The sequence below is a fragment of the Morus notabilis genome, unplaced genomic scaffold (assembly GCF_000414095.1).
Source record: "Morus notabilis unplaced genomic scaffold, ASM41409v2 Scaffold837, whole genome shotgun sequence".
In the NCBI taxonomy this organism is placed as follows: Eukaryota; Viridiplantae; Streptophyta; class Magnoliopsida; order Rosales; family Moraceae; genus Morus; species Morus notabilis.
The window spans coordinates 30,137-102,225 of record NW_010362771.1 but is presented as its reverse complement, the minus strand read 5'-3'; the positions used below and the strand labels follow the sequence as shown (position 1 = coordinate 102,225).

General features: G+C 33.8%; 3 protein-coding genes across 3 annotated transcripts; all 3 read left to right on the top strand.

The window, feature by feature from the left end:
- Positions 1–16,440: 16,440 nt before the first annotated feature.
- Positions 16,441–27,112, top strand: LOC21393372 (15-cis-phytoene desaturase, chloroplastic/chromoplastic). The gene is made up of 14 exons (XM_024168652.1): positions 16,441–16,894; positions 16,971–17,103; positions 17,942–18,030; positions 18,459–18,516; positions 18,724–18,879; positions 19,393–19,541; positions 19,756–19,875; positions 20,479–20,692; positions 20,786–20,888; positions 21,426–21,473; positions 21,819–21,864; positions 22,038–22,225; positions 22,785–22,947; positions 26,687–27,112. The coding sequence occupies exons 1-14, from the start codon at positions 16,661–16,663 to the stop codon at positions 26,744–26,746; spliced, it is 1,761 nt and encodes a 586-aa protein (XP_024024420.1). The 5' UTR covers positions 16,441–16,660; the 3' UTR covers positions 26,747–27,112.
- Positions 27,113–41,351: 14,239 nt separating this feature from the next.
- LOC21393370 (30S ribosomal protein S1 homolog) lies at positions 41,352–47,745 on the top strand. The gene is made up of 10 exons (XM_024168657.1): positions 41,352–41,804; positions 42,711–42,870; positions 43,488–43,549; positions 43,758–43,917; positions 44,006–44,126; positions 45,856–45,937; positions 46,050–46,153; positions 47,122–47,200; positions 47,296–47,346; positions 47,544–47,745. The coding sequence occupies exons 1-10, from the start codon at positions 41,505–41,507 to the stop codon at positions 47,625–47,627; spliced, it is 1,203 nt and encodes a 400-aa protein (XP_024024425.1). The 5' UTR covers positions 41,352–41,504; the 3' UTR covers positions 47,628–47,745.
- A 6,784-nt stretch (positions 47,746–54,529) lies between these two features.
- Positions 54,530–57,128, top strand: LOC21393368 (oil body-associated protein 1A). Its single transcript, XM_010102805.2, has 3 exons — positions 54,530–55,000; positions 55,834–56,237; positions 56,759–57,128. The coding sequence occupies exons 1-3, from the start codon at positions 54,876–54,878 to the stop codon at positions 56,944–56,946; spliced, it is 717 nt and encodes a 238-aa protein (XP_010101107.1). The 5' UTR covers positions 54,530–54,875; the 3' UTR covers positions 56,947–57,128.
- The last annotated feature ends 14,961 nt before the right edge of the window (positions 57,129–72,089 follow it).

Here is a 72,089-nt window from a genome sequence, read left to right as displayed (position 1 = left end):
ACGTTTTTATTGTTTTATAATTATTAACCCCTCCCAGGCGACTCTAGGAGCAGTGCGGAGTAGCTGAGTTAGTTGCTATCACCAGATTTGGTGAGGATTGCGATCATCCTCCCTGTGTACGAATGTAAGAATTGTAACTCCTATAAACTCTGAATACTTAGATTTATAGACTGTGGTTGATATCTGTAATGTTATTTACATGTTCATGTATGTACAATACTGCATATCCTATGGGTGAAGCCCTGAGCGATGTTAGAGGCTTAGTTATAAACCTCTTGTATGTAGTAATGTATTTTCAGCGAAATGTGGGGCTCGTTTAGAGATTTCCTTAATATTTTATTTTATTTTATTTTATTTTATTTTAATCGCGTTTAACTTCTAATCGAGCATGCACGCCACCAACCCCAGCTTCGGGGCGTGACAGTATCTCAATTTTCTAAAATCGAGAACATCATATTTTACTAGTATATATGAGTTATAAAACCTCCTAGGAACAAGGTTTGTTCTGTGTTGATGAGTTATAAATATACCAGTTTCATTTGCTTTGTATACTGTTGGAAGTGGCCCTTTTGAAGTTAAGAGCCTGAAAATATTGGCTTGGAGTTTGGAGTTATAGTTTTCTCACTATTTCTGGACTCTATTAAAATGCTTGTCAATTGAACATTTGTGATTTTCTTATGTTGCCGCTGGTCATTCATAGTAATTGGAGTTGGCATGTTGTCGTTTTATTTGTTTGTTAATGGATCCGTTTGTTCATTTGCTTGTGAATAGATTGGCTTTGTTTTCTTGTATCTATATGATATTATCGTGTGAATTGAAGACTTGAGTTATTAGTGTTTTTACTTTTTATGTTTTCTTGTAAACTGATAGGCTTAGTACTCGGGGAAGGACCTTCTTGATGATTTAAAACAGTGGTTGGATAATCATGATAGCAAGCGCAATCGATTGATTGGCTTACATTGATTTTCTGTTTATTTTAAAAATTATTGGGCTCTCAGATTCATTTTTTATTGTTATTGAGATTTTGTATTACATTATGAGTAGTAAATTATTGTTATTATGAAACAATAATCTGCTGACTAATAGCCAAACATTTTTTTTTGGTTAAAAATAGAAAAATTTGTTAGTTTAGAAAACATAATGTGGTAGATTATGATTGGCAGCCCGTAGCAGCGACCAATGCAAGAGCTGGAGACGGAGAAAACTTTTCATTTTTTAGTTGAAAATAAAAAAAATAATATGGCAGATTATGAAACATAATTTGACAAAATATGACGAATGAAGAATAATTTGACATATTATTAGTCGGTGTCGGCTCTTGCGACCGACACCGGAGTTGGAGACAATCTGACATTTTATAGTTGAAATTTGAAAATAATCTAACAGATTATGGATTATAATATGACAAATTATGACCGAAGCTGGCAATCGGTGACTAGAGACCAATAGTTGGATGTTGCCATAATCTGGTAGACTATGACTCATAATCTGACTGATTATGACTAGCCTAGGTAGCCAGAGACCGCTGGCTGGCGATTGACAATTGACGCTGGAGCCAGAGACAACTTCTCTTCTATTGAAAATAGTAAAATAATTTGATAATTTATGAACATAATCTGACAAATTATGCTCGTCGCCGGTGATCGGAGATAGTTTCCTGCTGGTGTAATTTTTTTTATAGATATGGGATGATTTTGATAATAGACATGTTGGACCTTTGACTTGCTCAAGGGGGAAAAAATCAAAGGTCCAATGTTGGGAGTCAAATATCCAATATAGAACTATTTTAACGGTTTGTCAAAATTGCTCTATTCCTTTCTTCACTTTAAAAATTCTAAAGGCTTATCAACAGAATACAAAAGACCTAATTCAATTCAACTGAATAGAAAAGACCTAATTCAATTTTGTTAAAATGATGGATTCAGTATTCCCTCATATGATTGGACGACTATTGCTTTCATGTCTCTTTTTCCCTATCATCTTTTGTGTCTCTTAATGACATTTTAGTTTATGTGACATTATTCTTAATTAATATGTTATAATATTATTAGAGAAACACAAATGAATATGGTACAACATAATGACCGGGGCCCTTGACGTGGGGCTGTGGATTGTATATATGTGTGCTTTTTGCAATACGTTCTTTGAAATTAAATATATGTGTATCTATAACAATACATAGAAATGTCAAACAATGACATTATCTATGAATATTATGGTTCTATTCTAGAGAAAATAAAATATATATTACAAAAATTAATCGAAATATATATCGATTATTCATTTAGTATTCTTCCCGGTTGCTCTCTATTCTTGATCATAATCAAATTCTAGTTATCATAAATTAAATTTTGTGTTCTTGAAAAAATCTCAAAAATTGCTTAGAATATGTGTTCCACGTTACTACTAGTCAACCGGTCCAAGAGGTTATATAACCTCACTGGGTGACCGGTGCTTGTGCACAAATGTTCTAGATTTTTTTGAATTTTTCAAATTTTTGACAATTTAAAAAATCATCACCAAAATTTGAAAAGTTAAAATCCAACCAGTTTTTCAATTAATTCAAACATAAAATAATTTTATAAACCAAGAGAATTAGAAATCTTTACGTCCTTCATCTTTAAAGAAAAAATTCCTATACCGTTATCGGCTCACAAAAAAATTTATGAAAGAAAATTAAATAAACCTAACGACGATGATCGGCCGTACTTCTAATTACACAATCAGAAAAAAATTCCTATATGGCAATTCTAAACTCTAAAGAACCATAACCGACAAAAATTAACTAATTATAAACTATTGATAATTAACCAAAAATAATAATCAATAATAATTATTTAATAATCATTTGCCATACGTTCATTATAACAATAAATATAGAAACCCTACAGTGCCAACTCTCAGAAATCTTAATTCAAGCATAAGAAGATATTTTAGATCACTAATCTATGTACATAGCATAATCATAAACAAAATAACTGTGGCTCTGATACTAATTGTTAGAAAAATGGCATCGAGTGCGCAGTGAAATTCTAAAATTTTAAAATCAATGCCAAAGCCAACCAAGAACATGTTCATGATTCTATATAACATAAATACCAAAGATTAAATCATACCTTCAGAGATTATGGAAACAACACGTCTGACAGTTCAATGCGTTCCAAACAGCAACGGAAGAGCCTCAACCAACTAGTCTTCTTTGCTATTCTCGTTTCCATCATCGGAGTGCGAGTGAGCACACGTTGTTCAATCTTCCCTTGGTATTCTTGAACTCCTTCCAACTATAATAGAGCCAAAGGAAAAATAGATCTTGAGAATTGATTAGTTTTTCCACTCAGAAACCTTTACCAATAGCCCCCAAAAAGTCTCTCTACTGATCTAGTGAATAATGGGACTTACCAGGCTATTTATAGAGTTTAGGAAGTCATATTCCTGGAACAATTAGGTTTCTCAAAGTTTATCTCGTTTCAAAACTCGCACAAAGTCATTTTTTGACAGGTAAACAATTATAACCGATCGACTGATCCCAATAGTTATAAAAACCACCAATCAACCGATCCACACAAAAAAACTCCGTGTTGATTTTTATGTTCTGGTCTACCAACCTCCGTCACTGGTCGACTGGTACTGCTTCGAAAACTTATTTTTCCAAGTTTATTCAATACAAAAAACTTGCATAGAGCCTCAATTTTAAATCAAATAACCCAATGTAGAAGTTACTTGATTAAAACAATCATATAATAGCTTTCCCATATTAAATAAAGCTCAAAATAATAATTCAACCAATTTATCTATAATTAATTTATCAATTAATCCATCTGATAAATTACTCTCGAACTAATCACCGATCTCACATTGACTTGGAGCCTTTTACAAAAATAACATAAGTTAACAATATGTAGGAAACACGCCGTATCATTATAGAAAAATATATGAGCTAGCAAAGGGACCAGATGGACATATATAGATCAAGCTCCTATAATCATGACAGTACATGTTAACTTACAAAGTTCATCACATGATTATAAACTCTAATACTACTCCACTAAAAGGCTAGAGTTGCACTCTCGATCTATAGAGTATATTTACAAACCTCCAAATAACTCTCCTGCATGAGTCATTATATTAGTCTGTCATCCCTATAGGATATCCATAATCGAATTAAGGTCAAATTCTGTTTTACCTTCCCAATTATATTTATGTTATGTTCCATTACCACTCCATCAGAAAATCTACTATTGATACCAATACAATTAGTACACTATTAGATAACACAAAGTAGTTTAATGACCGAGTGCTTGTACTTTCCAATCCATGGATAATGATATAAGGGGATATAAGTAGCTATGGATTTCGTATCTTTGAATAATTAATCTATACCCACAAGAGTCATGCCCCCAACGTACTAGCAAGCGTACCTTTACATAATGTCAGATGTCTCCCTCTGGTACATCAATGGATACAAGTCGAGCATACGGGTTTATTATTCATCTCAGAATCAAGATGATCACATATAATTCGTCAAAAGTGAATTGGTTTATTCAAATGGAATTATTAATTAAAGCAATTCAAATTTGGTCCGATCCAATAAAGATTCCACCGCTAAGAACTATATTAATGTCTCTACCCATAGAGTCCCACCTCTGATGACCAAGACAAATCGTCTCTGTTAGGAAGTAGACAACATAAAAATCTTAACATGAATAAAGCGTCCAATTTTATTCTTTCGATTGCGAATCATATTCTTTAGACTATCATCTTTGGCTTCATGTCTTATGCATGTTCTTCTCATTACATGAACAATCTAAAGATTTAGATTGATAGTGTTAAACTTCCAGTTTGCTTCTCATACATTCAACTAATATGAACGTACAGAGGACAATGCGTAGATATATAAAATAAATAAATCTTTATTAAGAGTCAAAATGTCTTAAAAGAATTGTTACATTTATTTCTAAGGGCATAAACACTAAGGGATGAGTCTATTGGTGTAGAAACTTCAAAACCGACTCCGGGGTAAAATCGCCAAAATTCCTATTGTCAGGGGCAAAATCATAATTTTTGGAAAATTTGAGGTCACTCTGTTTAGAAGGCTCCAGAACCTAGTAAATTAATAATGGACTTAGGAAGACGAGTTTAGAGCTCAAAGGTCACATAAAAATCTGTTAGGGTCAAAACGGTCAAATCGACTGCAAAGAAGAAAAAAGTCAAACGAACGCCGAGCTCTGAGTTTTTAGCTCAAGGTCCTTATTGTCAAAATGGTTATAATAAAAAGTGCCTTAAGCTTATAATCCTAGGATGGTCAAAAACCCACTAGGGTTAAAATGGTAATCTTCCCTGAGGATAAACCCGTGAACCGCATAATTAATTAACTGTTTAATTAAGGTAATAGGATTTACTTGGATAATTAATTAATGGCAAGTGATGACTAAAGGAGCTAATCAGACTTAATTGGTTAGTTAATTAGTAATTAATTAATTGAGTTTATTAATAAGTTAATGATGGGCAATAAGCTTAAAATTAGCAAAGAATTATTAACCTAAATTAGTTAATAAAATTTACACTACAAGAAAAGGGGGGGTTTTGTGACGACAAAAAGTCGTCCCAAAAACCTGAATGTCATCATAAATAAGATTTTTTGCGACGACATGTCGTCGTAAATTTTTCGGCGCAAATAATTCGTCGCAAAAATATTTTTTGCGATGACATAGTGTCGTCGCAAATGTATTTGCGACGACAATCGTCGCTAATACGTCGTTGCAAATTTCTCATGATATGATCTATTTTTTGTGACGACATTTTAAATTGTCATCGCAAATAATCTTATTTTTTTGCGACAACAAGTCTAAAAAAGTCGTCGCAAAAAACCGAAATTAATTTTTTTTTATAATTTTTAAAAAATGGCAATTAATTAATTTTTAATATTTTTAATTAAACATTATTATGTTACATACTGAATAGAATTTATTAAGATACATTAAAAGTGAAATATAAATTAATATTAAAAATAGTAAATCTAAATAAATTTATAAAATATATTATGAATACTACATGAAGTGCATATATAATGTTCAAAAAAATATAAAAGTCTAAATAAAGTGAAAAATAAAAAAGTACATATAACGAAACTAATCGTCTAAGTTTGCAGCATCGCCAGCATCTGAATCATCATCAGGACCGTCATCATCTGAAGGAGGCAAAGGAGCGTCTAGGTCAACTGGTTCTAGACGATCAATCATAGGTAATTGGATGTTGGGCTGCTATCGGTTCCTCAAATAAATCCAACTTTTATCAATCGGCATTTCAACTATACACAACAACATACATAACAATATATTAATGTGTTTAATTAATTTTAATTTTACTCTTTATTAACACAATTAAATTTTATTCATTAAAGTTTGTTAATGAACTTATTAAAATTCTTGTTTTCTAACTAAATTTTGGCAACATAACGGCTTATTTTTCTTATGATCCAAAATCTAAACCTGCAGAAAAAATAACTTCAAAAGATTTCGGCACACCATAGCTGCAAGATGTGCCACCTAGAACAAGAATCACAAACATATACTAAATTTCAACAATATAAGAAAATCATAGTTCAAATATCAAAATCATAATCCCGAATTCATACAACTAAAAACTACAACAATTTTAAACTAAAAGTACAATAAATATAAAAAACTTACAACGTTCAAACCCACTAAACTGGGGCTGAAAATAGCGGGATTACATCGGAGGAACCGGGCAAACAGCGACGAAGGCGAAAAATCAAACGCCTACATCAAATTGAAACATCGAACATAATTTAACATGACCGAAATTAACATTTTATTAACATCTAGAGTAACACATTTAAATACACAAAAAAATTTCATTCCTCGGCATTAAATCTAATTATGTTAACAAATAGTGTAAATTAATAAATTAACCACTAGTTCAAAAATAATTCTAAATTAACGTCATAAACTAACATTTACACAGCCTCATAGTAAATGTTTAGAAACCTCATTTAGACATTTTACAAACACTTTACAAACGACTCAACAAAACACATAAAAACAATAAAAAAGTTACCGGAGTGTGTAAAACATACCGGTAAACATCGAACGGTGAGGCAGCGACGGGCGATTCGGCGGGGCGGCGGCGGAATCCGGCCGGCGGCGAGCAAGGGAAGAGAAAGAGAGAGAAGGGAAGGGAGGGAGAGAAGGGAAGAGAGGGAGAGAAAAGAAGAGAGGGAGAGAAGGGAAGAGAGGGAGAGAAGGGAAGAGAGAGAGAGAGAAAAGGAGAGAGCAGTGGCGGGGGCGGGGCGGCAAGAGCGGCAGCGGCGGCCGGAGAGGGGAAGAAGAGAGAAGGGAAGAGAGAGAGAAGAGGGCCGGTGGCGACGGGCGGCGGCGGCGGCAAGGGGAAGAAGAGGCAGAGAGACTTAGCAAGAGAGAAAGAGAAAGCGTCAGGGGAAAATGAAGAGGAAGAAGATAGGGTATATTACATCAAACTTATTTGCGACGACATTGTCGTCGCAAATAAATTTAAAATGTCGTCGCAAATAATCATTTTCCCTGCGTTTAGTTTTTGGTGAAATCTTAAACAGATTATTTGCGATGACAAAGAGAAAATGTCGTCGCAAATAACATGAAATTATTTGCGACAACAAATGTCATCGTAAATAAATTTAAAATGTCATCGCAAATAATCATTTTTCCCGCGTTTAATTTTTGGTGAAATCTTAAAAAAATTATTTGCGACGACAAAGAGAAAATGTCGTCGCAAATAACATAAAATTATTTGCGACGACAAATGTCGTCGCAAATATATTATTATTTCGTCGCAAAAAATGGATTACCTTGACGATAAAAATCCGTGCTATTGAAATTTGCGCTCTAAAATTATTTGCGACGACATTTAAGTTATTAGCGAAGACATGACTATTTTATTTAACGGGGAGTAATTGCGACGACAAATGTCGTCGCAAAAAATATCGTCACAAATGACCTTTTTTGTTGTAGTGTTAATAGAAGTTAACTAATTAACTGATAGAGATTGAATAGTTGGACCATGAGAAAACAAAATTAGTAAAGGATAATTATATTAACTACTTTTAAGAATGTTATTAAGTCTAAGCCCATATGACTAAAATAAATTAAATTAGAGTTTAGAAATGAACTGACATTAATTTGTCGGCATAACTTGAATACAAAACATGTAGCTCTACTAATTAGAGTCGTTACTTAAACTACTTAAACATATACTTATCTTAAATATTTACAATCCTTAAAAAGATCCAATTACGATTAAAAAAAAATCATCCCATGAGTTTTAAAGTATATGCTTGTGTAGAAGTTAGTAAGTTTTCCTTAAACTATTTTAAAGTATTGATAAAAGTTTTAAAAGGAAAAATCTTTAAGAATAGTTTTTATAATAAGATTTGAACTTATTTAAATGGTTCGAATTTTATGTAGATCCTTTTGAAACAAATGAGCAAACTTTCAAAAATAGTTATTGATAGAACATATTTTGAATTAGTTTTCACCTACAAGTTACACGTGTTTAATTTTTTAAAGTTTCAAAAAATAATTATTTCGCAAAGTAGTTACACAATGAATTTCTTAGCATATTTCGATTTGATTATCGATTTAAATTATGATTACAGTTTGAATTAAATAAACTGCGTTACGCCTCTGATAAATTTTAGTTGGGATGAATATTGAGAATTTGTCAAAATTTAAATGACAATTTCTTTATACGCTCTCTCGAATTATGCCATAATTATTTTATGACAAAAGTTAAGGAACTCTTTAGTTTTACAACTATTGTAATTGCAATGTCAGAAATTGGTCAATTTAGATTCCGATCATGAACGAGAATTTAGATATTAAAATCTTCCTGGTATCATGCGTATCCAAAAGATATGCAATATTGTAATTCATAAATTTAAATTCAGATAACGAATTTTCCCGATATTGTATTTATTCTGATGACATGTATTTTTGTGGTGCATTAAGACTCTACACACAATTGTGACTTAACGCAAGTATGAAATTTGCATGCTCAATGTCGAATGAAAAGTTTATGAAACGGAAGTTCTCGAAATAAGAACATCCGCGAGATTTCGAATGCGAAGTAAGAAATCCTGAATTATACTCGGAGACTTTTTAATTTCCTCCAAGACGGAATTTAATGTAAGGATCGGAATTCATATTCCATAATGTCGAAAATTTAAGTTCTTGAATCAGTTAATGAATAATAAATACGGACGAATTTCCATTACAATAGTATTAAGAACAACAATTTCAGTCATGCCATATATCAGGCCCCATTTTTTTCGTTGATTCGAGTTTAAAATTCGAGTTTTACTACAGTAAAAAGCTCTCAGAAACAGTCACATCTAACTTTTTTGCTACAGTAAAAAACTCACACAACATCACATCTCAACTCGAATTAAAAACTTAAATTAACGAACCGAACAAGCTATAAGAGTGAAACTCATAGATAAAATTTGTTGTGATTTGAACAAATCAAATCAAAAGTTGTCTTAAATAGAGATTCCAATCCAAGGGTTAGGATTTGATGGAAATTTGAATTAGTGGCTAGGATTAGATCTACCAACAAATGAACAAACAAAAACTCAAAAATTCTCTCTTTCTCTCTCCTCCAAAACCGGCCACCCCTACTTGAAATTCTGATAAAATTTTCCCTCATCAAGCTACTCAAATCTTGATTCTTATCTCCTAGTTAGAGGATTGAGAGATCTGGAAGAAGTTGGGTAAGATATTCATGCCCAAAAACTTGGTTTTATTCATTCGCGGATTCGAGTTTTCAATTCGAGCTGAGATGTGACATTTTCTGAGAGCTTTTCACTGTAGCAGAAAAAGTTAGATGTGATATTTTCTGAGAGCTTTTTACTGTAGAAACCTAAAACTCGAATAGGTGAAATGAACGAGGTCTTAGATTCTTCTTTCAAAGTTTTAAAAGATATCGTCTTTTCCTCCTAGAGTGTTCATCAAGGAGAGATCAAGGGTTTCCATGAGCAAACCAAGCTCAAATCCAAGGTACAAACCTCAAGATCCAAACTTTAATGTTTGATGTTGTTTGTATAGGAAAAGTGTTGATATTTCTACGGTTTTGTATCTAGTTTATGGTTTATGCAACTTGGATGTTGTAGATCTTGATATGGCTGCATTTTTATGGTTTATACCTGAGATCTAAAGGTTTAAAAACATAAAAAATAAAGTTAAAGAAATTGTTGGTTGTTAGATTAACATAAATCTTGTAAACATGCAAACTTTGAACTAGTAGGGCATAAAATCTAGAGCTTAGCATGAAAAATGGTTATTATGGCATGAAAATATGAGCTTTCATATGCTAATATATGATTTATTGAGGTATGGAAACTTTGGTACATTTTTAAAAAACGTTCAAAACATTTTATGGATGAAAATGCCCTTAGAGCTAAAAAAGTTAAAATTTCAAAGGACATCCTAGATAGAGGACGAATTAGGCTTTGCTATAAGCAATGTTGTAGATCTAGATGAGTAGAGAAAAGTCACAATTTAGAGTTTTCTGAGATTCCTCATGGATAAAAAGTTATCGTATCAGGAAAATGTGTTATCCAAACTTTAACCAAGGGTAAAATGATCTTTATAGTTGAGAGTTTTGATGCTCATTTCAAAATGAAATTACTGGTCAAAAAGCGTCCAAACCCGACACTGGGGGTAGGAACATCAATTTTCTTGATGTTAGGGGTAAAATCATAATTTCAGAAAATTTTGAATGCTAAGCTACATTAAGTTAAATAGAGGCTGAGTGAAGTAATAAATGACATAGGAAATCAAGTTTAAAACCTTTTAGCCACCTAAAAAGTCGTTAAGGACAAAACGATCACTTTAACTTAAAAGGGGCAAAAAGGTCAAACGAGCACTGAGCTCCGAGTTTTAACTCAAGCCCTTTAGGATAGAATGTTTATGGTAACAAGTACCTTAGGCATTTAAGTTTAGAATCACCAAAACCTGCTATGGGTAAAATGATAAATTTTCTAAATATAAAACGGAAATAGTAGGAAATAGGCCAATATGAAAAGCTTAAGAAAGTATATAGGCCAATTTTTAGCTATAGAAATTAATAGGCCATAACTTATCAAGTTATGATTCATAATTAGATAAATTATGGACAAACTTGTCAAGTTATGGTTCATAACCAAATATGTTATGGACAATAACTTCTCAAGTTATGGTTCATAACCAGACAAGTTATGGACGAAAATAGTAATTTAGCCTATTTATTAACTTATGTAAACTATTGACCTATTAATTTTAATTCATCTCAAATTTTAGCATATTTTCCTCTTTCTCCCAATATAAAACTGCCCCTCGGGAATCCGAAAACCCAAAACTAAAACTTAAGTTTTCATGAAAGACCAAAGGTGGTCATCATTCGATCCAAATATGACAGTCCAAATGGGCCCAAAAGCCCAAGTAGGAATTAGGTACCCTTTAGGTTTACCTAAAAAAACCTACTAGATGACAAGTTTAAGGCTTAATAAGCCCAATAAGTCCAAGCCCATCCATGGAAACATTTGAGGATAGGACATGCCCAAGGATACTGAATGGGGTAACCTATAGGTGACCTTAGCTAACTTTCAAAGCCATTGGATAATTAATAAAAATTAGCCGGATAGTTATTAATTAATTAAGTGAGTTAAATTAGAAATTTAATTAACGATGGGAAATAAATATTTAATTATCGTAATTTATTTAGATATTAATTAATTAATTAAGAATAAAAGATGGATAATTATTTAACAAATGAAATTTAATTAGCAGGTATTACTTAAATAATTAATTAATTCAGGAGATTAATTAATTAATTGACGATAGAAACATGGTTATGTATAGAACAAAGGATAATTAACCTAAATTGGTTAATAAAAGCTAACAAGAAATTAACTAAGTAATTTAAACTTACTAGTTAATCTAAGGCGTAAAGATAGGACTAAGTAAAGGATGATTAATAAAAGTTTAACGAGAGATTAACTAACGAAGAAATTTAAACTTATTAGTTAATTCAAGATGCAAGGATAAGGGAAATGACGATTAAGGAGGTTAAATCTCAAAAAAGGATCAAGAGACCAAGTTTGCATGACCTAAACAAAACAAATCATAAAACCTTAATGATGAACTGACAGTCAATTGTCGGTACTAATTGTATACAAAATCACCATGTCACGCGAAAAGTTTGTTTTAAGTAATCACTAAGTGCAGATGCCTAGGTGAGTACAAACCTCACCTACAACATGAATTGTTTTAAAATGTTATGTTTGAGAAATTGCTTGCCTAATTGTGCTGTATAGATTCTCTGTGGTGTGATAAAATGTATGCCCTTATAGTATTTGTAAAAATATGCTTCTGTGGCATAAATGATGATGAACAATGAATATAATATAAAGTCTCTCTTACAATGTAAATTATAAATGGTTATACCTTGTGACATGTATGATGAATACAATAAATGTATTTTCAAAATAAATGTTTGAACATTGTTTGCCTATATGGATCAATTTTTTGTGATCTGATTTCTAAGAATGATGCTATGTATGGCCTTAATAATATTTTAATGATATACTTTTGTGGCATAAATGATGATGAATATAATGATGAATAAGGATAATCTTTAAGTATGCTTTTAATTAAATATTCTTTAGTAGATGCATCTTAAGATTTGAGTTATACTTATGTAACATAATCATAAATCACATGCTCACCTAAGTAAAAGAATAAGATAATTAAAAGAAAGTTTAAGTGTCCTGTCGCCCTCCGGCCTTGGGGGATGAGAGATTGAATTCCTCCGTGCCCCATGGTGATGGGAGGTCCAGTAGCCTAAATAGGTAGACCGTGTGTCGTCGGACGAAACGTTTGGGTAGCTCCCCCGATGCTTCAATGCTCACGCGCATCGATATGTGCACATGGCCCATAAATGACAAATGGACATTCCATAATAAAGAATAAATGGATATTCCATAATGAAGTATAAATAGACATGCATTTTAGTGGATGAATATACATGCATTTTAATGGATGATTAGATTAAGTGAAAAATATTTTTTTGGGGAATATTTGTACTCACTGAGCTCTAGCTCACTAAATTATTCACGCTGTAGGTAATTTGGGATAATTCCCGCACTACAAACGCTTGATGGATTGGCTAGTCGGCACAGAGTGATGGGGACAAGGGTTTGGATACCACTACACATTATATTTTCTGCATTAAAGTATTTTCCCAGATAATCACTATAAGTTTTAAAAGTTTATTTATTTGAGTTTAGGCTATTGATTGGGTAATCTTAATGTCTTATAATGTCTTTTCTTAATATTTTAAAGAAAGAATTTTAATCGTTATTTATTTAAAGTATAACGATGTATTATGTTCAAATTACTGATTACTTCAAAGTCTAAGAGTAAGTTTCTAGTGTATATATATATAGCTGGTTCTTTCGTATATGCAAAGCATGATATGACTACACGTAATTGAACTAAACACATCATAACAATGAAAGGCTCCTAATGAATTATTTCATTAAAAGAAAATAAACTGGATCTGAATATTCATTGTCTTGGCTACAACTATAGACTTAGCAAAGAAATTTATAACATAATTGAACCGAACACATCATAACAATGAAATTCAATATAAGAAGCACGAGAAAGAAGAAAATTGTTTGTCGAATTCAAAGTTGAACTCCGTTCTTGGATGAATCTTCTTCTCCTTAGTTGTACCGTAGTCTTTCTCTCATTTCTTTGATGTCAAAAAGTGCACAAAACAACCTTTAAAGTCCTTTTTATAGTCTTTAGGTCACAATGACAATCTTGTAAATTTTTTGAAGTTGAAAAAGACCCAAATCAGAGTGACCACCTCAAGTAGCGCGCGTCTCTCTTAATGGGTGCCATGATGTTAGGCAGCAATCTATGATTTCCATGCATGCGTTCGAAGTAGCGCTGCGGTTCTGCTAATGTGGCATTGCAGCGCTAAGCGTAACATTTTCTTTGACGCCGTGGCGCTACGTGTGTGGAGCCGAGGCACTCTAAACTTGGGTTTTTGTACCATGAGGCTTGTTTTTTATTTGTTTTGGCGTCCAAGCTCTTCTCATAAAGGCTGCTACGCTCATATTGACTTTTAAACTCTAAAAACTCTTCAAAAATCGCCAACACCCTAACCTGTAAAATAAATTAAAAACAATTAAATAACTCCTAAAACAACTAAAAACTAACAAAATAACAAGTTAGAGTTAACCAAATTATAAGCACAAATCTAACCTGGCTCATTAAAAGTTCTTCCTCTATCTTTTCCTTTGCCCTGAATAGATGCCTGATTTTGAATTTATGTGTAAATCGTGCAACTCTTAAGGTATTTTTTAGGTGCTAGTTTTGCTTATGAGCATACCTTCTTTATATACATGAAACCATTTGTTGATTTTCTCATAGCTTCATTTTCACCCTGAATTGATTCTCTTTGCCTTTCCTTGGTAGCATACTAGTGGGCTTATAGTACTTAATATATATATATATATATATATATCAACTCTAATTACATTTGCAATTAGGATTAATTACAAAAGCTCCCATGAATTATACTTTTTATAATACTTTACCTTTTAATTTTTAAAAGGTAACATCTTTTCTCTCTGAATAATGAAATCTCAACAAAAAATCCCATGTATTAGGTTTTTTTTAACGAAAATTCATATTTAATTTATTATTTTGGGGTATTTTAATAAATTTATGGTTTAAAATTTAGTTTGAATTTAAAACTAATTTAAATTTGAACTTTTAATTATGACATATCCATTATTGATTGAATGTACGTTAAAAATTTTATAAGTCTTTTTTTCGTAGAATAAAAAAAATTATAAGGTTTTTTTTTAATATTTAAATTAGTTTAAATTCAAATTAAATTCTAAAGCATAGAATTATCAAAATACCCTCAAAATAACAAATTAAAATGTAAATTTTCATTAAAAACTTAACGGATGAGGCTTTTTTGTTAACATTTTATTGTTCATGAGAAACAAATGTTACGTTTTAAAGATTATAGATAATTTTTGTAATTAATCTTTGCAATTATGTTAGAATAGTCCTATCATGTTTACAAAACATTCATTTTTTTTCTCATGATTTATTACTATTGAAAGTGAAATAATGAAATTCTATTTATGGAATTCAAGAACTCAAAATTAGCCTTTCAATAAATAATTTAACTCTCACATTAAGCCTCACACGTGCCAACGTGTGTTTAACTCTCACATTAATCTTTGCAATTATGTTAGAATTATCAAAATATCCTCAAAATAATAAATTAAAATGTAAATTTTCATTAAAAACTTAACGGATGAGGCTTTTTTGTTAACATTTCATTGTTCATGAGAAACAAATGTTACGTTTTAAAGATTATAGATAATTTTTGTAATTAATCTTTGCAATTATGTTAGAATAGTCCTATCATGTTTACAAACCATTCATTTTTTTTTTCTTATGATTTATTACTATTGAAAGTGAAATACTGAAATTCTATTTATGGAATTCAAGAACTCAAAATTAGCCTTCCAATAAATAATTTAACTCTCACATTAATCTTTGCAATTATGTTAGAATTATCAAAATATCCTCAAAATAATAAATTAAAATGTAAATTCTCATTAAAAACTTAACGGATGAGGCTTTTTTGTTAACATTTCATTGTTCATGAGAAATAAATGTTACGTTTTAAAGATTATGGATAATTTTAGTAATTAAACTTTGCAATTATGTTAGAATTATCAAAATATCCTCAAAATAATAAATTAAAATGTAAATTCTCATTAAAAACTTAACGGATGAGGCTTTTTTGTTAACATTTCATTGTTCATGAGAAATAAATGTTACGTTTTAAAGATTATGGATAATTTTAGTAATTAAACTTTGCAATTATGTTAGAATTATCAAAATATCCTCAAAATAATAAATTAAAATGTAAATTCTCATTAAAAACTTAACGGATGAGGCTTTTTTGTTAACATTTCATTGTTCATGAGAAATAAATGTTACGTTTTAAAGATTATGGATAATTTTAGTAATTAATCTTTGCAATTATGTTAGAATAGTCCTATCATGTTTACAAAACATTCATTTTTTTTTTCTCATGATTTATTACTATTGTAAGTGAAATAATGAAATTCTATTTATGGAATTCAAGAACTCAAAATTAGCCTTTCAATAAATAATTTAACTCTCACATTAAGCCTCACACGTGCCAACGCGTGCTTAACTAGTTATTTGTCTAAAGATGCCTTATCCACTAGTGATTAAAATGCTAATACCAAAAGAACAACCGGCTAATTTGTCTTCACCCATTTCACCGTCCATCACAGAATATGCTCAAACGCTGACCATTCATCAATTCAAACCCCAACACTCCCACTCTGGCTAACGGCCTAACGTCACTCACTCCCACAAAACGACAACTCACCCAATTCAGCTCATGTGTTCTCAATCCCACCACGCTTACCACTTTCTCACGCACTTTCTTCTCCACTATCTTTCCTTCCACCGGAATTCAATCCAGAGTCGACAAACAAAAGTGGGGTTGTGAATTCTGATCATATTTTTAATTTGACCGCCGTCCGTTCGACGAAATGTCTCAGTGGGGTTGTGTTTCCGCGGCCAACTTGGGCTGGCAAAAAACAAGCGCCGCCGTGGATGGTCGGAACGGAGGGAACATGCCCAGATGCTGTTTCTATCTGGGTTCGCAGAAGATGGACTCTTTGGCTTTTGGGTATGGAGAATTTTTGGCTCGCGGGTCGAGAATTTCGTCTTCTCGGGCTGTTGGTAGAAGACAGAAGAAGGGTGTTTCGTTTTCGCCATTGAAGGTTTGTTGGTGTGTTCTTGATTGTTTTCTTGTTTCTTGAAAATTTTGTGGTTATGTTGCTTTGGCTTGTGGAACAGGTAGTTTGTGTGGATTATCCAAGGCCCGAGCTGGACAACACTGTTAACTTCTTAGAAGCTGCTTCCTTGTCTGCCTCTTTTCGTAGCTCTCCTCGTCCGGCTAAACCTTTGAAAGTCGTGATTGCTGGTGCAGGTAGACAATAGTTTGAGCATTTCTCTGTTTTAAAATCTTAATTTTACGCAGTATAGTGATGAGTGTATAATGATTGGCAAAGGTGTAACATATAGAAACAGGAGTAACATGTCAGTTATTCTATGTAACGATCTGCAAATCTAGTTGAAAAACTGCAACAGTGTGGTTTTTTGTTTTTTGTTTTTTGGTCACAGACTAGTGATACATTTTTTCAACATGGTTATTGCATCAATTATGTTGCACTTTTTACTTCTACATGTTACGATGTAGGACATTCAATGCGGAGGGCCATAGAATACCCTGATTTTCTTGACTGTTCTTGTTGTCAGAATTTTCTCTAAGTTCCCTGTTTCTTCTCTCTCTCTATCTCTTCTCTCTTTTTTTTTATTTTATTTTTTTTTATTTTAGGCTAAATCCCTGTTTGGTGTTTGATACTGCATGGTTAATGCTAAATTTGTGGAATCCATTTGGCAGTGTATATAGAGGTAGGGTGTGGTTTTTTTTTATGCAATGGCATCATAGAGAAAATTTTCTAGGTAGGTTTTCTACGTGGGATTGTTCTTTGAGCGAATTCTTTGTGAGAGAACATCTCTTAGCAGGACTTTCTTTGCTTTGGCTTTTGAATAATTGACTGCTGTGTTATTTATTCGTTTAGTCTTATGTTTCAGCTTTAGTTATTGGAGTCCACAATCTTCTGTATTTATGTTAATGATTCACTGCGATTCTGTTCTGAATAATAAGTAACAGAATTTATAGTTTGTTCATACACGTCAAAGACTTTAATACGTGATTTTTTATTTCTGTGGTCTGCTGCTAAGCATTTTCCAAATTATTGTAGGTTTGGCCGGTTTATGTACTGCAAAATACTTGGCAGATGCAGGTCATAAACCTCTATTACTGGAAGCCAGAGATGTTTTAGGTGGAAAGGTTTTTAAACTAATCTGGTTTATCCAATTTTAACAGCAAACTGGTGCTTTTTATGTTACTCATTGTTCACTTGGTAATTGGTGCTGAACATTTTGAACACTGTCACTTTTAGGCTCCTTTTGTAGACCTCTATCGTATTATGTTTATTAAATTAAGTCATGGAACAAGGAATTAGTCATGAGTTCTGAAGTAAAGATACTGAATGGATTAATTCTAGCACATGACCAATAATATAATTAATAGTGAACTAGTTTAGCGCAAGGCAATAAAAATTATTTACCCCCAAAGCATAATGAGAATTGCACCTGCTCGAAAGGCTCAAAGAGGTTTTTGTTAATTTGGAATCTTCCTTTTCTCTTGTTGGGTTGTTCCAAAATAGTTAAAAGTGAAAAAGGTTTTTGCTAATTTGGGATCTTCTTCTTTTCTAGGTGGCAGCATGGAAAGACGATGATGGAGATTGGTATGAGACAGGGTTACATATATTCTGTAAGTTGAATGCATTTTTTTTTTTTTTTTTATTTTATACTTATAATTTCCTAGTGTTATAATTTCTAATTGTGGACCTTTGGGTTCTTTTAAATGGCTTCCATGCAAGATTATTTAAATTATTTGCCCATCAGGTTAGGAAATTGCTCCTTTGTTGATTAGCTTGAACTTTTAGTACTTATTTTACTTTTTATTTGTATCGTCTAGTTGGAGCTTACCCAAATTTGCAGAACTTGTTTGGAGAGCTTGGAATTGATGATCGGTTACAATGGAAAGAGCATTCTATGATATTTGCAATGCCTAACAAACCTGGAGAGTTCAGCCGATTTGATTTCCCTGAAGTGCTGCCAGCACCCTTAAATGGTAAGAACTAAGAAATACGTCATTGCCTTTACTATTTCCTTATCTTTTTTTCGCAACAGATTTGGTTTTTCTCCTTTTAGAAATTAAACTAAGATTTTGAAATAGTTGTAGTAGTTGGTCGCTTGTGCACATAATGAAGTCTTAATGTATCTAGTTGATCCAAATCTTGCTATTCCTGGAGTTTCTATTGCTTGAGCTAGATATATGTGACAGTAACAAAAAAACTCCATCTGTCTAATGGCCAAACAACTCTAAGCCAAAGACTGTAAATTCTGTGAATATCATTATACCTGTAGGTATTTTTTCATGTACATACTGTATTTCAGGTATTTTTCATGATGTATGTGCTTTCCCTAGTTGCAGCATGAAATGCATCCTTTCATGGCTGTGCAGCAGTTTGTTTCTCACTTGGGAGGACTGCTTGTCATCTAAGTTGTTGATATTAGTTTTTCTTTTCTCTAATAAGTTTTTAGTTTCCTAAACAATTTTCATATAATGGTATGTGAATGTTAGGAATATGGGCCATCTTAAGGAACAATGAGATGCTGACATGGCCAGAGAAAGTCAAGTTTGCAATCGGACTGCTGCCAGCAATACTTGGTGGCCAGCCTTATGTTGAAGCACAAGATGGTTTAACCGTTAAAGAATGGATGATAAAACAGGTATGGTGGTTTGAGGATGAGGAGAGGGGATAGTAAATAACAGTAGTTACTATGCTTGCCATGATGGTTTTTATTTATTTATGCATGTTCCCTTTCTCTATTTGTTGCTCTAATGTGTATTCTACCAATCGTGGTGGATATTTTGCAAGTATGAAGAGCAGGTGATGACATAATTGTTGTTGTTGGTGTTGTTTTTTTTTTTTTTTTGGTCCAGGGCATACCTGATCGCGTAACTGATGAGGTGTTTATTGCCATGTCAAAGGCCCTAAACTTTATCAACCCTGATGAACTTTCAATGCAGTGTATATTGATTGCGTTAAACCGTTTTCTTCAGGTATGGTTCTTCTTACCATAATGTTTGCACAAAATATTACCCATCTCATCTAGATCAACACTTGTAAAGGAAAAGTAAAATAATCATTATTCATACAGCATGCATGATGTTGATGGAATTGGAACTGTTTTCATACCAACACATAGAAACTAATAAAGGAACCTAGATCTTAAGTTTGAATAACTAAACTTACAACTGCAGAATTAATAACATTTCTGGCGATTTAGATCAAGTCGTCTAACAGACTGAGATTTGAGGAATTGGATAGGTATAATATACTGATGCGCGAATGTTGATATTGCTACAACTTTCCACCTCTGCAAGGATTGTTTTGTCTTTGCATTTTATAATTTTCAACCTTTCCATGTTCTTTTAATACATTTATAAATGTGTTTGTGCGTGCGCATGTGTGTGTGTGTGTTGAGTGAAGCATTTGAAAGCAGAATAGGTGAAGCCAAGATATTGCCAAGTGCATTCTTTCTAGAAGATCTACAACGACTTTTTCTTTTTTTTTTTCTTTTTTTATAAGTTGCATGGGGTGTATATACTATGGAATGCATCTTCCTTACCACACCATAATAATTTAGGGTAATACATCAACAGGAGAAGCATGGTTCCAAGATGGCCTTCTTGGATGGGAATCCACCAGAGAGACTCTGTATGCCGATAGTTGAGCATATCCAGTCATTGGGTGGTGAAGTCGAGCTTAATTCACGGATACAAAAGATTGACCTAAATGATGATGGAACAGTAAAGAGATTCTTACTAACTAATGGAAGTGCGATAGAAGGGGATGTATACGTTTTTGCGACTCCAGGTATAGAACTCACTTTCCTTTCAAATAATAAAGTTCAAATGAAACTCAGAGTGTTAATTTTGCTAATTCTTTGAATAACTTTGCTCCAAACAGTTGATATCCTAAAGCTTTTATTGCCCGACAACTGGAAAGAGATTCCATATTTCAAGAAATTGGAGAAATTAGTTGGAGTTCCCGTTATCAATGTTCACATATGGTTAGTGATGGATGCTGACACACTCTCTCTCTCTGTCTTGCGCGCGCACGCGCACACTCACGCATGCACGCGCACAAGCACCAGAATCTAATCACACTTAAGTATTTTAATAAATTCTCATTAGACAATGAAGTCCTTGATCACGCATGGGTGGAATTCAGAAGTTAAAAGGTTCTATTCACAACTTACCAAATATGTGTTGTAGATTTAATTTTCAACTAATTTGCCTAGAAATTACCAGAAATGAAAAAGTCGAATCATTTAAAGAGTCAATTGCGATTATTAGACTTTGGTTATATATTTCTTAAAGGATTAGGGAAAGCTATTTGAGGCTTTTCCTTCAAGCTATTATTTGGGGTCTAAAGATGAATTATTCTTTGCTACTAATCACTCTCCAAAGCTATTATACAACGATGCAAAAAGTGCCTTTTCTATTGTGGGATGTGAGATTACGCTATTTTCATTTTTATTTTTATTATTATTTCACTTCTTGTAGTTTCATGATCTGGTGGCAATAAAAGTTGTCTTCAATTGCAGGTTTGACAGAAAATTGAAGAACACATATGATCACCTGCTTTTCAGCAGGTCCTTCTTCTACTTTGTTTTATTTTTATGCTATCCTTTTGAGTTGTTTACTTTTTAATTACTCAACCTCATCAAAAGACATTGCACCATTGTTTGCTTAAAATTATATCCTAATCATTTTCCGAGCCTTCCTGATTCAAAATCTTATTGCTTTTGATCAAATTTTCTGAAACTGACTATAAAATCATGTGTTCTGCTCCCAGTGTTGCAAATGGACTGCATATGTGTTTCTGATGCTTCTGGCATCTGATTGCATGTGATTATAGACGTGTCCTTTTTTTTTTCCTTTTTTTTCATGTGCTATTCATATTCAGTTCTGTATGTTAACTTCTTTTTACCGTGCAGAAGTCCTCTCCTAAGTGTCTATGCCGATATGTCAGTAACGTGTAAGGTAACTACTGTTTATTGCTAATATCCATGCTAAATTTGGTAGAAATTTGTTACTTTACTCGTTGAAAAGAAAAGAAGCAAAAATTAAGACAAATGAGGATTTACTAGGCTAATCATCTCCTTTCATTTTCTTTCCCCAACTTTGTAATGGTACTGTTTTCTTGTTCATTGCAGGAATATTACAGTCCAAACCAGTCTATGCTGGAGTTAGTTTTTGCACCAGCTGAAGAATGGATTTCATGTAGTGACTCAGAAATTATTGATGCTACAATGAAGGAACTTGCTAAGCTCTTTCCTGATGAAATAGCGGCAGATCAGAGTAAAGCAAAAATTTTGAAATACCATGTTGTAAAAACACCAAGGTTTGACACAATAGCCAATAATTTAAACTATTTCTTTCCTGCTATTTCCGTTCACTAAAGGAAAAATCTGTCTGAAAAAGTCCCATGAGTTTATTTATTTATTTATTTTTAATATAATAAGCAGCCTTCTATTGATAATACCCAATTACAAGAAAGGAGGACAAGAAGTCCACCAAAACAAGAAAAACAAAAAGAAAAATGGAAGTCAAAATAAGACAAAAACTCCAAAACGAAACTACAAAACAAATTACAAATAACCGTACTTCCTCATTACATGTTTCCAATCGACCTACTTTGATGTTACTGTGTTGTATTCTTAGACCTACTTATTTTTTATTTTGCTATCAGGATTTCTCATCCTCTTTCCTTGTAATTGATGACTATCAGTAAAAGGTTTTTCTTATAAAAAAAAAAGAAATTTACATCTTTCCAATAGAGAACTATGAACGAAAACAGTGCCCTTTGATGGAAAGAAAATATGAATAAGATTTTGGGTATTACTATTAGTAGTCGGGTTACTCCATTTCTCTTTCTGAATTCAGTTTTATTATCATCTCAGGTCTGTTTACAAAACTGTTCCAGATTGTGAACCTTGTCGTCCGTTGCAAAGATCTCCTATAGAAGGCTTCTATTTAGCAGGCGACTACACAAAACAGAAGTATTTGGCTTCAATGGAGGGTGCTGTTCTCTCAGGGAAGTTTTGTGCACAGTCAATTGTACAGGTAATTTCTAGGGAAAAAACCAGAAATACTATGTGGACTAAAAATCAAAATTTTGGATAGCTTTCTTAAATCATAAAGATAAGGAAATTGGTAGTTTTTATTTCAGCTATTGTTAGAAGTTGGGCTCCTTTTGTCAGGGTCCTTCTGGGCATCGTAGAGGGAGAAGCTCTTCCCTATCTAGAATTCTAATAGGCTAGATTCTTGGTCTTTTTCATAGATGATTATTCCTCGATAAAATGAGGTACAAACACTTTGATCAAGATTTTAGAACGAAATACAAAAGTATTCATTTTTAAATTAGATGACTCTGGGAGAGAGATTGGGATTCCTGAGAGAAACAGAGTTCGCAGTTTTTCCAATACAAGTGGAGCTAGGATGCGCGGCATGGTTGTGCATACAAGTCATCAAAGCTCTGATCAATGGCTAGGAGGGAGGATTCAGAAGGTTTTACAGAGGGACGGGCTACAAGCTGATAATAGAATGCAACAGGAACAAAGGGGGCGACTTCATGAAAATTTCGAAGATAAAGAATGGTGGAATAAGAAATATAGTAATTCCAGGGGAGTATGCTTTTCAAGGTTGGGAAAAGTTTAGAGGCTGTCTCCAGAGCTTTTTCAACAGGAGAAATAACCAAGAAGCTGAAGAGAGCTATGGAAGGAAAGAAAATCCAGGAGACAAGAGGGGAGTAAAGAACATGAATGGAGAAAAGAAAGTAGAGGAAAACTAGCAAACTCACTATTGTCAAAGCAAGAGTTTGCACCCCCAACAACACTGAAATCTTTGGAAGATGGTGGTTGTAGTTTTCAGAAAAAGATTCGACATGCAATGGGAAGTTGTCAAAGGATTAATGGAAAGTAGATTGGGCAGGTCTATCGAGGTATTTCCCATGGCAGCTGACAGGGCAGTTTCATGGTTTTGGGATGAAAAGGAGAGGAATTCTCTGATAACAGAAAAAAATCTGTCTCATATTGGAGCCATCATAGCCAGCATCCAACTGTGGAGCATGTACTCTTGATGGGATTATGTCCAAATTGAAGCAAGAAATAGCTGGATTGGTATTGAAGGCCTACCATTGAATCTGTGGTACGAAGACCCAGTCAAAATCGCTCCAAAATCAGCCCTAACGACTCTTGAATTCACGAGACCCAGCCCCCAAATTGCCGAAATCGGAACCTATCCCGCCGGAGTTGCTAACCCCAACCCTAGTCACGTGAAGATAGGAACCAATTGGACTGGAATCATGAAACCCAGTCCCGTAGACACCCGATTCTGCTGTGACTCTGCAAGAATCTTCAAAATCGACGCTTAAAACAGGTTGCGTCTCCTTCGTCAATGATTTCTGACATTGCTCCGCCGCGATTCTCCACTCAGACGCCAGCATTGCTTCCCTGACCTCCACCGTCGACGACTTTGCTCTCGCTGATGCTGCCCAGAATAGCCTCTATTCTTCCATCATCTTTCGAATTTGAGCAAAAGTTTCCCTAACTTCTCTAACTTCCCCAGTTCCCTTAATCACTGATTCGTGAATTTCTCTAATTTCTTTCTCTAACTCATCCAACCTTCCGTCGAATTCCTCTTCAGCCATGCCCAGAAAAGTATGCTCTGATACCAAAATGATAGACTCTGGCCCTTTCTTACAAGAAGGGAAACAAAAGATTGAACTAAAAAACTTTATTGATCTGAGAACTTAAGAAAGAGTACAAGTAAAGTCCAGTAATTCGAGAGACTGGTTACTCTCCCCTGCTTGGAGACTCTCCAAGACTCTTTTTCCCTAAAACAACCCACTGATCAGATTCCCCACATTTATATCTAAACCCCTTATTTAAACTACTAACCTACTCTAACCAACTGCTAATCCAAATTTAACAAACTACTAACTTCTCTAACCAATTAACAAGTTCCTATTAGTTTCGGAGCTAATTTCTATTCTGGAGGGTTTCCATCTCATTGATGTTCTGCAGGATAGAAGAGTGTGGGTTCCAGCCCCAAACGGGTCATTTTGGGTTCGCTCTTATGTTCCGTTGCTGATAGGCATGCTTCACCCTTTTTCTTTATATAATAGCATATGGAATACCCGAGTTCCTTCTAAACTTCAGGTTTTCTGTTGGCTTATTGTCGTTGAGAAACTGAATGCTCACGATTTGATGCAGCCAAGGAGCCCTTTTATCTCGATTTCACCAGGATGTTGCATTCTATGTAGGAACGAGGGGGAACCGGCCAACCATCTGTTTTTACACCGCTCTTAATTCTTTTCAAGTGTGGTTGTTTTTCTTGAAGGAATTTGGTCTGGTGTGGGCAATGCCTAAATCTTGCCTAGAGCTTATTGAATTATCTCCTCGCTCTCATTCTAGTCTTAGGGGCAGAATTCTGTGGAAAGTCGCCATTTTAGCAGTTTTCTAGGGCATTTGGCTAGAGAGAAATGGTAGATTATTCGAAGAGCATATGGAAGGGAGTTCTGTCCTATGGGATAAAATTAAGCTTTGGTTCTGTACTTGGGTTTATAGAGATAAGGCTCTAGTTTGTTTCACTGGTTTAGTTCAGTTTAACTCAGTTTGAACGATGAGCACAGTTTGAATTCATGTTTGGTAAGCACACAGTTCGAATTATATTCCTTGTTTGAACTGAGTTAAACTGTCCAATTTAGACTTTAAATCCCCCCTTAAGTTTGACTGTTCAAAGAATTTTGCAACAGTTAAAAGTTTCCACACTCTGCTTTTCACACCTACCAAACATAAATTCAAATTTTATTCCCTGTTCAGATGAAAATTTTAATTGCACATCCAACACCAATTCGAACTACAATTTAAACCATACAGTTTAAGTTCTGTTCAATTAAAAAAGTTCAAATCATCAAAATTCAAACCAGCGAACCAAACGGGGGCAAAGAGTTTGGTAGGCCAATTTTTTCAGATTTGGTTAGGAATTGGGGTCCTTTCTTTAATTTCAATTCCGTGGCTTTAGTTATTGTGTCTTTTGATTGGTGATTCTGGTTCAGATTTGTCACTGTGAGGAAAACTCTTCCTCTGCTTGTACTTTTCTACTTTTTCTTAAGTTCTGTTTCACTAAAAAATAAACAACTGACATTCAAATAACAAAGAGAAAACAAAAGGCCATAATGGCATTCCAATTATTTAGAATGATATAAATAATAGGCTTACACAAAACCATAGCAAAACGTGTACTTTTCTCTACTTTTTCTCTATTGTCACTCTAGTATTAGTATGTCATGAAATTTAACTTTCTTTTTTTTTTTTTTTAAATCTTTCCCCCGAGTCCACTTGACCCAAACATCCTAGAAGAACCAGTGGTTCTCGTGTACTATTTTCTCATTATTTCTGTCATACTTCATTCGATTGAAATCTCGGCAGTGACTAGAATGAGAACCTTTCCTACAACTGGCATAAGAAATCGACTTTGTTGCCTCCAGAAAAGTCCATGTTTATATTTGGTTCAATGTTTAGCTATGATTTCTTCGTTTTTCTTGAATTAGTTCTTTGGTAATGGGTATTGTTCGATAGAAAACTCTTGAACAGTGCCGAAAAAAGAAAAAGAGAGAGAGAGAGTAAATGGTGACTTTTTATTGCAGTGAAAAGGAGCAGAGGGAAAGGTTTTAATCAGTTTGGAAATAAAAGAAAGAATGAGCTTGATGACGAAAAATAAGATTCGATAATAATAACAAAACATTAAAAGTCTTTATAACGTGCCTAGCATTTAGCCCCTTGTGATAATATATATGCAGGATTATGAGTTGCTTGCTGCTCGTGGTCAAAGAAGTTTGGCGAAGGCTGGAAGTTGGTAACTATAACCCTTGATTCAGCTGGCGAAGTCTGCTGTTACAGTGGAGCATTATATTAGTATGGGTTACTGCTTGTGAATGAGGTTTCTTCGCAAGGCAACATATGGAGGTACAAACTTGTTTTAGCACTTTGCTTGTGCATATCTTCAAGTAAGGAAGCATACCGTTGGCCATTCCTTGTTTCTGCCGATATAATAGTCATTTTTCTGAACTGTACAGTAATCTTTTTGACACACCTCTTTTGTACTAATTGTTTGAATGCTTAATGTGAGTAAACGCTTGCATAGTTGGAAATATTGGTTATTTGATGTCATGGGGCCCTTCATTTTTAAGATATGAAGAGAAGAAATCAGTGTTTTGTTGAACGTAGAGTATTCTTAGGAATCCAGTTTTTCATGTCTTAAAAGCAAGTGAAAATAACTGCTTAGTAATTTGATCTTGATAGCCTCCAAGGATATTACTGTCCATTATAAGATACAATAATTCTCACTCAGAATAGGGTGTTGCTCATTTGTGTCTTATCAGTGGATATATGATGTAGGGAGTTCTAAATATAGGTAATCGTTTTTTATATTTTATTGTCGTTTGCTCTAGTTTTTTAATTTAGCTTTAGTTTTGTTATTAGTAGCCGTTTATCTTAGTTGTTATTTTATTATCGCTTTCTATGTGAGCTATAAATAGCGACTTAGTAATCATATTAGGAGACTTTGAATATTTGAGAATTGAATACTAGACTCGAGTTTTCTCTCCAATTTGGGGGTATTTCCTATTTGAGAATCCTCCGTCCAGGTTGGGCCGGTAAAATCCTATTATTTCTCCATTCCGCTGCATCAATATAGATAGATGTAGCAGGGTATAATATATAATGGCATGCGAAGGTTGAAAGGTTGAGCTAGAACAAGGAATCTGTCTTTACAATTACAATAAATTTAAAAAGTTGTAACGAAGAAGGAATTCATTCATCTCAGATCATCTTTTAAGAATCATTGTTACATAAAATATACTCCCTGTTACCGTATAGGACTGTAGAAAACTCCTATACACATTTTATACTGTGTTGATTAAAAGATTAGTGTAAATTTTATTTTTACCCTCCGAACTTTAATTACTATGTCATCTTGCTTTCTGAACTTTAAAAAGTGATACGCACACCCTTCGAATTTTTAAACGTTAACGAAAACACCCCTTCTGTTACATTCCGTCCATTTAATACTGAGGCGGCATACTTAAACAATAAAAAAATAATCTAAAAATCTTAATTTGCTCTAAAATAGCCCCTAATAAATCAACTAACCATGTTACTCTGCTGGTACATTCAAGGAGATGATTATTAGGCTAGCAAATACCATATTTAACACGTAATATGTATACAGTACAAAGCAATATTCATCTTCTTCTTGGCTTTATAGAGCCGTGTGGTGGCTCTATGTCCTCACTTTGGGATTTGTGTGACCCTTCAACTTGTTTTTATCTAGGATCATTTTTAGTTTGGTAATTCGAGTTTTTAATTTGAGTTGAGATGTGATTTTATGTGAAACTTTTTTATGTAATAAAAAAATTAAATGTGATTATTTTTTTAAATTTTTTATTATAATAAAATTTAAATTCTAAATTTAAATCAATAAAACGGACCACTTTTCTTCTAATTGGATTTAAAGGGTACGCAAATGTAAAAAAGTTTCTTGCCAACACGTCACTTTGCTTTTTAACCACGCCTGAAATATAGTAGGAGTGGAGTGCTGCCGATCGACGAGGAATGGAGTTTATCATCGTTCAGTGATTCAAAATCGAGGGTGTGATTGAATTTGTTTGAAGAATTGATGAGCTTCTATGGATGATTTTCTCATCTTATTTTCGTTTTTTTTTTTTTTTCTTTTTTTTTGCCGCCCTTTTTCACTGAAGAAAGGCTGAAGAAATTTACAAGGCAAAAGGACAGGTAATGATTAAAAAAAAAAAAGTTTCGATAAGCTATTGGCAGGGAGATTCAGATGTTCTCTAATAAATTAAAAGTGTTTTTTTTTTCTTTTTCTAATTTTCTTTTATTTCTTCACTTGATCACATGATACTTCATAGGAAGGCTTTGTCATATGCTGCAAAGAACGTTGAGTATTATTATGGAATTTTCACGTACTAGCCAACAAGATAATTCTTTCTGCGCTAGATAATCATTTAGTGAACCAAGATAAACATGTAGAATATCCATTCATGAATATCAGAGCCTATTTGGGGATTTTCTCAAAGACTTTTGAGATCACGACACATGTCACATAACGAAATTGGAATAAGGTACTAAAACCCAAGTCGAATGTGTTAACTAAACCGCAGACTGAATCCTATCTCGATTGAGAGAGGACGTGACCTTGACTGAAGTGGACTGACTGAGACTGAGATCGAGAGCGAGAGCGAGGTCGACAGAGAACTCCGATGCTAAGAAGGCAACATAGACCAAGATTGAGGGAGATAGCGGGGATGACTTGTATTAGAAGGAGAATCTTCGTACAGTGGCACACACCCCACTATCATCTTTAATAAATGCGTTCAATCCGGGTATGACACTTGTAAAGGTGAATAACGGAATGAAAAGCGATCTTTTCTACTGAGGGAGACCTCTGAAGGAATTTCAAAAAAGGGATATCCTTAGAGAAACTCTAAAAGAAAATGGATGATGACGTGTCATGATCGGAGTGAATTAGAAATATTTATTTAATCATGACATGTGTCATATAAATAGAAAGTAATGAGAACAACAAGAGGGCCAATCTCTAAATTCTCTTCTTCTTTATCTTAATTCTTTCATTCTTTTTAGCCAACATTAAGATACTTTCCTGATTTGAGCGTCGAAAAATCTCCTACAAACCCCGGCGCCGATCGTAATATCAACTCCTATGAATAATATCAATTCCTTCACACTAGTTAACAATTTGTCTGTTCCTATGAATTTCCATACTTTTGAAGTGAACGTTGATGTACAAACAAAAGCCACCGCTTCTTGGATCGGCAAAACAAAAAGCCACTGCATCTTGGTACCATGTTACTTAAATGTTCAATACTTTTTCCTCCACTAATTAAAAAAATATCAGTGTTAAGTATCACAATTAATTTAATAATATATAAGCGAGCGAAAACTCTTGTAATAATATTAGTAATAATATTTTCTTTTGAGGTTGTCACGTGGTGGCCTGTCCTCTATTTTTTCCCTTCTTTTTTTTTTTATATTTGTATCTTTTAAATGTTTTGCTTTTTAATTTTTATTTATTATTTTGTGAACTTTTTGCAATTTAATTTTTTACATGAGTTTTTTAAAATTTTTCTCACTTTACTCCCATGTAAGTAATTTTCTTTTGATCATGCTTCTATTTAATTTTCTTTCAAGGGTTAAAATAATTTTCTCTAAATGTGTCACTACTTGATTATTTTTGCATAATTTCTATCATATCAAAAGTTATTTAGTGAGCACTTTTCATACTGCCACGTGGTAAACCCCCTTCCCTTTTTTTTTTCTTTTTTTACTTTCTCTATTTTTTATTTTTTAAGTGTTTGGTTCTTTTTTTATGTTATGAATGTTTTTTACGGTAATTTTTTTCCATGTGTTTTGCGATAAAATCATTTTGGTACCATTTGTTATAGTAAAATATACTCTTAGAAAATAATTTAGAAAACTTAAGTGAATTTTTAAGAATCAATTGTTCGGACCAATTTCCAACCATTTTTTGATCTTTTGTAAATATGAGAATAGGTTTAGAAGCACAAACTAAAGTACAGGAACCACAACAACAAGATGAAAACCCGCATTCATTCTTGAATGTTTTCAGGTTGAAGAAGCAGAAGAAGACAACTCAAACAGAATATAGGAGTTAGTGCTGGAACTTAGGACGGGCTGCCCGCGACCGCCCGAAAATACTGAGTTTTTGCCCGATGCCTGACCTGACCAATCTGAAATTTTTAGGCCGCCCGCCCGAGCCCGAGAAAGACCGTGAACGGGCCGCCGGCCTGTATTTGGCTGACCGGGCCAGCCCAAAATGCCTGAATTTTTTTTATATTTTTAATTTTTATAATTATTAAGTTATTGTGTTAAAAAATTATATAAAAACTAAAATTAATATTCAACACACATTATTAACACAATTTAATAAATTAATTTTGTATATTAATTTTTAAATTCGTAATTCATGATTGTCTCGTTAAAAATCTAATAAGAAAAACCCAATTGGGATAAAAACGTAGTAATGAAAAAATAGTGCAATCATTATGTGACGAATTATAAATTTTACAAACTTACAAAGTTATACAATTACAATGTCAAAAGCAAATACGTATTTACAAATTACAAATTTACAATTTAATTTGAAGCTGAAGGATCGTCTTCAAAATTAAATGTTAATCTATTAAATTCATCGATCAATTCTTGGTTTGCCGGCGAAATTGTATCATGTAGACATTGATCGACATGATCCGAATCCTTAATGCAGACCAAGGCTTCAACAATGTCCATGTGCAATGCGTTTCGATGTTCCTCGAGTATTCGTCCTGTCGTACTAAAAACTTGTTCGGATGAGACAGTGGAGACTTGGATCGAAAATATATCTATTGCCAATCGAGTTAGGATGGGCCAAGTTAATACTCGTGCCCTCCACCATTGAGCTAAGTCAAATGATTCTGTAGTATCGTCGACTACTAAGCTCTCACTGAGGTACGCCATAAGCTCGTTGAAGCCGCTGCTGCCACCTGTTGATGAAAATCCACTCCCAACTTTTGTTTGAGTTGTCTTCTTCTTCTTCTTCAACCCGAAAACATTCAAGAATGAATGCGGGTTTTTATTTTGTTGTTGCGGTTCCTGTACTTCAGACTTTGTGCTTCTAAACCTATTCTCATATTTACTATAGATCGAAAATATTTTTTCCTTTATTGTTGGAAATTGGTCCGAACAATTGATGCCAAACAATTCACATAAGTTTTCTAAATCACTTTCTAAACTGTCTAATTTTAATCTAGGATAAAAAATGGTACCTAAACCATATAACAAAGGCAACTTAGACCAATATTTTTTAAAATGTTTTCCATAGAATGGATAGGAACTCCTAACATTGGGTCCGCCCTATATTCACTAAATAAAATACTAATTCTTAAAAGTTCACCTAAAGCTAAAGGTGATGTTGGGTAATATGTTCTACTAAGCTTTGAAGTAACTTCATGAAACCTACCTAAAAATTAATTAAAAACTTTAATAATTTGCCAATCATATGCGTCTATATGTTATACTCTTAATTTTACACGCATATAGTTTGTTATAGCATCCTTATAAGGGATGCATTGTTGAAATATTATATAAGTTGAGTTTCATCTTACACGCATATCAAACGCTAATGCTCTAGGAGGTATATTTAATGCTTGTAAGAACCTAAATCAATATTCTTGTCTTTGGTTACTACATTGAATCCATACAAGACTATCTCTAATTCTTTTAATGTGAGTACCCATTTCTTTTAAACCGGATTTAACTATTAAATTTATTACGTGGTATGCACAACGTTGGTGGAAAATAGTGCCGTCACCGAATACACTTAATTCATTTTCAAAGAACTCAATTGCTTTTATATTGACACTAGCATTATCTAATATTATAACTATTACTTTATCTCGTAATCTAAATTCATCAATTACATTTAAAATTGTATTATATATTAAATCTGCACTATGTGATCCTAAAACACATTTAAAATTTAATATTCTCTTAGCTAAATTGAATCCTTTAAAGTATGTCCAGTTCCAGCTAAATAATATTTATTGGCAACGACAAACCAAATATCTAATGTTAACGCAACGCACCCGCTAGTCGAGTGTAATAGGTTTATTAAGGCTTCTTCTTCTTTTTAAAATAATTTTAATAAATCTTTCCTAAGAGTATTTTTTCAAGTGAACTGTGCATTATGATTATGTACAATTTTAATATATCGTTGTCAATTATGATGCCCTACAAAACTAAGTGGTTGATCTAATGCAGCTATCATTCGCGCAACTTCTATACGATCTACTTGCAGATCATATTTCCAACTGGTTAGACCACCGATTACACGATCAAAAGATAATTGTGTTTGGCGGAGTTCGGGTCCGTTGGACTGGCTAAGCTTTTGAAGACACTTTTCGGAGTGTCTTCTCAAGTGTGTGGTGCCGTGAATAATGTCACCTTGTAATTTAGATAAATAATATTTACACTGAGCTATATGTTTAGTGTTACCTTCATTGTCAATCTCTTCAATTGTGTCGAACTGATCCCAAACTGTCGAGGTGCACTTGCATTTCCTCCTAGAGGTTGCAACACTTGTAGACGCAGTCACACTTGCACTCGCTGTTTCTCCACACCCACCACCACCATTGTGACAACGACCTCCAGTACGTCCACCAGGGCTCGGATTATTAGATTCCTATGTAACAAATTCATTAGTAGGAAATTGCCCTTATTTCACGTTGTGTTGGGCATCAACTAGAATACCACTATAACCAAAAGAATCTATTACAAAAAAATTAGAGCGATTTGAGAGAGAGAGCTTTAGGATAATATGATAGTTTTTGAAAAAATTGTGAGAGGGATTGAGAGAGTTTGAGTGAGAAAAATGTGTGGGGGATGGGGGTATTTATAGGAAAATTTTTTAGTTAAAAAATTAATTTTTTCCCCGAAATTCGGATCCAACGGTCAGTTTTTTTTTCGGCGTGTCGGGTTCGGGCAGAAAATTAGGCAACAGTAAAAAAACTAGCCGTTGGGATCGGGCTTTTTCAGGCTTCAGGTCGGGTCGAGCTCCAACGGTCGAAAAATTATCCGTTGGTCAGGTTTCGAGCTTCGGCCAGTTTGGGTAAATCGGGCCTGACCGAAAAAATTCAAAAACATTCTGGCAGACGGTGGTTGACGGTGATAACACGGTGGTGGGCTCTGGCGACTTGATCATTTTCGGGCTGCCCGAGCTCGAGCCCGAAAATTTAAGTTGGACGGGCCGGCAAATGGGCCTGCCCGCCGAGCCTAAAAAATTCGAGCCTTGGGCCGGCCCAAAGTTCCAACACTGTTGTGAGTGGTTCTTCATCAATAGGTGGCAGCGGCGGCGACAACTTCAACTTGTTTATGGCGTACCTCAGTGAGAGCTTAGTAGTCGACAGTATTACAGAATCGTTTGACTTAGTTCAATGGTAGAGGGCACGAGCATTAACTTGGCCAATCTTAACTCGAATTGCAATGGATATATTTTTGATCCTAGTCTCCACTGTTTCATCCGAACAAGCCTTCAGTACGACCGGACAAATACTTGAGGAACGCCGAAATGCATTGCAAAGGGACATTGTTGAAGCCTTGGTCTGCATTAAGGATTGGGATCGTGCCGATCAACGTCTACAAGATACAATTTCACCGGCAAGTCAAGAATAAATCAATGAATTTAATAGATTAACATTTAATTTTGAAGACGATCCTTCAGCTTCAAATTAAATTGTAAATTTGTAATTTGTAAATATATATTTGCTTTTAACATTGTAATTGTATAACTTTGTAAGTTTGTAAAATTTGTAATTCGTCACATAATGATTGCACTCTTTTTTCCTTACCCAATTTTTATCTCAATTGGGTTTTTCTTGGTAAGGTTTTTAACGAGGTAATCATGAAATACGAATTTAAAAATTAATTTATTAAATTGTGTTGACTGTTGATTTTAGTTTTTATATAATTTTAACACAAAATAACTTAATAATTATAAAATTAAAAAATATAAAAAAAAATTCAAGCATTTCGGGCAGGCTCGAGCTGCCCGGCCAGGCTCGGGTAGCCAAATATAAGCTCACGGCCCGTTCATGGGCTTTCTCGGGCTTGGGCGGGCGGCCCAAATATTTTGGGCGGGTCGGGTCGGGCATCGGGCAAAAACTCAGTATTTTTAGGTGGTCACGGACGGCTCGTCCAAAGTTCGAGCACTAATCTCCTCGATGACAAAGTAAGATCTAGAAGTTAGGCCATCCAACCTGACTCTTAAAAAGGTTAAAGAGTTAGGCTAAGACTAAATAAGTTAGGAGATCAATAACGTCAGGAGAATTAGAGAAAAAAACGTTTACAGAAATTGATTATGTAAATTTTGGGAATTCTACATATATTAATTAAGTTAATTCTAAGACTTATGAATAAATGATTAATATGGATAATTAATTAATTACAATGAATTAATTAATTAAAGTTAGAAAATGAAATGAATTAAGAAATGTGAATAAATTAACTTGTTTGGTTGATAAAGCTGAGAAATAAATTAACTTGTTAATTGAAGAAATTAATTAGTTAAGTCAATTGGAGAATGTTCTAAACTTAGAATAAGGAAAAGTAGTTAGGTTAATTTAATTCAAATGTTGATAAGGCACAACTCATAAGACTTAAGTAAAATAAGTCAAAAGTTGAGAGTGAATTGACTGTAATTGTCGGTATAACTTGAACACATAATTTACGACGTTGAGGATCTAGTTTGCTATAATTAAACACTAGTTGTAATCGTCCAGTGAGTACAAATCTCATCTATAGCATGAGTAGTTTTTAAAAGATATGCTTGAGAAGTTGTCTGTTGTATTGTACAATTCTTTGTGATGTGAGTGATGAGTATTTTGAAATGCATGTCCTTCAAAGTATTTTACATTAGTATACTTTTGTCACGCCCCCAAACCGGGGTTAGTGACGTGGAGGCTCATTTAGAAACTTAAACCTATTAAAGAGAGTGATTAGCAATTAACGTTGCAAATAATTTAATTTTTCAAATCCAAAACATCCAGGTATTTCCAAACGAGCCCCTTTCATTCAAGAGAAATTTAATTCAAGAACGGTGGTGAAATTTCCAATCAAACCAGTTTAAAACCACGTCCCTGGTATCATGTCAGGAATTCCCACAGGTGTTTAGCATACATGAATATAAACAAGAGTAAATGTGACATCAACCACAGTCTAGTAATATTTAAGTTTACAATCCATAATCTTTTATACATGCCTTGAGATAAGGGATTAGAGGAAATACAACTCTTCGCTATCTTGAAACAAGTCCACGTCGCCGGTAATAGCTACCTACTCCGCACTACTTCTGGCGTCGCCTGGAGGGGTTTAATACATTTAAAAATAGGAAAATGTGAGCGAAAGGCCCAGTAGGATAAAATATTATAATGCATTTAAAATAAAGGTACTCACGGTCCGAAGATATACACCCGGAACCGATCATCCCTTTTTAGAAAAGGAAATACTCACAGTAGAAAATATCTGTATAATGAAAGTGTGCAGCTCATCATACCACTAAACAAGAAGCGGTAAAAATGTCTATCTATGAAAAGTGTAGAGCCATAATTCCACTAAACAAGAAGTGGATCCATACGGGTTTCAAGACCTACCCCCAAGGATGCGATTCCCACATCCTGATCTCTGTGGTCACCATGCGTTGTATCATTCCTTAAATATTTCATTTTAAGAAATGATACTCTTTAAAATCTCATTTCTAAAATCATTGGAAAACTTAATAGCATTCTCATGCTATTTCCTTAAAAATAATTTTCTTTAAACATGCTTTGTTCTAAAACATTTTCATTGGCTAAAACCATTTAAAGTAAGGCTAACAAGGATATGGACAAGAATATCCTACCTTTTGGATATCAAACCTGGTTTAGCTTTCCGTTCTCCTAGCCTCCGCTTTCCTTCGAGGCTCCAATTCTAATCGTGCCACTAACTTTCCCATCAAAATCAACAATTTAGAGTTTGATATTTCTCACCAAACATTCTTGTTTAATTAGATGCAATTGTATCATATTAGTGTGCCATAGTTCAAAATCAATGTTCATAAACAATTCTTAATTCAAATCATGATTCTTTGACAATGAAGATTTATTCCGGAGAATCGAAGGGAAAATAAGGATTCATGTGGCTAATCCACTCATTTTGAGTTCTCAAATGAGGTTAGGTCAATCCCACCTCAAGTTTCGGGGTCAAAACATGGTTTTTTGGGCTGTTTAGGGTCGGTTTCAGTGGGAACCGGTCGACCGGTGACAGAGGAGTGTAACTCTACCAGTCAACCGGTGGAGAGGTGACCGGTCGACCGGATCGGTCGACCTATGGAAGGGTGACCGGTCGACCGGACCGGTCAACCGGTGGGGAAAAATTCCAGGCCAACAATGGCCGATTCGCGAGGAACAAAGCCAAAACTTGCAATTTTGGGTCCGATTTTGACATATTCTCAAGGAAAATGTATAGATCCAGTTTGAAATCAACAAATGGGGTCCAAAGAATCGAAAACCCCCAATTTTCATCAAGGTTTCACCAAATCCCATTCGAATTCCATTCGAAAACAAAATTTAAACCAAAAATCACCAAACTCGACTAAAACGAGTTCCACAAAGCTGAATCTGAAAATCTAAAGTAAGTTTCAAAGAGTTTTACCTCGATCCAAGCTTTGATGTTGAAAATCTCTTAGAAATCTCTGTTTTTCTTCAAATCCGTTTCAAGAACGTTCTTGAGAGAGAGGGAAAACTTGAAAGAAAGAGAGAGGAAGGGATGGGTGAGAGAGAGAGAGAGCTCGGTGAGGGAGAGAGGGAGAGACTAAGAGAGAGTGTGAGTGAGTGAGAGGGTTACGGGAGAGGAGGGAAAAAAAAAGAAAGAAAGAAGGAAAAGAAAAGAAGAAAAGGGAAAATAAAATGAGGAAATGAAATAATAAAGAAAGACAAATAAAAGTAAAGAGGGGTGAAACTGCAATTACCAAAAATAAATTTAAAAGTTCATGATTAATTAAGAAATCAATTTAGGCACACTAATAAACTACAATTATCATAATTAAACAAGTTTAATTCCGGAGGGCGTTACAACTTTTGTGACATGAATGATCAGTATGATGTGATGATTGCCTCTTTTATTTAAATAGTATACTCCTATGACATGACCATAATTGCATTTCACCTTAATAAGAGGCTGAGGTAATGAAGACGAGTTAAGTGCCGTATCACTCCACAAAGAGTTAAAAAGAGATTAAGAAGGATCGTAGACACCATCAACGGCGAAGGAGGAGGCGAGATGAGAGATGGATTAAGTGGAGGAGGAAGGGGAGAGGTCATGGCGAGACTCGTAGAAGGGGTTGAACTTGACGGAGTAGCCGTTGAATCGGGTGAACTTGACAATGATATGCTTGATTAGACTCTGAGGATTTTTTGATTCATTGATTCTTTTCAGCTATGATTTGATGCTCGTTCTCAAATCAATCTAATGCTTTTGATTTGAATTTCTCTCTCTCGTCTCTAATCGAATTGTTGGCTTAATCATCTTAGAATTTGGTTTGGTGGGTAAAAATTATTGTATTAGTTTTTGGGATAAAGAGCCCGTTTGACATTGCTTTCAAAGGTTGCTTTTAGCTTTTAAAGAAGTTACACCAGGTTAGGGTGTTTGAAAAATCATGCTTTTGTCCAGTAACTTTTAAAAGGTACTGTCAAACAATAGAATTTGAGAAGCATGTCAGCAATTACTTAACCTTAATAATAATACTTAATTCTCAATATACCTATTTCACTTTTTCATACCAAATTAAAAAATATTTTTAAAATAATTATTTAAAAATTAAAAATCTTTAATAAGTATGCTCTGCTAAATTTTATTCAAATACTTTTAATAATTATCAAAATATTTAAAAATAACAATAATAAATATAAGTAGATGAATTATTTTTTTTCTTTTAATAAAAAATTTTATTTTTAAGAACTATTTTAATTAATAAAATTTTGAATATATTTTTATATATTATGAATATTGACCATAAAAATATAAATAAAACTAACTATAAACATGTGTGATAAAATATGTCTAGTTTCGTCATTATACATTTCAATAGTAATTTTATGCACACTTTACTAAACAATAAAATTTTTCCTTCTAGTTCTTACAACAACTTTATAAAAATATTTACTAAACACCTATAAGCTTTTGCTAACAATAACTTATTACTAACATCACAATAATAATGAAAGTTTTCAACAGCACAACAATCTCAAACTGGCCCAAAATCATTTTGCTACCTTGTGTTATATCGAAATATGCTCTTGGTACTATATATTTTTAATAACATTAAAATTGTATCTTGATGTTTTTAAAAATATCTTCTCAGTATCTTAAAGTTGATCTTTGAAATGTGTAATGTCCAAACTACCCATATTGTTAATTAAATAGAAATCAATATTTAAAAAAAATCTAAAAACAATTAAAGTATTCAAAATATTTTAAAGAAAACAGCAAAATAAAAAGTTAATGATTTTTTTTCTAAATTTATTAATTTTTTTGTTAATTAAATAAAAAAGGTACTAAGGTCATTTTACGTCTCAAGAATCAACTTTAGGGTATCAAGAAGATTTTTTTAAAAAATATTGAGGTACTGTTTTAATATTATCAAAAATACATTGTACCAAAAGTGTGTTTCACTATAAGACATGGTAACAAAATGATTTTATCCCTTATTTTTATTAAAAACAAGCAACTAAATATTTACCAATTTTTTGTGTCAAAAAACTAATCACCGATCTTCCTTCACGAAATACAGTGGCGATTTTTCAATTTTGTCTTTATTTTTTTAAAATTTTTTATTTGCATTTACAAAACACAACACAAGGAATGAGGTCATACCTGAACCTTAGGAGTATATTTGGTAGGAAGGAGGGAGAGACGGAAAAAGAGAAAGGAGTGAAAAGAGAGGGTAAATTTCTTATTTGGTAAGAAGGAGAAGAGGAGGGAGAGGAGAGATGGAGAGAGAGACTCTCCCTTCAGGATGGAAGGATTCAACCAATCTACTAAAAATTAAAATAAAATGACCTTTTTACACTTCAAAAGTAATTCTTAACACATAGTAAAATAGGCAATTTAGTAATTAAATAAAAAACTACCACCTATCCTTTCAACTTCCTCTTTCTCTTACTAAATAACATAAAAGATTATTGGGCGCGTTTAGAACTCGTTCTAAAATAATTTTATTTTTTGTATAAAAATAAAAATGAAAATGTTTTCAATCTTAGACATAAATTATTTTTGAAAATGCGTTTAGCAGTTTTATCAAGAGATTGTTTTCAGTATAAAAAACTCATTAATGTCTCTATCTCTTTCTCTCTACTTGAGAGAGGAGAAAACGAAAATAAAAAATGAAAAAGACTAAAAGTTATTTTTCATTTCTCTCTCATTTTATACTAAACAAAAAAATCATTTTCATTTTTGTTTTTTTATCTTTATTGCGTCAAAATGACGTTTTAAAAATATTTTTTTTTTCTTTATAAAAAAATATAAAAAATAAAAATAAAATTAATTTTAAACACGGCCATTATAATCTTCTCTATTTTTTTATATTTTTCATCCCTCCAATCCTTTGTATTCTTCCTCCTCTCCATCTATCCTACTGAATGAAAACTAGACTTTTGGGAACGATGAACAGCTGGGCAACAATCAATTGTGAAGCACTAGGAGGGTGACGCGTGGGGCGTGGGAGGGCTAATTCTCCGTTTTTTTCGGTTTTTTTGCTTGAATTTTTTTCCTCAATTTTATAATTTTTAAGTATTATTTAGTTTATTGTATTCTTCCTCCTCTCCATCTATCCTACTGAATGAAAACTAGACTTTTGGGAACGATGAACAGCTGGGCAACAATCAATTGTGAAGCACTAGGAGGGTGACGCGTGGGGCGTGGGAGGGCTAATTCTCCGTTTTTTTCGGTTTTTTTGCTTGAATTTTTTTCCTCAATTTTATAATTTTTAAGTATTATTTAGTTTATTTTTTCTTCTGAGGGATATTTTTGTCATTTATTAAAAAATCAAGGTATATATTAGCCTATTAAATTTAATGTGAAGGTATATATTCGATAAAAAATTAAAAATATATTTATAGAATAAGTTTAAAACGCAGGGTATAAAAATGTAAACAAATCAAGTTTTTTTTTTTTACTTTATAAGTAAATAAAGTTTTTTTAACTGTAAGATTACTTTTTTAATGGTCAAATATGCAATTAGAAATAGTTTTATATCGCGCGTTTTAAATTTTTAACATGAACTTTCATGAATGTGTTTGTCACTCTTTTATGATTAAAAAAAAAGTTGCTTATGCTATCCTTTATAGTATGTTTGGTAGGGTAGAAAAGAGAGAGTAAAGAAAATAAAGAAAATATTTTAGAGAAAAAAATAAAATTTTAAGTTGTTTGGTAGAGACGAGGAAAGAAGACCAAAATTCTCTCAACTTACAAAAAAAAGAAGGGAAAAAGTTTGAGAGACAAATGAAGTGTAAAATAATAATTTTAATTTTTACTATTCATCATTTTTTAAAATATTATTATAAAATATTTTAAATTTAATATTTTATTTTTATTTTTCTTTCTCTTCTACTAATATAACATGAAGAGAAAAAATTTTAATTCTACTATTTTACTTTCTTCACTTAAATATTTTATTTTTCCTTCCTTCCTTTTTTTCTTTCATTCATACCAAACATAACATTAACGAGAAAGTGACATGCATCGGTCTTGTGTAGTATGCAAGGGGAGGGGATGGGTCTCATAAACACAACTTGTGTGGGCTAAGACATGACACGCCATACTCATTCACAAGATCACCAGAACACCGGAAAATCACAACCAACAACCAAAAATCATTTCTCTTATGTTATCCATCACCAATTAAAAAATAATAACAAAAAAGAAAATACCCACTTCTTCTTCTTCTATTTTCTTCCTTCCTTACTCTCTTCCACATTCCCTCCAAACAAAATGCCATTATTTACTGCAACGCCCGCTCTTGTTTCACTCCCGCCCCACCTCTCTTTCCTCTCACAGCTCTTGACCAGCTCCGATTCTTCCTCCGTTACCCATTGTTTCTCAGTTTCTGCTCTCTTGATTCCTCATTCTTCTTCTTCTTCTTCTTCTTCTTGTCTGTCAAAGAGTTATTCAAAGAAATCGCGTGGCCGGAGACAATCGAGATCGCCAGTCTGCGCTGCCAGCGACGTCTCCAAGACTGAACCTGCTCTTCTAGAATCTCCTGCCTCGACGGAGGCCATTAGACAAGCTCGGGTGAGTTTGACATTTATTTTATTTTAGTTTATGGTGTTGGTGCAGTTGAAAAGATTCATTGAGTATCTTTGAGTTATTGGAAATTGGGAAATAGACTTGGGTTATGTGTTATACTTGTTTTTGTGGTGTAGTTGGACAAGAATGAGAAAAAAAAAAGAAAAAAAAAAGTTGAAAGTGTTGAAATATGAAGATTTTTTATTGTTAATTCATAGATAGTTGACCGAATTAGTGCCAGAACTACTGTGCAGGCAACTTATCATGTGTTAGGACTATGCCGATTGCCGGCAATTTATCACGCATTGGATGATAGAAAATCAATATGGGTTGTAAAGATTTGAGCTACTTTTACCAGGTGGACCCAACAACAAAACATTTCAATAGCCTAGATTTTTTCTTTTGACTATCATCAACGTCTGAAAAAGCATTGTATCAATAGTTTGATTATATTTTTCTAGAATTGAAAATTTCATTCCCAATTTTTTATATTGAGCATTTTAGTTCCACACCTAAATTCTGAACACATTATGAGTATTTCGTTTTTAAATGCTTTGGAGCTGTTTCACAAATCTCATTTCTCCCAAAAAAACTACAATTAGTGGGAAGTATGTATCTTTATTTGTTCTTTGAATCAACACTTTGCCAATAAGACATCCCAAACATTGTCTTTTAATTTCAGTTTTCAATGCTTAATTGAAGCTATTTCATGGCTAGAATAAAGTGTGTTGTGAGTTAAGTTTTTCATTGTCCTACGGTTAGTCCGAGTTCCTTCTGTTAGTCTGAGTTCCTTCTGTTAGTCTGAGTTCCTTCTGTTAGTCTGAGTTCATTTACTTATATACAATTGGAACTAAATTCTGTTGACAGTTATAAAGTTTGTTGCGCTAATACTTGGTTTCTGCTAAGAAGTAGAGGTCTGCTGATTGGAAGGCAGCAAGGACTTACAATGAGGGTGGATTCATATATGAAGGCAGGATTGAAGGGTTTAATGGTGGAGGATTGCTGATTCGTTTTCGTTCTTTGGTTGGTTTTCTCCCGTTTCCACAGTTGAGCCCTTCACATTTTTGTACAGGTGTAACTTATTTTCTCATTATCTTTTCGTGTAAATTTTTCTGACTGCTTTATAACGTTCTTCATTCTATATCTTGTTTACATTCAAAAAGAAAGGTTTGATATAAACTACGAAGGATACAAAAATCTTCTTTCTTTCCTTTATTAATTTTTTGGTTCAGGATATAATTTCAATGTACCAAAGGTATATTTTGGCTGTGGTTGTACATTCACTTTTAACAGATGCAAGTAACATTGAGCATGAATTGTCATATAGAATCAGGAAACTTATCATCTTTATCACTCTGGAAAGGCTTTCAATCTTTTCTATATTGCATTTTCCTTATTTTTGCTTCTAGAGTTTTAGAGCCTTCCATTTTGTTTTGTAGTTTCCATCATAGTTCTCTTGTTTTGTATGTTATTTGACAATTTTTAGTGTTTCAGGAGGAGCCACCAAGTACCTGTCAAACATAGTTTGTGATTGTGTTTGGTGTTCCATAGTTTGTGTTTATGCATTTGGTGTTCCTCCTAGATTCTGCGTTTTCCATTCTTGTACTGCTCATTTTCCGTATCCAATAGCGAGAAATACCGCATGACTAAATAAAACTTTTCTTGAACTTCCTTTATCGTCTTATGTAGAACCACGCAGAGGTCCCCAAGATGTTGCAAAAAGTTTAATTGGTTCACTTATATCAGTGAAGGTAATGAACTTAGTTGCTAGTATTATTTTATTTGATTCATTCAATAGTAAAACTTCCGAAATTAACAGTTAAACCTGGTGAATAACAAAGACATTAATTTGGATCCTGTAACTACTTACTTTTGCAGTGCAATTTATGGAATAAGTTTTAGATTTTTGCATAAAGAATGTTTTTCCGTTCCTACATTATAATTCTTGGACATTTTCAGGTGATCCAAGCAGATGAGGAGAAAAGGAAGCTGATATTCTCTGAAAAGGAAGCGGAATGGTCAAAGTTTTCTGAACAAGTTAAAGTAGGGGATATTTTTGAAGGGAAAGTGGGTTCTGTGGAGGACTACGGTGCATTTGTTCATTTACAATTTTCTGATGGTATTCTTTCGCCTATTGTATAATACTCAGGTACATTATGTTTGAAAATCACACAACTCATAGTTTCCATCCAATGATTCTGAAACAGATCTTTATCATCTCACTGGACTAGTACATGTTTCGGAGGTTTCATGGGATCTTGTGCAGGATGTAAGAGACATTCTGACCGAGGGCAATGATATAAGGGTCAAAGTTCTTACTGTTGATAGGTAAGCTTAGATTATGTTCAAATATTCTAACTTTGTCCTTCGGTTGACTACTGAAAAATCCATAGCAGGAGTGCGCTTAGGACTAAATTAGGCATACTATTCGATAACCTATAATCACCAGCAAAAAAGGAATTGAATGCTGAATCCCAATTGTCATATCTTACCACTCTAGATATATAACAAACCCTATAACCATTACTTGTATTGATTCATTATATGCATATTTCTAAGATTATCAGATTAGCTAATTTTTAGTCTGATATAACCATTCATAGTTTTTGTTATGTTGTATGTTTAGAATAGTACCAAAGCATTTACTAAGTCTCATATTTAGTTGTAGATGAATTTAGCTAAGAAAGTACTGGTTTTAAACCTTAATCAGGGAACCGATATTTTTTTACTTTCCTGACATTAAGTACAAGATAATCGTTCAACTGTCTTTTTTTTCGTCTTTTTTGGGTTTGTTTATTGTATATCTGACTCGATTAATTAACGTTTTCTTTTTCATGCCTGAATGATCTGTCAGCAATAGTTTGCCATCATCCATATTATTACCTAATGTTCTTATTTTTAAGATTTGTACATAAGCCCATATCTTTCCCTTTAGTCCATCTTGTCTTTCCTTTTATATTTTGACCTATCACAATCCTTACGCTCATCCTACCCTTTTAGTGCTTGCCTCCTTGTGATGAAAAGTTTATATTTTTTGAAAGGATTAACCTCTCAAAACTTTTTGAGGGGGAGGGAGAGGGAAAGAACAAAGCCTACTCTACAAAAAAGGAGCCCTGCTCTTAACAATATCAACAATAGAAAGCTCCTAAACTCTTTGCCCTATGGATACAAGGGGCTGCCTAACATTTCACTCTATCCCAGATAACATTACTGAGGCCATGTTATCAGTTAAAAGCCAATTCTGCAATCAATTGTTGCCTTGTCAACCACTGAGGCGCAATGCATCGCAGCAACATAAGCAGTCTGGCTTCGGGGTTTGTTTGGCAAGTTGGGATTACCACAGAAGGAAACCACAACCTACTGTAGATGTACCATGAAAGGACCAAACACAGTGCTGTCAGAATGCCCTTCATCAGAGGTTTGGAAGCACAAGGTGTTACCAAAGTTGAGAAGATTGCTTCAACAGATAATTCAACCGACATGTTTACAAAGGCAGTTCCAGTAAACAAGTGTAGACAATATCTAAACTTGGTTATAGTACAGAACATATAGCGCCCCTAGCAAGCGTAATGGGTGAGCAGTAGCTGAAGAACTATGGGTGGTCTTTTATAATCCCAAATGTAATGATTATAAGATAATAGTGGGTTTATAAGCCCTTGGGTTCACTCCCCTTGCAAGCCGGTTTTGCAAGGGTCAATTCTATCTAATAGGATTGTAATACATCCCCTTCCCCAACCTCTTGCTTTACAATCCAATATCGAATTAAATGTTTGGCAGCCCCAAAATAGTTATTTAAATGTAATTGTTTTTCCTGTGTAATAATTATTAAATATCTAGTGCCATACAAAGTTTTGCCAAATCTCGTTGTCTTAACTCTAATATTTCCTTTCCTCTTTTTTGTTTTTTCTTTTTTTTGGGTAGCCCCCTGCTGTTCTGGAAGGGGGAAAAAGGAAACTGTTCACTAACCACATTATAACCGCTTAACTCTGAGATTTACTAATTGTCCTCTTGTGAATTTCACTGCATCTAGAAAATTTTGATCAAGTGTTCTATGCAGGGAGAAGTCAAGGATTACTCTGTCAATCAAACAGTTGGAAGAAGATCCACTTCTAGAAACTTTGGATAAAGTAATACCACAGGTTTGTCATCTGATGTCTTCTCATAACTTGAGTCATATTCTTAATTGCTTGCCTCCACAGAAACATGCAGTATTTATTTTCTTTCTATATTGATGAATTTGACACGTGACAGGAAGACTCAGATAGTTCTGACTCGTTGAGCATTAGCAATGGCAGTAACATCGAGCCTCTTCCAGGACTTGAAACTATATTTGAAGAACTACTACGGGAAGATGGGTATGATTCCAGCATTGCTTTGTCTATGGAGATTGTTCCTGCCTCAAATTTAATTTCTTCATTCTAGTCCAAGAAATCCATCTATGCATAGCCCACTTCTAATGTTGATAGCCATGTTAACACCTATAGATTCTTCACACAAAAATGATGTGAAGTCTTAGTCTAGAACATGCTAAAGAAGCCATCGCGTGAAGTTTAGGACATGGTTCAATTTCAAGAAAGGATGATTTATCTATCAGGTTTGAACTATTTTACAATTGATGTAGAAATGAAATAGGAGAGAATTCATAGAGAAGATTAGAACCAAGATAGCGAATAAGAATTACTAGAGAATATAAATAGAACCACATGACAGAAAAGAAGGGATTTGAGGGAGAGAACAAGGACTCATAGGAGGAACAGATGATCTCAAGAATAGAACCAATATGCATTCTCTGAATTGGAATTACAAACTACCATAATCATAGGGGACCTAAATAACAAAATAGGAAACTAACCCAAAACATAACACGGAAACTTGATAATGGAAAACTACCCTCATGTATAAATCTCCTATTAAATAAAACTAAATATTAAAACTAATTAGTATTATGATCTTTAACAATTCTGCAGACACTAAACTTGTTTACCAAATTTTGAATACCAGTAAATAATCAATTGGTGGGTCTTTTTCTAGCCAGAAAATCTTTTTCATGTTAAGCATGTGCAGTGTCTATTGCTATCCGTGGATGAAATCTCTATTTGAGGTCATAATCTTGTCATAATCAATACAAGCTTTTGCCCTCTCGTACTTTCTGGAGTATTTGGTCATATTTTTGTTTGCTTATAAACGGAACAAAAAAAATCAACTTTTCGAACATTAATTGGGTTGTGACTTGTCACTTGGTTGCTTCATGGAAATTTTCAATGCATGAGAGTTCTTTGGCGCTGAAAGGCCTGATGCTTGATACTTATATTTGATGGCGCAGTATAGATGACGTCAGAATTACTCGCCAAGGATTTGAGAAAAGAGTAGTTTCTCAGGACCTTCAGCTTTGGCTTTCCAACGTGAGTTCCTTTTTGTTCAATACTTTATATTCCTCATAACCTGAACACGCCCTTTCTAATATGAACATCTTCATTCTTCTGCCTTATCACTGCAGGCACCTACTTTGAACCAGAAGTTCACTCTTCTCGCTCGTGCGGGACGACAGGTTAGTTCGAATTAGAAAAACACTAAATATTTCCAGCGGTGATGATCACTATGAGGCTTGAATGAAATTACAAAATTTCAATATATTGGTCCACATTCTCTATGATAGTATGTGATTGCACACAAGATATGTGGCGATCATTCAACGGTGATGAATAGATTACTCTTGTTCTAATATGATATGTTTTGGGGTTCCAGGTGCAAGAAATACAACTGACAACGTCACTCGATCAGGAAGGTATCAAAAAGGCATTGCAGCGCGTATTGGAGCGAGTACCATGACCAGAATCTGCTTTTTGTTCCATTATCCTATGGTTGTATTTTTTTTGTATAGAATTTATATGCGAAATCAAACAATGTCTTTATAAGGTGTACATGAGGTTGGTTGATAATAGGCCAAATTTACCAAAATTCTTTGCTCTCTCTCTCTCTCTTATTTAAAAAAAAAAAAAAAAAACTGAATATGGATCCCTACTCTCGGCTAACTTAGGTCTCGTTTACTTCGTGGATTCGATTTTTTAATTTCAATTGAGATGTAATATTTTCTGAGAGTTTTTAACTGTAGTAAATAAGTTAGATATGATATTTTCTGAGAGCTTTTAACTATAGAAATTTAGAACTGAAAACTCAAATCGGTAAAATAAACGTATTTATAATAAACGTATTTATTGAATGAGAAATGTCTTATTTCATTCCAATTGCAGATACTTACATGATATCAATGCAGAAATATGATATTGCTTGCGCTGGAAGCCAGCTGGACGACAAAGTTGCATGCGCTAAGGTATATTATTAAGAAGTTCTAAGATGCAGAATTATGACGTCAGATAATTTTTCTTTTTTTCATCAATGATAACATTCATGTAATTTTACTGCCCAAAAAGATTCAATAACCTTTAGGAAGAAAGAGAAAAATAGGCTAAGACTTGAGATGAATTAAAATTAATAGGCTAATAGTTTATATAAATTAACAAATATGCTAAATTACTATTTTCGTCCATAACTTGTCTAGTTATGAACCATAACTTGACAAATTATTGTCCATAAATCACGGTTTTTGTCCATAACTTGTCTGAATATGAACCATAACTTGATAAATTTATTCATAACTTAACAAATTATGACATATTAATTTTTATAACTAAAAATTGACCTATATACTTTCTTAAACTTTTTATATAGGTCTATTTTCTACTATTTTCGTAACCTTTATACATAACTATGGTAATTGTTGTAGGGTTAGAACTAATAAATAAGGCCCAAATGCCATGTACGGAGTTACACAGACGAGGCTCCGCACAAGAGAGACGCCAGGCGGGGATTATCTTGGAGATCAATATTTGAATTTCGAATATTTAAACGATGAGATTCAAAAAAAAAAAAAAAAAAGAGATTAAGATAAACGCTATATCCCGTCGAGAATGATTTATCTCTTAACGCAAAGAGGATATCTCTAAGGGGATTGTAAATAGAAAGCTATAAATAGGGGGCTAGGAACCGAGAGATTTCCTTCTGAAGGCTCCATTTTGGCCTGCAGATCACTTAGAGCCCGTTTGGTTAGAGGATTAGTTCTCTGATTCGAATCATGATTCATGGTTCCCTACAGTATTTTTTCTCACAAAAAATACACGTAAATCGAAAATGATTCTAATATCATGGTTCTAATCCATAAACCAAATGGGCTCTTACTCTCTTAGCCTCTCTTACCTGTGCAGATTTAGCCTCGTCCCTCTCCTTGGCAATGGACTGAGAATTAAGCTTTTCCGCCTCAATAAGGGCGTTAGGAGTAGCCTCGATCTAGGTCATCTCCGTGCTTTTTGCCTCAACCTTCATCAGCTCGATGATGTTAAGGAGGAAAAGATCTGGGGGATGATTTGAACGCTCACCGGGCTGAAGCATCACAAGATGCAAATACCACTATAACAACAAGGCCAAGGCTATAATAGAGTGCATGGCGTGTTTAGAAGAGAAGATGGGAAGCGAGGTAGTTGGGATGGAAAAAGATGTGAAAAATCAAGTGACCCATTTGGCGCAAAATTTGGGTCTAGTGGTTGAAATTGTCAATGTCGACATTAAGCCAAAAGAAGTCCATGATCACTTGTTCGTTGCGAAAATTATGACGCTGCCCCTTCCTGATAAATATAGAGTTCCCCCATTTGATAGGCGAGGTGACCCAGATGATCATTTATAGATTTACACCGGTTATATGTTGCTACATGGATATTCAGAGGCAGTCATTTGCCAGCTTTCCAAAACCATTTAACTGACTCGGCCAGCCAATGGTTTAGGACATTGAAACCATACTCAATCTCAAGTTGGGATGAATTAAAGAATTCCTTCTCTCTACAATTTATTAGATTAAAAAAGTACATACCGCCGAAGCAAAACCTTACAATAGGGTACCTAAAGCCTAATGAGCCATTGAAGGATTGGTTGGCAAGGTTCAGTAAAGAACTCACCGCAACCGGGGATGTGATTGATAGGGAAGCCTTAATGGAAGCCCTCAGTAGTATTAGAAAGGGTACTCTATTTAGGAATGATGTCAATCGTAAACCGCCAAGAACTTACAGGGAATTCCTAGGTAGGACTCAAGGTTTCATGAATGCTGAAGAAGGCGATGCAAATGACCCAGAATTGAAGGTGACAAAAAGTAAGAATGCTGCTCAGAATGTTTTGATGGGAACGCAGGACAACCAAAATAGACGAGGCAGCAATGGCAATACCAAGAAAAAATCTTCTAGTGACGAAGCTGAGCCCAAACAGTAGAAGCAAGAAGAGTCATGGAGAGCTCGCCCTTTCCAACAATATGATACTTGTCATGAGTTAACTGTGGGCGTAAAGCAAATTTACAACCAGGTCAGCTGAGGAAATATGTTGCGTCGACTGGAACCAATGAGGTCAGATCCATGCAAGAGGAACAAGAACAAGTATTGCCGGTTCCATGGAGAGGTTGGGCTCAATACCAACGATTGCGTGGACTTGAAGGACGAATAGAAAGGCTTATCCATGAAGGCTGCCTTCAGAAATTCATGGCAGATAGAGGCAACCAAGGGAGAAGGAATGATGATCGCAGACATGACGGAAACCACCGAGACAATGATTAAGAACATATAGGAGTGATAAAGACAATCCTTGGGGGTCCTTGTATCGGCAGATATTCTAGAAGATCTAAAAAGAACTATGCTCATAAAGCAAAATAGGCATGCTAGGAGATTTTGGAATCTGTCAATGTCGAGGCCATCAAAGAGCACAAAGTATGATGGATCTGAGATTATCTTTACAGAGAATATAGAGTCCACTTTCGTCAAAACGACGCCTTGGTGGTCAAGGTGATGATTGAGAATCACTGTATGTAGAATCTTAGTAGATAATAGAAGCTCCGTCGACATCTTATACCTTGACTACCTTAACAAGATGGGTGTTCCAAAGGAATAGATGGAGAAAAGCACAAGGTCCTTGTACGGCTTCACAAGAGATTCAATCATCCCGCAAGGGATGATTAAGCTTCCATATTCTTTAGAGAGAAGCCTCACACCGCCACAGTGATGGAAAATTTCGTGGTGATAAAAGGATGTGATTGGGAGTCTGACCGTTCAAGCTCTGAAAGCAGTTACATCCATCTACTACCAAAAGATAAAATTCTCAACTCCCAACGGCATAGGAGAGCTAAAGTGCAATCAGTACGAGTTGAGGTTGACCTACTCATATGCAATTCACACATATGCCTACCCTAGATGAATAGAGATGATAATGGTAAGCCACAGACCTATCAATGAGGATATAGACCATTGGGTCGAAGAGGAGATAAAGGTGGACGACAAAAAACTGACCCTAGTACTCAAGGTGGGATCGACCCTATGACCGACACTGAAGGTTGAGTTGGGAAAATTCATAAGGGGGAACCTGGTTGTATTTTCCTAGACCCACAATGATATGGAAGGGATCGACTTAGAAGTTATGTGTCATTACTTAAATGTCGATCCATCTTTTCGTCCTAGGAGATATGAGGCATTACAAGAAGAGGTCGACAAGCTGTTAAAGAACGACTTTATTCGGGAATCCAATTATCCCGATTGGATCTCAAACCCAGTGTTGGTAAGGAAGCCGAAGGGAAAGTGTAGAACATACGTCGACTTAAATAAAGCATGTCCAAAGGACAACTTTTCTCTCTCACACATAGATCAGTTGGTCGACACAATAATAGAGCATGAGATGCTGAGCTTCATAGATGCACACTCGGGTTACTATCAAATACCCATGCACCATGGGGATGAGGAGCACACATCATTCATCATAGATAGAGGGCTATACTGCTATGTGGTGATGCCTTTTGGCTTGAAGAATGCAAGAGTAACATATCAAAGGCTCGTCAACAAGATGTTCGTATAATAGATTGAAAAGATTATGTATGTTTATGTTGACGATATGCTAGTGAAAAACATAAAGGCTAAGCAACACGTCGAGTATTTAGGAGAGATGTTTGACATCCTAAGAAGGTATCACATGAAGCTAAACCATCTGAAGTGTGCTTTCAGGGTTAGTCAAGGAAGTTCCTGGGTTTCATGGTGAGGAATAGAGGCATTAAGCAAACCCTGATAAAATAATGGCTCTTTTTAATATGGAGTCTCCTACCAAGCCAAAGGTAGTACTGAAACTAACAAGATGCATCGCCGTCCTAAATAGATTTATTTTCCAAAAGTGCGCACCCTTCTTCAACACGATAAAATGGAACACGCGCTTCAAGTGGACTCCACAGTGTGAAGAAGCATTCTAGAAGCTTAAGGAACATCTTGGAAAGCCTCCCTTGCTATCAAAACCTATTCCAGGAGAAGCGCTCGACCTCTATTTATCTATCTTCGAGCATGCTGTGAGTTTGGTGTTGATCCGTGAGGAAGTAAAGGCTCAGCTATCTGTCTATTACGTGAGTAAGCGCCTCTTCGACTCTGAGACCAAATACCGTAAGATGGGGAAGCTAGCCTTGGCCTTGATGTTGACGTCGAGAAAACTGTCATTATTTACAGGCCCACAAAATAAAGGTACTAACAGATCATCCTCTGATACAGATCTTGCAAAAGCCAGAGACTTCAGGTAGACTTCTAAAATGGTCTGCAGAGCTGAGCCAATTTGACAGTGACTACACGCTAAGAACAACAATCAAGGGAAATGCATTAGCGGATTTTGTCACAGAATTCACTCATAGGCCAACCATGATAAAGAGGCAAGAGGCCTAGAAGCAATGAAAGCTCTACATAGATAGATCAACTAATGAGAATAGGCTCGGAGCTGGAATAATGTTGGTAAGTCTTGAAGGACACAAGGTAACCATAGCTATCTACTTCAAGTTCAAGGCCTCAAACAATGAAGTGAAATATGAGGCCTTGATAGGAGGATTGAGGATGGCATAGGTTCCAAGGTTAGAGAACAGTAATGTCGATGCCTTGACAAAGTTGACTTCGTCTAAAGATTCAGAGCTACTAGGGGCCGTCCCTGTTGAGAAATTGGAATAACCTACTATAGATGAAGACGTGGAGATGGTCATGCTCCATACAAGATGAAGAAACTTGGATGAGGTTAGCATATATGCTCTTAGGAATAAATGTAACAATGATTTTGAGACATTTTGACTATTAATAAAGATTTATTTATTTCATATATCTTTGTATTGCCCTTTTTTACGTTCACATTAGTTGAATGTATGATAAACAAATTAGAAATCTGAGATTGGCCTTCTAAGTCTTTAGATCGTGCATGTAATGAGAAGAACATGCAGAAGACATGAATCTAAAAATGATAGTCTAAATAATATGATCCGCAATCAAGGGAATAAAGTTGGTGCTTTATTCATGTTAAGAATGGTATGTTGTCTACTTCCTAACGAAGACGGCTTGTCATGGTTGTCAGAGGTGTGACTCCATCGGTAGAGACATTGATATGGTTTCTAGTAGTGGAATCTATATTGGATTGAACCAAAGTTGAATTGTTTTAATTAATAATTTTGTTTGAATAAAACAATTCAATTTTGACGAATTATATGTGGTCATCTTAATCCTGAGATGAATAATGAGCCCATATGCTTGACTTATATCCTTTGATGTACCAAAGGGAGACATCTTGACATTATGTAAATGCATGCTTACCGGTACATTACGGGTATGACTCTTGTGTGCGTAGATTTATTATTCATATATAGGGAATCCATAGTTCCTATAAAGAGTCAATGATATCCTCTTATGGATTAGACTACTTTGTGTTATCAAATAGTTTACTATTTGTATTGGTACGAGTAGTAATTTTTTCAATGGAGTGATAATGAAATATAAGATAAATAATCAGGAAGGTAAAACAGAACTTGGCCTCAAATCGATTATAGATATTCTATGAGGATTACACACTAATATAATAGTCATGGATGAGAGTTATTTGAAATTTTGTAAATATACTATATAGATCGAGAGTGTAGCTCTAAACTTTTAATGGAATAACATAAGAGCTTAAAATCATATGATGAACTTGTAAGTTAACAAATACTGTCGATTCTAGGAGACTTGACGATTTTTGACTTTATAACCCCTATTTATATTGCTAATGCCGCCTTGGGTGTTTCCTTAAAGATAATGTCTAATCTTTTGAGATATTTCTCAAAAGATGGTGATATAGGGCCCGTTTAGTTCGCTGATTCGAGTTTTTAATTCGAGTTGAGATGTGATTTTATGTGAGAGCTTTTTACTGTAGCAAAAAAGTTAGATGTGATTGTTTGTGATAGTTTTTTACTGTAGCAAAACTCGAATTCTAAACTCGAATCAACGAAATGAACGGGGCCATAGTCTACTAGTGGGCAGTTTCCTATATGAAATTCATATATTTAAAATACAAATAATGGCTTCTGGAACAATCCTCGCGGATCCTCTCTGCTCCATAGCCTGCCTCGTCCTCTTAATCACACCTTAGAAGTCTCGACACCCTGCTGCCGGATTGATGACGTGGCGTTAGGGCTGAAATGCTTGTGGTCTTTACTGGGCTTCTTAATGACTGTGGAATCTTATTTATTGGGTCTATGTTATATCTCACAACACCAACTATTTTCAAGTGCAATAGGGATGGCATTAATTACCACCCACATTTCAGTTTTAAAAGAAAAATCATCTCTAAGAAAGACACTAAAACAACCACAAACAAACCCCTTTTAACATTCTTAAAAATTCCACCACAAGCAATGGAGCGGCTTCTCTCGCCAAACCATCAGTTTTATTTATTAGACTGAAAATATAGAAAAAAAAAAAAAAAAAAAAATTTGCAGCGCTCATCATGATCTGCAGGGAGATGGTTCCTAAATAGAAGCCACGTTTCATTGCAACGTGTAGCAAGTGGTGACTTTTAACCAGGCTTTCAACACGCGTAACGGTGCATGCAAATTGCAACAAGTTTTTGCCTCGACTTTGTTCTTATACCCACAATTTGGACACTCCGTCTATATAAGCCTAGGATCACCAAAGCTACCAAAGTCTGCCTTCTAATTCGTTTTCACAAAAGATGGCAACTAAAGCCCCAGAAGTCGCCGGTGAGCCGACGCAGACCGGCACCGCCCTCCTCGAGACGGCGACCGCCGCCATCCAAGGTTTTGGCCCCATCAACAAGATCCACCAGCACCTCTGCGCGTATGTACTACGTACTTTCCCCTCAATATATATATTTATACATATATATGTATAGTTTGCTTGTTACTATACAACATGTGTATCTGTTTGACCATGTTAATTTTCTGGGCTTTCTGTACTTTTTTGCATGATTTTGATTCTTGTTGTCACTCCATAAACAGTCAACCAACATATACACCTTATGGTTATAGTTGTAAACTTTCGCTTGATTAATCTAGTACGTACTCGCAATTATTCCGTTTGCCACTCGATCTTATTAATATTGTTAGACAACATATATTCTACAAATCTTTTGGGTTTTTTTTTTTCCCTACCAAAAAAAGAAATCTATTGGGCCTGAGGCCGTGCTTCCTAGTGTGAAATTTAGCGACTTTCCCTGACTTGAGCGGAGAACTTTCTAAGGTGGACAGGTCCATTCGAGGTGCGAGGGAGGTATGATAAACAAAAAAAGGAGGACATATTTAATTAAAACAACACTTAAATTTTGTACGTGGGACGGAATTGCTATATGTCAAAATGAACTTATAAGTGGGATGTACTAATATATTCTCCTCCTTATGGCAGTTATTTTCTTTCATAAATTATAATTTGCAATAACATAATTCTTTTTACGAAATTAACTACTCGATCACCTATATTTCATTTTACTAGGGTCTTGTTCGTTTTGTGTGACATTTTTTTAAGAGTTTTTAACTCTAATAGATATAACATTTTCTGAGGATTTGCTTAGAAAATTTATCTTTCTTGTGTGCAAATTCGCTCCAACCCTTTTTTGTCTTGACTGTTGTACCTCTTTTCTTTTTTATATCTGAAGTTGTACGGTTGTGTTTTAGTTTCCACTTCTACGCCAATGACATGACGCGGCAAGTGGAGGCGCACCACTTCTGCGCGCACCAGAACGAGGACATGCGGCAGTGCCTGATCTACGACAGCCCCGACGCTGACGCCCGCCTCATTGGCATCGAGTACCTCGTGTCGGAGCGGCTGTTCTTGACGCTGCCGGAGTCGGAGATGCCTCTGTGGCACTCCCACGAATACGAGGTTAAGAGCGGCATCCTCTTCATGCCGAGGATCCCCGGCCCCATCGAGCGCCAGGACATGGAGAAGATCGTCAAGACGTACGGCAAGACCTTCCATTTCTGGCAGGTCGACCGCGGCGACGCCCTCCCGCTTGGGCTCCCGCAGCTCATGATGAGCTTCACTAGGAATGGCCAGCTCTATGATCACCTCGGCAAGGGTAACAAATTAAAACATTTTACAAACTAATCACTAGTTTTCTTAATTTATCACTAATTTGACTTTTGTGCTCGTTATTATTCACTTGGTGTCCTTACTTTATTTGTTTTTCTTACATTTTACATCTGGATGACCACTTTGGAAGCGGTGAACATATACGTATGTCATAGAAATTCCATAACTGATTATTACTTTTTCTTGGATATGCTTAATCCCTTGCGCCAATATCTGGATGTTAAATCTTTAGTTTTTTTCTTCTTTTTATTCTGAAAAAAGTTGCTGAATTTTTTGTTTTAAAGCGATTGAAAAAGGGATTTTAAAAATAAAATAAAAATATTTTATCCATTTTGTCACTTAACGTACTAATCTTATCCAATTTTTAGGGGTAAAAGCTAGTGTTTCTCTCTCTTTTTTTTAAGCGTTATGGTACACATTATTTTTTGAGGAACGGAAACACATAATTTTTTATTAGATATAGTAATTTTAAGATCATAATATGATGTGGGGATGCTAATATTGCAGATGCTGAGAAGCGTTTTGGGGTGAAGTTTGAGGAGGAGAGAGAGAAGAGAGCATATATGAAAGGGCCTGACCTTGGAATTCATCCCAAGGCAAATGGAGAAAGAAATGGACAGAAAACGGAGCTTAGGGAGGTTGTTGTCACTAGGAAGCCAATGGCTGCCGAATCTGCCACAAGGGGCTTTGTTTGAGACGACCCCTCTCCTCTCTGATATATTTTATATACATACATATATATTTATATATGTATACATAATATGTACACACTTATTACAAATGTATGTATGTCATATTACTTTGATGACATGTGCCGATGACGTTCGTTTTTGTGTATTTTGGACTTGTCCTTGGGTTTAATATGCTGGTAATTAGTATAATTTCTAGATATGTATGATGATTGTATTATATGTTATATTCAGCCAAAAAAAAAAAAAAAAAAAAGGTATTGCATGTTTTATATATGGTTGTACTGTATACCTATGACAATTAAGTGTGGTACAATATATATAATTGTATATATATCTATATATTGTGCTGTTTAAATATTATATATATGTGTGTGTGCGCGCTTGGATATTCAAAGGTATGTCGTTTTGTTTGGTGACCTACCAAGTGACTACATGAAATAGTGGATTATCTTGCATTTTATTACATCAATACAACGTGTATAAATATGATAAGTTTTTTATCACATGACAAATCGACTAGTACTGATTAGTTTCCTTCCGCAGATGAAGGATTTTGATGAGTAGGACAATAATAATAAAAAAAATCCGCAGATGAAGGACTTTGATGAGTAGGACATTTAAAAAAAAAATTGCTGAACGGGGCATGGCCTTCCATTTTTATTCTTTTATTTTTTTTTTTTTACTAATTAGTTATTTAATTAAAAAGGATGTTAATCAAATATAAATTTTATTCGGACTATTAAGGGGAGGGGTATTTATATAAATTTTATGCAGACTACGCCACGTTAAGGGGAGGGGTATTTGAAAATCACAAGGGTATTTGTTTCCTTTCAAAATCGTTGAAAACCTAATAATATTTAGGCATATTAGTCAGAGTACTATCATTGATCTTTGCACATATATATATAAGAGGAGAAATACTTGGATATTTGTCTATGTTGCATCCTTAAACATTCGTACACCAGGTACAATGACCGAAAGTTACGAAGTTTTATTCTTTTTTTTAAAATTTTTTTTTATATAATATGGAATTAAACACGCAACCTCACTTTAATTCCATTCTGCCCAAAGACCAAACACTCTTAAAGGTATTTTTTTGAGTTTTACACGAAAAGTAAAGTCTCGTTCATTTTACCAATTCAAGTTTTTAGTTCTAAATTTTTACAGTTAAAAGTTCTCAAAAGATGTCACGTCTAATTTTTTTTGTTACAGTTAAAAGCTCTCAGAAAATATCACATCTCAGCTCGAATTGAAAACTCGAATCTGCAAAGCGAATGAGGCCTAAATTATCTTGAGAATATTAGGGCTTATTCTTTTAGAGTGTGACTTAGGTGTAGTTTTTTAGTTGAATTTGAGTTATAACTTGAGTTGAAGTTGTAACTTGAGTTTGTATTTGGTTGTGTACATTTGAGTAATGGTTTGAGATAAGAATCTTTTTTTGAGTTTGTGTTTGAGTGAGTTAAAATTTAAATTTGTATTTAGATAGTATTTTAATAAAAACTCAATGGTGATGAAAAATTTTAATAGGGTATATGGGTGGGGCTTTATTCGTCTTTTCGTTGTCAACGCATAAAAAAAATCATCTCAATCATCATTAAAACGAAAACGTTATAGCATTTTCAGGAATAGAAAAAATACTGTTCATTAATTTGAGTTTGAATTTCTGAACTTGAGTTGAAGGGGACACTTGTGAATCGTTCATTTCACCAATTCGAGTTTTCAATTTTAGGTTTCTACAGTAAAAAGCTCTCAGAAAATATCACATCTAACTTTTTCTGCTACAGTGAAAAGCTCTTAGAAAATGTCACATCTCAACTCAAATTAAAAACTCGAATCCACGAAGTGAACGAGGTCTTGAACTCGAGTTTAGTCTCAAACTCGAGTTCAAACTTAAAAGAACGTGAACTTTAATAAAATTGAAACTCAAATTATCTTTTTTTGAGTTTTTTAGACAGCCGAACACACCATTAATTATTAGAGAATCTTTACAATTAGGCATGTTGTTTTGCTCCACGGTGGAAAAATAAGCTACTGCAAGATAAAAATGTAATACCCACCGATAGAATAAAATATCCTCTACCGTAAAAACACCGTACCAATAAAGACTCCGTAATTATTGGTATGGAAAAGGACGCATTGTTAGATCTCTGTTTCTTTTTTTCCCCATCTTCTTTAAGTTCAATGATATTAAAAGCAGTTGAACAACTAGTCTTCAAATTTTTAGGTCAAAACCACTGTTTGAGACAGTCAAATATGTGTCAGATTTACACATCTGTTTGGACCAGCTGAGTTAGAATTGGTGCAACAATTTCCTGCATGTGAACCTTTTCCTTCATATTTTATCCTTTTTTTTCCCGCTTCCATGTGCACTTCTTCTTTCCCCTTTTTTTTTTTTTTTTTTTTTTTTTTTTTTTTTTTTTTTTTCTCTAATTCATCTTTTTTATTCACATTTTTCGCCGATCGATGTATTGGTTATTTATTTTTTTCAATTTTTATTATTTTCTTTCGTTATCATATGACTTGAAATAATACACTAAATAGGGCGTAAATTAACCATTAAGTACCAAAGAGATATATATGTTCGCATCTTTTATATTATTCTATTTCTACAAAAGAAAAAATCTTAAGCGAGATGAATTAATAGAGAATTATTGGCATTAGTGTAATGAATTCCCGGGGTCTCCCTTTGGTTGAGTCTTAGAATTGTTTTACCTACTAAACTTGGCGACCCTCATTTTAAAAATAGCTTTAAACTAAATACGGTAGTTCACCAATGACACATGGGTGTCACCATGGTAATTAGTTTTGTTCATAAATATTTAAGGGTACGTTTGGTTCATGGATTAGAATTATGAGATTAGAATCATTTTTTATTTACGTGTATTTTTTAAGAGAGAAAACACTGTAGCGAATCACGAACTATGATTCAAATCGAGATACGAATCCTCCAACAAAACAACTCCTTAATCAAATGCGACTCCACTAAGTAATTATGTGTGGTGCAATTATAGTCAGATCACATATGGTGGTTCCTTGAAGAATTAAAACAAGATGGATCAAGGCTCTTTCCCAGACCCCAGTTGGATAATGTGAACTGGCTCTCCAAAAAAAAAAAAAAAAAAAAAAATTAATCTGCTTATAAGATATCTAATGAAACAGTCACTATTATGGGGGAAGGGTAATCAAGTTTCTGAATGGTTTCTAAAGATATGCATGCACGAAGTGATGGATTCAACTAGGGACTAGTGGGGACATGTGCCGGGCCCAACGAGATTGCCTAAATATTTCTAGATAAACCACTCCAAACACCTCTAAGTATTTTGTTAAAATATGACTTTCGCCTCTAATATTATACAAAGGCGTAAAATATCATTTGAGTCTATAAAAACATACCCAAACGTCTTCTAAAGCAATTAAATTTTTGAAAATGTCATGATTATCTTTTCAACCTATATCAATTGTTATTTTAGGTGTGATTTAACTGAAAACTTAATTTAAAAATTTAAAAATGCTTAAATTAATATTCCAATCAAAGAAATACTTTAATTATTTTGAGAGTTTTTTATTTTTAAGATTGATTTTATTTAACATTTTGGTTTGATACTATTTTGAATTCTACTCAATAATGATTGGGAAAGGTAATGCCAATATTTTTTAAAAATTAATTATTTCAGGAGGTATTTTGGGTCTATTTTTATAAACATACCAGGTGTTTTAGATATTTACTAATTAACAGGTGTCTCTATGCAATTGGTCATTTTTTTGACTTCTTTCTTTAGATTTTCTTATTTACTCACACAATAAATACAATCAGAAGCCCTTCAAATAATAATAATAATAATAATAATAATAATAATATTGGAAGGCTATCATTTTCAAAGTAAAACCATGATGTCAGCAATCTACACATATTATCATTTCAATATTTAGTTGTTCCTTTTTCTGCTATAGCTGATAATCCATGATTTCTTTATTTTTCATTTTTCTCTCTTCTTCTTTTTTATTTTTTGTTCTTTATTTACTTTTAACAATTACAACCATGTGTGTCTATTCTATATATAGTAAAAAAGAAAACTATAATTTCTGATGCACTCTCATATCGGTGTTTATTTATTTTAGATGTAATAAATTTTGTCTTTATTTGTGTCTCCACTGAAATCAAATTTTGAATGTCACTAATTCATACATATATATATATATATATATGTATGCATGCATGTATGTTTACTACATCATGCCTTCTTTGCTACAGATTCTTTTAGTTAACTGAGATTGAGTACTTTTTTTCTTCCATGATTTTTTTTTTGTTTCTTTTTCCTTTGATCAGTTTTATGTAGAAGTTTCTATATATTGAGGCTCAATTTTAGGGTTTTAGCATAGGAATAGTAAGGGGATGTTTGGTTGGAGGATTCAAACTATGATTTGAATTATGGTTTAGGTTCGCTACAGTGTTTTCTCTCACAAAAAATACATGTAAATCGAAAATAGTTCTAATCACATGATTCTAATCCATGAACCAAACGTCTCATAAATAAGTTGACCTATTGTGCAACCCTTAAATATTTAGCTCTACTTTGGAGCTACAACTAGTTGTCTTTCCCTTTTGAGTGGTTTGTTGGAATTAACTGAGGGGCTAACATTTTCATTCTCGTATATTCCTTCTTCCTTCTTTAGTAAACTGGAGTGAGTGACTTGGTAAAGGATGAGTCAAGTAGTGAGTATCAAAAACACCCTACTATGATAATACTCTTTTTTTTTTTTTTTTTTTTTGGAAGGAACGATAAGACATAAGTTTTAAACAATTAGATATTTACTATGTTTTGTTAATTAATTATTTTGCTTTATTTGATATTATATTTTTCTATTTTGATGATCTGACGATTAAATTTAATCTGACAAGTTAAAAATCATATCCTACTATTAGGGTATTTTGGCTTGCACGCTACTAAAAGCTTCTTCCTTTTGGAAGCATAAAGAAGAATGCAATTAGAAAAATGAAACTATCGATAATTTTATTTTTTCAACCGTTTTTATTCGTCAGATCTGTATCAGAAACTATCTATTTCTGTATATTTTTTAATCTGATTTGATTTTGATCAGATCTAACGGTCAGAAAACTAATCTTACCGATAAGACAGTCTACCGGACACAGTCCCAAAGTCAGAAAAAGAAAATTTAAGATGCAGCAAAAGCACATACACTTTCTCATCATGTATTTTTCAACTACACTTAAAATATTATTAGTTTTTCAAGTAATTTCAATATTTTCTTTTTATCTCTCAATATTCTATGTTTTAACACACAGAAATTCCCCTTTCTGTGTTAATTAAGGAACCTAAACCCATGACATAGGTACATTTTGACAACTGATTGACGCCCTATGATAGCACTTGTCTTACAAATGTCTGTGCCAATCTCCAGCTCTATGGGAAATTAAATAGTTTTCTGCTGAGCTGATATAGATCATATCCCTGTGACATCAAGTACATGTAATACCTAAAACCTACTCATGATCATCAGAAAACCTAAACTAATGTTCTTGTAAAGTAAGAAACATAGAGTTTGGACAACAATGACCTCGTTCATTTCACCGATTTAAGTTTTTAATTTTAAGTTTCTACAGTACTTAAAAGCTCTTAGAAAATATTACATCAAACTTTTTTTACTACAGTTAAAAATTCTTAAAAAATATCATATCTCAACTTGAATCTATAAAACAAACGAGACCAATGTAATCACGTGTTCTAATACTTTGAGCTACAGGCGTCATCCCGTCAAGTACCCTAAAAAAATTACCTTTCCTCTTCCTGATTAGGAAGATGTGAAAGCGCCTAATACTACTCATCATTCAATTCCCGAAAGTACCCTAAAAAAATTACCTTTCCTCTTCCTGATTAGGAAGATGTGAAAGCGCCCAATACTACTCATCATTTAATTCGTGACCAAGAGAAAGCTTATTAACAAGAAAAAAAATGTGACCAAGAGAATACTATGGATATTGTAAAATGTTGATGATGTTTTATAGGAATGAAGGATGGCTAATACATACATATATAGAGAAAATTGTTGGTTCATATTATATAGCATCTGTACCATCCGAATATATATCCAAAGCAACAGAAAACAAAAATAAAATAAAATCCAAAGCAGCAGTTCTAGGTATAAATCATCATCCAGTTAACTCACCCAGACGACGCATACTGTAGTTGAATATATATATATATATATATATATATGTATATATAGATACACATACACACTCGTTTTACCTGCCGAGAAAAATAATCACACGGATTTAGATCGCAAGAGATATTCATGGATCCTCTCTCTCTATCTCTCTCTCTGTCTTTTTTCCGTAACATGACACAAAATAATATAAAATTAGGTAACGATATATTAATATGTGTATATATATATATACACACATATATCCTCATATCAAAAGGAAAAAAAAAAAGCAACCATATATAAATATATATATATATATATATCCAAGTCATAATCCCGCTCAATTTCCAATAATATACTGACATGTTAGCTAGGGTAAGATCAAGCACAAGGACTTTCCCAAAATGAATTATAGAATGCGTCAGCTTCTTCAAGTGCACATGCAGTGCTGTGTATATATTTGTGTCAGTCTATATATAATGAAATTAGAAGCGACAAGAAAACTGTCAGTAGTTTCAGGTTCATCTTAAGCACAAGAGGTAATAAAATCGAACTTTTGCTCCATGACATTTATTTTCTTCTTTCCTTTTTTTTTTTCCCATGCTTAATTAACACAAATATATCTAATATACATAAATCACTGAAATGAAAGCATAGAGATAGAATTGTAAGACATCAATTGCCAGGAACTTCATTGACATTTATATTTTGAAGAAGATCAAGCATAAGGATCTCATAATTAAATCACACACATATATATATATATATTTGTAACTATCGCACAATATTATTGAGTGCGGTAGTGACAAATATGTGGATCGATACATACATATAGATCTGTTAGTTAATTTGCATATCTAGGATGCTTCAACTAAATCATAAAAATTTAAGAGAAACAACTGAAAAGAGATTGAAGAACACAACAATATATTTTGCATTTTTTGCCAAATATAAACACATGTATTCTCTTCCCTAGAATCGCAATAACATATGGTGATTAGATATGTACGACTATAAATATACATTTGTATACATATACATATAGATACATATATACAAATACATACATATGTGTGTGTCTGTGTGTGTATATATAAGATATATATTCGTTAAATAATTAGGTCATATTATAATATGATCACTTGAGATTCATACATATATATGTATATATATATGTAATATGTGTTCAAGAGAGAGAGAGAGATAGAGGCCAGAAGGATGAGAGAGAGAGAAAGAGAGAGAAGTAGCATACATTTCATCAAAGATAAGCAGGAGAAGAGAGGGGGTACAGCTTGCTAATCGAAGCCATCAAATGAAATGAATAATATTCTGTGTTGATGATCGATGAAGCTGTACTCTCTCTCTTCTCCCGTTAGTCTTGATGAATGAGAAACGATCATCCCATTCTCAACCGAACAATAATATTGCATTTTGCTCTCCATGATCATCTCTATATATACTAAAGTTCAGATCACAAATCTATCATCTTGACATAATTAGTTTGTTATTAATTAAATGATTTGTTCATTGAAAAAACTAGCTCTAGTTTTTGGTGACCTCAACAGTATGGTCAGGATTTCTCTTTTTTAGATGTGCAGGTACGTCTAGCTAGTGATATTCAACCGGTTGGGCCATGCTGTGCCCACTAAACGACATGGAACAATTAATAATTCAATACCAGACGACGAGGGAGAGCAACGCAACTTGAACCTTCTAAGGGTCCATCAATGGGTCCCATGCATCTGCACTGCTCTCCGGGCAGTGGATATGGCTGCCTCTGATGATCAAAATATGTATATATATATATATATATATATATATATAACTTTTCGACAGTCTTTTTGGTGGGAGGTCCTTTTCAACACGGAACATGTAGATATGAAAAATGTAACATTAGTCATTGAATCTAACATTGACGTTAGATAAGTTTAATTACGTTACATTTCGCTAATGTCAATGTTATAATTAATGACTATTATGTTGTATTTTTCATATTCACATTTTACGTCAGAAAGACCTCCCACCAGAAAAACTACAGAAAAAGCCTATATAGAAGGTAACATTTAACCTTAGTTCTTGAAAATAGAAGTCGTCTCATTTTATCTTTACTGTTGAAAATGACACAATTTTTATCTTTACTGTTGAAAATGACACAAAATTGGGTATAAGCTTATCCAAATTTGCAACTTTAATTGCTCCAGGTCTGTTTTCATTTTATCTTTACTGTTGAAAATGACACAAAATTGGGCATAAGCTTATCCAAATTTGCAACTTTAATAGCTCCAGGTCTGTTTTCTACTCTCCACACGCTTCCGCAAAATAATACTTTTTAGAGTAACTAATCTTCTATTAAATAAATTGAGCTGCTTGTTTAAACTTGTTGGCTTTTGTTGGGTTTCTTTTTTAAAAAGTCAACATGGTGACTTAATATCCTTATAACTTTGTATTTATAAGATTGGACTTCTGTTTTTTATACTTTTCATGTGTATTTAAAACTATTAAAATAATTATTTAATGAAATATCAGTTAAAACTTCTGATCAGTTTTGAAGGCAATTTTCAGTCGTAGGTGTAAAGTGAGACACCTTTTATTTTGGAGTGGGTACGGTTTTAGAAATATAGACTGAGCTTGGTAACTTCGGCAGCGGAGAAGTATAAGCTTGATATTAAAAAATAAAATAAAATAAGAGTGAGGTGTGACAAAGTCAGCGGAGAAAAAACAAGTCTACCATTATAACAAAAAAAAAAAAAAAAAAAAAAGAACAGAAAATTGAAGAAAGAACTGCCATTTTTATATTAGAATTCGAATAGAGCTAGAAATTTCACTCTTCTCAAAAAGAAAGAAAATATTACACGACAATATTTTATACAAAAGTATCAAAATATTGATCATCCATACTCTTCCTAAAAGGGAGATGTTTCGTCACTTCCCCACTTTGCATTCCTTCAAAATTTTCCCCCTTTTTTAACTTTTTTTAGTTTTTATTTTTCTTTGCTTTTTTTTTCTTCCTTTATCTTTTTTTTTATTGCTCCTTTCAACCTTTGGTTTTATATATTTTCAAATATATCTCTTTTAAATATTTTTTACGGTTATTTAAATATTTTTTAATAACCCTGTTAAATTAATTTATTTTTAAATGTGTCCCTACATAAACATCTTTTATCTGCGATCTCATAAATTTTAACTTCAGTTGCGAAACATTTCGCAAATTTTTTTTGTTGTCTTTTTTCCTCATATTTTTTGTTTCAGATCTTTTCTCGCATTTTGTATTTATTTTTGGGTTAATTTCAATAATAGCACCCATGAATAAATGATTATTATAAATTTTAACACTACTTTTGTATACTTTTACAATTAACATCGCCATGTCAGCAAAGTGGGACTAGGTTGTTTTTACTTAAGTTAAAATGACAATTGTGCCCCATGATTAGTTTTAAAGCCTTAAATATATATTATGAAGCCTTTTATAATTCAAATATTCAAAGTAGAGAGAGGACGAGGAGAACGAACGCGGGTGTGCACAGAGACCAAGAAACCCCAACGACCACCACCGTCTACCACCTTGAGCACCGACAAACCCACGACAGTGAAAACCCACGACAGCGAGAACCCACACAATCATGCGACGAGAACCGACGAACCTTCGCCGGAGAAATTAACGCCTAAACCTCTTCATCGGAGAAGAACGAACTGAGGAAACCTCACCCTCTTCACCAGAGAAATCAACCATGAAACATACGAGGTCAATGGTGGATTATGAGACAAAGGTGAAAACTTTATTGGCTTTTCTTGTTTATTTATTTATTTTTCTTAGGTATTTATTGTTTTTTTTTTCTTTTACCATTTTCTCTCATCTTAAAAGAAAAGAAAGGCTTTAGAGGATGAGATAAAAGCAGGTAAGGTCAGTTATTCAAAATTTTTAGGGGTCATTGGATTGTCATTGTGCTCCTTATTTGGTTTGTGACTCTGCCTGATGGCCGGTCATATCATTATGACAGCTTGGTAATTTTATTATGACCGGTGATAAGACAGGCACATTGTGCGGTCGTAGTAATGTGACCGACGGTCATAATTATTATGACCGTCGGTTAGGCAGGCAGGCGCATAATGCGATTGCCTGACTAATGAGCCTGCGGTCATATTAGAAATTTGTTGAGCGAGCGAACATCCCTCTTCTTCAATTGCAGGTAGAATGTGACATCATAGTCAGACCATATCTTCACAGGAGCTTCCTCATCTTTAACAACATAACTTAAGGATAAACTTTTTCTTGTGGCCGAATCCCAAGTACATTTCTCACCAAATCTATAAGACCAATATAAGTTGTGTTGGTAGGGACCAATATCTCCTTCATTTCACAACCGACGTATGTCGAAGCACGGTCCCAATGTCCATTGTACTTGATGAAGATGTTCAATCCACCAGCCATTCCTAAATAATTTAAAAAACAATAACTGTTAGTCAACATGCAATTACTCCTAGTCGGCATAGAATCATTAGAAATGGCCAATCATAAAACTGTGTAATGGCCGGTCATACGACAGTCACAGTGTGCCAGTCATAACACTATGAGTCCGATCACATCACTATGACTGCCTTATGGACGGTCATAATACTATAACTGGACTATGACCGGCCATTTTGACTCATACTATTATAATTTGACTCATAGACAATAACTCATACTGTTATAAATGATTGGTCATAGTATTATGACCGGGCATATAACACTATGAGTCACAATACTATGACTCCTAAGGTCAACTACGTCTTTGATGTGGTGGTCGTTACAATCAGTTTACATATCAATTATAAACCAACTAAAATCTCAAATTGACGAAGAATAGTATGAATTCCTATCACATTAAGTTCAACCCAGTCATTTTTTTCGAGTTCTATGTACTAACTCTCCCGAAAAATAAATTTTAAAAGAAAAAAATAAAAGAAAAACAAAAAAAATTGTGTACCAACCTCGATCTGGTGCACAACCGGAGTATTGACGACGAGAAAATTAGGGCGTAGAGAAGAGAGAGACCGAGTAGAGAGAGAGGCCAAACTTGAGAGAGAGAGAGAGAGAGAGAGAGAGAGAGAGAGAGAGAGTCGAAAATAAGGTGTAAAGAGAGAGAATGGACGAGAAAGAGTTGAGAGTCTCTTTGAGGTGCTTTTAAATTATAATTTTGACCTAAGTAACATAGAAGTCATTTTACCTTATACTACTGACATGACAATGCTAATTGTAAAAGTATATAAAAATAATAATAAAATTAATAATAATTTATTCAAAAATATTATTATTAAAATTAACCCTTTATTTTTTTTCATCATCTCTTTTTTTCTTCCTCTTTTTCTCTCCAACAATTTATATAATTATTATTTTAGACGAGTCACGCGCCTTTTTTACTAGCATAATGATCTATGTGTGAAAGACTTCTGTAGACCACGTCCACGAACACATAAATGTGTATGCCGTGTAATGTAAGGCCCTATATCTGTAATGCACCAACCAATTGATCAACCAATTGACCAAAACATCGCCCTTCACTGCAAGTCTGCATTGATACATAAGGTCTCATTTATTTTACCGATTTAAATTTTTAATTTTAGATTTTTACAGTAAAAAGCTCTCAATAAATATCACATCTAATTTTTTTTATTACAGTGAAAAACTCTCAAAAAATGTCATATCTCAACTCAAATTGAAAACTCGAATCTGTGAAGTGAACGAGACGAAGATATATCTAATACCGCAAAACTTGTCATCTTAACTAGCACATACTATTTTGATAGCTGATAATGATACGACATTTTTTTTCTTTCCCTCACAAAATGATAGCAAGCTAACGTAACTAAAGCGTCTTATTTCTAGTAATTTAATTTACAAGTCATGTAATTTGGAATTATTATTGTTAGGATAAATTTTTCACGGGTTTTTAGTAAAATTACCTCCTGAACTTGTCGTGATTTAGTAAATTCCTCCTAAATTTTTAGTTTAGACAATCAACCTCCGAACTTATAAAATTATTGCAATGTTCCTCATTTTATTAAATTTGTTCAAATTTTTTATTAGATTTAGGAGATTATAAAAAATTAAACGATTGAAAGATTTATGTTAATTTAAATTGGGATGTTACAAATTTTTGTCTAACGTGTTTTTTGACACTTGTTTAACATAATCATCGTCAAAATGTGTTATATTATAACAATTTTATAAGTTGATGGAGTAATTTATCAAAATTAAAAGTTCAAATAGTAAATTGCTAAAATCATACAAGTTCACGAGGTAAAAGTGCAAAATACCCTAAATGTCACAACTTTCACCGAGGTCATTTAGGTCTTGTACAAAAATGTGGCTTCCAAATTTCAAGGAGTAAAATTTATTTTCCTCTGTCTTTAAAATTATAACAAATTTGCCCGTTAGTTTTATGAGAATTACGACATGTCAATTCTCAAAATAATGAAATTAAGTAAATAATGTAAAATGACAAATTACGGCTAGTATTTAAACTTTAATCATTAAAAGGAATGATCTAGCAATAGTCTTTCGGGTGTAATTATATCAGCATTAATGTATCGGATCATATCAGAACTATATAGTTAAGCATGATTAAACAAGAGTAGTACTATGATCCTCGACTATGTCAAAATCTTCCATTAAAAATGGATCCAAATCATATGATGCAATTCTTGCTGGAAAGACAACATCCAAGATCCAACATTGGATCTTTCAAATTCGGCCACACCAATGAAAAAAGGGAGATTTACCTCTCCACATGAATAACTGAAAGTGTCTTCGAGGCCATTTAGGTGTGATGCCATTGTTAATTGCAGTGGTCCCATTAGATAATTTTAAAAGAATTTAAAAATTACTTTTATTTTATGTCTTCTCTCTCCTCAAACCCTCTTAACTCTGAAAAATACAACTCCTTTTTTGTTTAAAATTACAACCGACACTCAATTCCATTATCTTAGTTTTAAAATTACAAAGCTTAATGCAACACAAGAAACATATATTTCGGTCAGTAATGGTGGAATGTCCCATACCCAATAGCCACCATTAGTTGTCAAACACACTTGTTCTACATCTTCACTTAAACATATGGCAACTCTTTTTTTTTTTTTTTTTTTTTGGTTGAAAAAATAGCAGGTTCATATCTTCTTGAAAAAAATACAATTTATGACAATGCCAAACAGACCAAAGTGACAATGCCAAATCAATTCTCGCCGTGTCCATTTTCGTGTTTGCATCTCTAACACTGACGAAGCTGGCTTCGCCGGGTCGTGATAGCGCCTTGGTGGCGGCCACGGGCGTTCGTGTGGGGAGGGGCAGTTTGGTGCGGAGGTGGAGCTCCATTAGTTGAGGCCGCCGCCGATGATTAATAAGGGGTATTTGAATATTAATGAGCTACGTTTTCTTCTTTTTTTTTTTTCCGAAGTCTTTTTAAATTCAAGGCTTTTTTGTGGTCAACGGTTAGATCCGTAGAGAGAGTTGTTTTATGTGGTGCCTGCATAAATTTAATCGTTAAAAATTTAATCCAATGTTAAATATAGAGTGTTCTAACAGTAAATTTTTTTAAGGTGTCTAACTGTAAAAGCTATCACTTAGACGCGAAACTCACAACAACTTCCTTCCATTACTCTCATTGTTTTTCTTTCTATATTTTTATTTTTATTTCCTTTTCCTTTCTGTCTTTGAACTGGAAAACCAAAAACCAAAATGCTCTTTCTTTGGTAGCTTAATTAAATTTAGGCTTTTTCTACCATGAGACTCCCTAAAAAAACCCACCAGTTGAACACCTTCTACTGACCATTGGATTACTTTTCAACGGTTAGATCTGTAGTGAGAGCAGTTCTGTGCAATCTAATATGGACCTTCACAGATCTTACCGTTAAAATCTTAATCCAACAGTCAAAATAGTGTTCTACCGGCAAATTTTTTTAAAAGGGTCTCACCGTATAGGCTCCAACCTTATTAGGATTAAAATGCTAACCTTAGACACTTTTTGAGATCGCAAGAGGAATTGGAGAACCATTAAAATTGGATTAAAATGCGACTGGTATTTATGGACACTACATCTCTGATCGATGTTGACTTGGTGGATAAAGTTGTATCGTAAGGGACATAGAGACATAAATATTGATTGAACCAGCTACAGAATCCCCAGAATGTGGAACGGACTTTTTCTGCTCAAAATCGTGATCATGTAATACAATGTAGAGGAGAGTTTTTGGCCAGTCAATATCGAACACGCCTTCTAACTTACAAATATGTAGAAACTTTTTGCGCGTTTAGAACTCATTCCAAAATGCTTTTATTTTTTGTATGAAAATAAAAATAAAAACGTTTTCAATCTCAGACAGAAATTATTTTTGAAAATGCGTTTAGTAGTTTTATCAAGACATTATTTTCATTATAAAAAAACTCATTAATGTCTCTCTTTTTCTCTCTCTGCTCGAGAGGGGAGAAAATAAAAACAAAAAATAAAAAATGACTAAAAGTCGTTTTTCATTTCTCTCTCATTTTACACTAAACTAAAAAATAATTTTCATTTCCGTTTTTTGTCTTTATTGCTCCAAATACCGTTTTGAGAACGTTTTCCTTTTTTTCTCAAAAAACGTGAAAAACAAAAATAGAATCAATTCTAAACATGGTTTATTTCTCGACCATAGTACTCACACTAGGTCTGTTCAGGCACACATGAATGACACAACAGTGTCATTGAGTGTAATTAGCACTATATACATAATCTATACTTAATCTATACTTGATAAAAAAGAGGCATAAATTGTTACTTTATGTTATTGGAAAAATTGGCAAATCTAGATATCTTGAGAAGAAATTGAACAAAAATCTGGAGAAAACAAAATTCATTCTACGTATTTAGAGCTTGTAGTGGAACGGGTTTTAAAATGTGTCTTAGGTTGCTTAGTTTTGTTAATTTGTATGCTTCCTTTTTTGTTGTTGTTGTTGTTTTGCTTAG

Coding starts and splice junctions, on each gene's coding strand:
- LOC21393368 (XM_010102805.2), top strand. CDS start 54,876: ATGGCAACTAAAGCCCCAGAAGTCGCCGGTGAGCCGACGCAGACCGGC. Junction 55,001..55,833: donor ATCCACCAGCACCTCTGCGC/GTATGTACTACG, acceptor GTTGTGTTTTAG/TTTCCACTTCTACGCCAATG. Junction 56,238..56,758: donor CTATGATCACCTCGGCAAGG/GTAACAAATTAA, acceptor CTAATATTGCAG/ATGCTGAGAAGCGTTTTGGG.
- LOC21393372 (XM_024168652.1), top strand. CDS start 16,661: ATGTCTCAGTGGGGTTGTGTTTCCGCGGCCAACTTGGGCTGGCAAAAA. Junction 17,104..17,941: donor AGTCGTGATTGCTGGTGCAG/GTAGACAATAGT, acceptor AAATTATTGTAG/GTTTGGCCGGTTTATGTACT. Junction 21,865..22,037: donor ATATGTCAGTAACGTGTAAG/GTAACTACTGTT, acceptor TGTTCATTGCAG/GAATATTACAGTCCAAACCA.
- LOC21393370 (XM_024168657.1), top strand. CDS start 41,505: ATGCCATTATTTACTGCAACGCCCGCTCTTGTTTCACTCCCGCCCCAC. Junction 42,871..43,487: donor CCCTTCACATTTTTGTACAG/GTGTAACTTATT, acceptor CGTCTTATGTAG/AACCACGCAGAGGTCCCCAA. Junction 46,154..47,121: donor GAACTACTACGGGAAGATGG/GTATGATTCCAG, acceptor TTGATGGCGCAG/TATAGATGACGTCAGAATTA.